This window comes from Mobula birostris, chromosome 18 (genome assembly GCF_030028105.1).
Source record: "Mobula birostris isolate sMobBir1 chromosome 18, sMobBir1.hap1, whole genome shotgun sequence".
Taxonomy (NCBI): domain Eukaryota; kingdom Metazoa; phylum Chordata; class Chondrichthyes; order Myliobatiformes; family Myliobatidae; genus Mobula; species Mobula birostris.
In genome coordinates this window covers 64,129,377-64,201,465 of record NC_092387.1, presented here as the reverse complement: position 1 = coordinate 64,201,465, position 72,089 = coordinate 64,129,377, and the positions used below count along the sequence as shown (strand labels likewise).

Here is a 72,089-nt window from a genome sequence, read left to right as displayed (position 1 = left end):
GCCACACTCAGGTTGGAGGAGCAACACCTTATATTCCATCTGGGTAGCCTCCAGCTTGATGGCATGAACATTGATTTCTTGAACTTCCAGTAATGCCCCTAACCACCTTCACCATTCCCCATTCCCTTTTCCTTCTCTCATCTTATCTCCTCACCTGCCCATCACCTCCCCCTTTTCTTTCTTTCTTGGCCTCTGTCCTCTCCTATCAGAATCCCCCTTCTCGAGCCCTGTATCTGTTTCACCAATCAACTTCCCAGCTCTTTATGTGTCACCCCTTCCCCCATTTCAGTTCCATCCATCACCTTGTGTTTCTTCCTCCCCTCCCACCACCTTCTAACTCTCACTCCTCATTTTTTTTCCTCCAGTCCTGATGAAGGGTCTCAGCCCGAAACGTCGACTGAACTCTTTTCCATAGATGCTGCCTGATCTTCTGAGCTCCTTCAGCATTTTGTGCGTGTTGCTCAAACATTTCAAGTCTGCTCCTCACCACCCAGCACCGAATGGGTTAGCTGAAAGGTTTGTCCAAACCTTCAGGAGGTCTATTAATGCAATGTACAAGGAGGACATTTCTCTACAGCAGAAAGTGAACTATTTCCTTTTCGTGTATCGGAACTCTGTTCATGTGATGACAAGTCAAACACCTGCAAAACTGTTCATGTACAGGAATCTGAGATCTTGCATAGACCTCCTGTGGGGGGAAGTGTAAAATAAACAGTTCAACCAGTTGCCAAGTGAAGCAGCAAGGAGCTTCAAGATTGGACAGGAAGTACTAGCACGTGATTACCGAGAAGACAAGTGGACACCAGGTAGGATAGCTACAAGAACTGGATCACTGACGTACACAGTGGATGTTGGAGATCAGACATGGAGGCATCATGTGGACCAGATACTGGATGCTCAGCTGAAGGACAGACCTGAGTTGATTACAAGATGGACACATTGCAGTCACCGAACTTAATTCTCTGTGGTGATCATGTCACTAAGATCAACGTGCCACCTGAAACAGAGAAAGTTGTCTTTGTCAAGACACCTGCCGAACCTAATGCCAACTCCACGGGCCCAGAGGCACTCTACTGAAAGAAACAGAGAGCCACCCAAAAGACTGAAGTTAGTTATGGACTGTAATTGTGAAAGCATGTTTATTTGAATACGGTGTGCTAAAGGGAAGTTGGATGCTTTGTACATGTACAGTTTTTATTATTATTCAGGTGCCTTGCCATTCGGCGTGGGTGATCATGTCTCCCCATCCATCACGGTCCCTGACCCTCTGAATTGTAGTTGTTGCCTCCCCTGTTTCTAACCATGATGTTATTCCATCTATCATTTTCATTCCCTGTCTGTCTCTGCTTTTTTTTCCTTCCAGCTTTCCAGCTGTAACTAAATGTTCTAATGTCTCTCTTCGTGTGATGTGTCTAAAGAATTTTGATTGCTGTTTTTGATTTTTTTAAGTAATGTACGTTTTGTTTTCGTTCTCTGTAGAACTTCTTCGTTGATTATCCTGTCTGGATATGATATGCATAGCATTCTTCTGAGCAACCACATCTCTGCTGCATTGATTCTTTTTTCCATTGCATTTGTGATGATCCATGACTCGCAGCCATACATCAATATAGGAAGAATGTAGCAGCTGAGAGTTCTAAGGCAGATGTCAATTGCTATTTCTTGTTCATTAGGATGTTTCTCATTTCTGTAAATGCTGTTCATGCCATTGCTATTCTTGCTTTTATGTCTGTTTCGCATTTGCCATCAGATGTTGTCCATGATCCAAGGTACTTGAAGTTGTGAATTTATTTCAGGATTTCATTTCCCAATACGATCCTACAGCTTGGGATATCAGGTTTCTTTGATATTACCATTACTTCAGTTTTCTTTTTGTTTAAGGTGAGGCCAAGTCTTTCACTCTCTGTGTTGATGGTAGATACTAGTTTCTGTAAATTTACTTCACTGTTTGCTATCAGTACTGTATCATCTGCATAGTGGAGGTTGTTGATATTGTATCCCCCTATACTTATTCTAGGTAGGTTTTGTATGGTTCTCATGATGTTTTCACTGTGCAGGGAGAACAGGTCTGGTGATAGAACACAACCCTGTCCGATTCCTCACTTTATTGGCTGATATTCACCAATCTCGTTGTCTATCTGTGTGGCTGCACTTTGTTGCCAGTAAAGATTCCTGATTATTCTTAGATATTTTCTGTCAATATTAATAGCTTCAAGCATTTTTATGATGACTTGGTGTTTCACTGTGTCAAAGGCTTTTGTGTAGTCAATGAAAGAGAAGTATAGGTCTTGTGTACTTCTATTGACCTTTCGATAATATTCCTGAGAATATAAGCAGTGTTTGATGTTCCCTTGTCTTCAACAAAGCCTCACTGCCCTTCACTAATCTCTGGTTTAGTTTTGTTTCTTATTCTGAGCACGATGACTCTAAGTAGAATTTTTGTGAGGTGGCTCATTAAACTAATTGTTCTGTGTTGTCCATACTCTGTTGCACCTGGTTTCTTTGGCAGTGCAATGAATACTGTCTTTAAAAGATCTTCTAGTACTTTGCCACTGTTGTATATTCTATTCAATAAGTTTGTTAATTTCCCTACACCAAGATCTTTTAGCTCTTCATACAGTTCAACCAGAATGTTATATACAGTTTTATGTTACATTAATGTAAAGAGGGATGAAGTATCATATCCTGATCTATTTCTTGTAGAGCATTGAGTCCCCTTAGCACTGCTTATACACTGATAGCTTACCCATGCCCATTGACCTGTAGTTCTGTGTATGTGCCTTGCGTTCTCTCACTGCAAAGTGAATATGCAAGTTAAGCTCCATGAGCGTGCTTTTATTTAATTGATATATAGTCGCCACAATAGGTCAACAGCAGACGTTATCTCAATGGCTGTCCACACGGCTTTAGACCACCTGAACAAGACAAACATCCATGTCAGGATGCTGTTCATCGAAGTTGCAGAGCCTGGGCCCCTGTACCACCTTCTGCAATTGGATCCTCGACTTCCTAACTGGAAGACCACACACAATCTGTGTGGTTTGGTAATAATATCTCCTCCTCGCTGACAATCAACACTGGCGCACCTCAGGGGTGTGTGCTTAGCCCACTGCTCTGCTCTCTATATACACATAACTGTGTGACTAGGCATAGCTCAAATACCATCTATAAATTTTCTGATGATACAGCCATTGTTGGTAGAATCTCAGGTGGTGATGAGAGGGCATACAGGAGTGAGATATGCCAACTAGTGGAGTGGTGCCGCAGCAACAACCTGGCAATCAACATCAGTAAGACGAAAGAGCTGATTGTGGACTTCAGGAAGGGCAAGACGAAGGAACACATTCCAATCCTCATAGAGGGATCAGAAGTGGAGAGAGTGAGCAGCTACAAGTTCTTGGGTGTCAAGATCTTTGCGGCTCTAACCTGGTCCCAACATATCGATGTAACATAGAAACATAGAAACATAGAAAATAGGTGCAGGAGTAGGCCATTCGGCCCTTCGAGCCTGCACCGCCATTTATTATGATCATGGCTGATCATCCAACTCAGAACCCCGCCCCAGCCTTCCCTCCATACCCCCTGATCCCCGTAGCCACAAGGGCCATATCTAACTCCCTCTTAAATATAGCCAATGAACTGGCCTCAACTGTTTCCTGTGGCAGAGAATTCCACAGATTCACCACTCTCTGAGTGAAGAAGTTTTTCCTAATCTCAGTCCTAAAAGGCTTCCCCTTTATCCTCAAACTGTGACCCCTTGTTCTGGACTTCCCCAACATCGGGAACAATCTTCCTGCATCTAGCCTGTCCAATCCCTTTAGGATTTTATACGTATCAATCAGATTCCCCCTCAATCTTCTAAATTCCAACGAGTACAAGCCCAGTTCATCCAGTCTTTCTTCATATGAAAGTCCTGCCATCCCAGGAATCAATCTGGTGAACCTTCTTTGTACTCCCTCTATGGCAAGGATGTCTTTCCTCAGATTAGGGGACCAAAACTGCACACAATACTCCAGGTGTGGTCTCACCAAGGCCTTGTACAACTGCAGTAGTACCTCCCTGCTCCTGTACTCGAATCCTCTCGCTATAAATGCCAGCATACCATTCGCCTTTTTCACCGTCTGCTGTACCTGCATGCCCACTTTCAATGACTGGTGTATAATGACACCCAGGTCTCGTTGCACCTCCCCTTTTCCTAATCGGCCACCATTCAGATAATAATCTGTTTTCCTATTTTTGCCACCAAAGTGGATAACTTCACATTTATCCACATTAAATTGCATCTGCCATGAATTTGCCCACTCACCCAACCTATCCAAGTCACTCTGCATCCTCTTAGCATCCTCCTCATAGCTAACACTGCCACCCAGCTTCGTGTCATCCGCAAACTTGGAGATGCTGCATTTAATTCCCTCATCCAAGTCATTAATATATATTGTAAACAACTGGGGTCCCAGCACTGAGCCTTGCGGTACCCCACTAGTCACCGCCTGCCATTCTGAAAAGGTCCCGTTTATTCCCACTCTTTGCTTCTTGTCTGCTAACCAATTCTCCATCCACATCAATACCTTACCCCCAATACCGTGTGCTTTAAGTTTGCACACTAATCTCCTGTGTGGGACCTTGTCAAAAGCCTTTTGAAAATCCAAATACACCACAACCACTGGTTCTCCCCTATCCACTCTACTAGTTACATCCTCAAAAAATTCTATGAGATTCGTCAGACATGATTTTCCTTTCACAAATCCATGCTGACTTTGTCCGATGATTTCACCGCTTTCCAAATGTGCTGTTATCACATCTTTGATAACTGACTCCAGCAGTTTCTCCACCACCGAAGTTAGGCTAACCGGTCTATAATTCCCCGGTTTCTCTCTCCCTCCTTTTTTAAAAAGTGGGGTTACATTAGCCCACCCTCCAATCCTCAGGAACTAGTCCAGAATCTAATGAGTTTTGAAAAATTATCACTAATGCATCCACTATTTCTTGGGCTACTTCCTTAAGCACTCTAGGATGCAGACCATCTGGCCCTGGGGATTTATCTGCCTTCAATCCCTTCAATTTACCTAACACCACTTCCCTACTAACATGTATTTCGCTCAGTTCCTCCATCTCACTGGACCCTCTGTCCCCTACTATTTCTGGAAAATTATTTATGTCCTCCTTAGTGAAGACAGAACCAACGTAATTATTCAATTGGTCTGCCATGTCCTTGCTCCCCATAATCAATTCACCTGTTTCTGTCTGTAGGGGACCTACATTTGTCTTTACCAGTCTTTTCCTTTTTACATATCTATAAAAGCTTTTACAGTCCGTTTTTATGTTCCCTGCCAGTTTTCTCTCATAATCTTTTTTCCCCTTCCTAATTAAGCCCTTTGTCCTCCTCTGCTGAACTCTGAATTTCTCCCAGTCCTCAGGTGAGCCACTTTCTCTGGCTAATTTGTATGCTTCTTCCTTGGAATTGATACTATCCCTAATTTCTCTTGTCAGCCACGGGTGCACTACCTTCCTTGATTTATTCTTTTGCCAAACTGGGATGAACAATTGTTGCAGTTCATCCATGCAATCCTTAAATGCTTGCCATTGCATATCCACCGTCAATCCTTTAAGTGTCATTTGCCAGTCTATCTTAGCTAATTCACGTCTCATACCTTCAAAGTTACCCCTCTTTAAGTTCAGAACCCTTGTTTCTGAATTAACTATGTCATTCTCCATCTTAATGAAGAATTCCACCATATTATGGTCACTCTTACCCAAGGGGCCTCTCATGACAAGATTGCTAATTAACCCTTCCTCATTGCTCAAAACCCAGTCCAGAATAGCCTGCTCTCTAGTTGGTTCCTTGACATGTAGTTATAAAGAAGGCAAGACAGCAGCTATACTCTATAAGGAGTTTGAAAAGATTTGGCATGTCAACAGATACACTCAAAAACATCTATAGTTGTACCATGGAGAGCATTCTGACAGGCTGCATCACTGTCTGGTATGGAGGGGCTACTGCACAGGACTGAAAGAAGCTGCAGAAGGTTGTAAATCTAGTCAGCTCCATCTTGGGTACTAGCCTACAAAGTACCCAGGGCATCTTTAGGGAGCGGTGTCTCAGAAAGGCAGCATCTATTATTAAGGACCTCCAGCACCCAGGGCATGCCCTTTTCTCACTGTTACCATCAGGTAGGAGGTACAGAAGCATGAAGGCACATACTCAGCGATTCGGGAACAGTTTCTTCCCCTCTGCCACCTGATTCCTAAATGGACATTGAACCTTTGGACACTACCTCACTTTTTTTAATACACAATATTACTGTTTTTTTCATATTTTAAAATCAATTTAATATATGTATACTGTAATTTATTTACTTATTTATTATTATTTTATTATATTTATTATTATTATTTTTAACCGTAGGTAATTTCTAAAGTAAATACGTGTTCAGCACAGCATTGTGGGCCGAAGGTCCTGTATTGTGCTGTAGGTTTTCTATGTTTCTAAGCATACACAGCAATTTTATTTATTTATTTATTTATTATTATTATTTCTATTTTATTTTTTTTCTCTTCTATATTATGTATTGCACTGAACTGCTGCTGCTAAGTTAACAAATTTCGCGTCACAACAACTTTCACCCTGCCCTCAAGTTTACCTGGTCCATTTCCGACACCTCTCTCCCCTTTCTAGATCTTTCTGTCTCTGTCTCTGGAGACAGCTTATCCACTGATGTCTACTATAAGCCTACTGACTCTCACAGCTATCTGGACTATTCCTCTTCTCACCCTGTCTCTTGCAAAAACGCCACCCCCTTCTCGCAATTCCTCCGTCTCCGCCGCATCTGCTCTCAGGATGAGGCTTTTCATTCTAGGACGAGGGAGATGTCTTCATTTTTTAAAGAAAGGGGCTTCCCTTCCTCCACTATCAACTCTGCTCTTAAACGCATTTCCCCCATTTCACGTACATCTGCTCTCACTCCATCCTCCCGCCACCCCACTAGGAATAGGGTTCCCCTGGTCCTCACCTACCACCCTTCCAGCCTCCGGGTCCAACATATTATTCTCTGTAACTTCCGCCACCTCCAACAGGATCCCACCACTAAGCACATCCTTCCCTCCCCCCATCTCTCTGCATTCCACAGGGATCGCTCCCTACATAACTCCCTTGTCCATTCGTCCCCCCCATCCCTCCCCACTGATCTCCCTCCTGGCACTTATCCGTGTAAACAGAACAAGTGCTACACATGCCCTTACACTTCCTCCCTTACCACCACTCAGGGCCTCAAACAGTCCTTCCAGGTGAGGCAACACTTCACCTGTGAGTCGACTGGGGTGATATACTGAGTCCGGTGCTCCCGATGTGGCCTTTTATATATTGGCGAGACCCGACGCAGACTGGGAGACCGCTTTGCTGAACATCTACGCTCTGTCCGCCAGAGAAAGCAGGATCTCCCAGTGGCCATACATTTTAATTCCACATCCCATTCCCATTCTGACATGTCTATCCACGGCCTCCTCTACTGTAAAGATGAAGCCACACTCAGGTTGGAGAAACAATACCTTATATTCCGTCTGGGTAGCCTCCAACCTGCTGGCATGAACATCGACTTCTCTAACTTCCGCTAAGGTCCCACCTCCCCCTCGTATCTCATCTGTTATTCATTTTTATGCACACATTCTTTCTCTCACTCTCCTTTTTCTCCCTCTGTCCCTCTGAATATACCTCTTGCCCATCCTCTGGGTTCCCCCCCCCTTGTCTTTCTTCCCGGACCTCCTGTCCCATGATCCTCTCGTATCCCTTTTGCCAATCACTTGTCCAGCTCTTGGCTCTATCCCTCCCCCTCCTGTCTTCTCCTATCATTTTGGATCTCCCCCTCCCCCTCCAACTTTCAAATCCCTTACTCACTCTTCCTTCAGTTAGTCTTGACGAAGGGTCTTGGCCTGAAACGTCGACTGCACCTCTTCCTACAGATGCTGCCTGGCCTGCTGCGTTCACCAGCAACTTTGATGTGTGAAACTTAACCACATATGCCAGTGATGCTAAATCCGATTCTGGTTGCTGTGCCAGCCCACATGGGGCAGTTTGATCTCCAGGTATCCAGCTACTGACTCCTCAACAGTTTCACTCAATGCAATGCATCAGATGAGTGCACAGGTATTCTGTATTCACCAACCAGCTCGCCTGCCCAGAATTCATGTTGTTTTTGGTTTAATTAGAAGTTTCTCAGCTGGAACTTTGTCAAATTACTTCAAGTGATTTGCAGGCTTGATCAGCGCCAGCAATTCAATTCTGAAACCCAGTTCCCATCACTTCCCATTTAGTCTCATGCTTTATTTTGCATTCCATCATAATTGCTTCACTTTCCAATCTCAATAGAAAAGTTTCCCACTATAATTCAGAGCAATATATTAACAGATTGTGACCATTTCTTAAAATGTGATTAATAAGAAAGTTGGTTGAATGCTCTGTCTCCTCTAACTCTCTGAAGTTTAATAGGCCATAGAAGAATTAGGCCATTCAGCCCTTCAAGTCTTCTCCACCATTTGATTATGACTGATTTATTTTCTTAAGTCATAGAGAAATACAGCAGGGAAATAGGCCCTTCATCCCACGGAGTAATGCTGACCATTAACCCTGCCCCCATACTAATCCTAACTTAACCCATTTTATTATGTCCCATCATCAAGTGCACTCATTGTACACACTGTGGACAACTTAGAGTGGCAATTATCCCACCAACCTCCACAATTGTGGGACGTGAGGCAGCACAGAAGCGTAGTGGTTAACTGAACACTTTACAATACCAGTGATCATCAATCGGTGTTCAGTTTCTGCTGCTGTATGTAAGAACTTGGTATGTTCTCCCCATGACTGTGTGGGCTTCCTCCAGGCCCTCCGGTTTTCGCCCACATTCCAAAGAAGTATGAGTTAGGATGAGTGAGATGCGGGCATACGCTTGGCAGCAGCCCAGAACAATCCTCAATTTGACCCAGACAACACATTTCACTGTATATTTTGAGGTACATGTGGTAAATAAATCTAATCTCTTTGAGATTGGAACACAAGAAATAAATCCATGCGGTCACAGGAAGGAAGTACAAACTGCACATGAGCCCAGGGCACTAGGACTGTGAGACTGCAGTATTTTTTTAAGAGATAAGAGTACAATAACAGGCCCTTCTGGCCCAATGAACCCACGCTGCACAGTTACACCCACGTGACCAATTAATGTAATAACCTGAAAGATTTTGGACTGTGTGAGGAAACCGGAACACCATGTGGTCAAGAGGAGAAGGTACAAACTCTTTACAGACAGTTGCGGGAATTGAACCTGGGTTATTGGCGCTGCAAAGCGATGTGCTAACCACTATGTTATGGTGCTGCCCTGTTCTACTTACTGCATCACTGTGCCATGGTATTGCAATATCATCCATGGATAGGAATACTCTGCAGGTCTGGGAATAAAAATAAATTTAACTATGGCTTTTCATAAATCATTACATTTCTAACATTCACTTTTATGTCTCCGTACAATGTGCAAAGTAAATTTTGTTATCAAAGTACATACATGTGACCATATACAACTCTGAGATTTATTTTCTTGTGGTCATCCTCAGTAAATCTATAGAATAGTAACTATAACAGGATCAATAAAGGACCGCCAAACTAGGACATTCACCCAGAGTTCAGAAGACAACAAACTGTGCAAATGCAAAAAGAGCAATCAATAATATTGAGAATATAAGATGAAAAGTCCTTGAAAGTGAATCCATTGGTTGTGGGAACGTTTCAATGATGGGGCAAGTGAAGTTGTGTAAAGTTATCCCCTTTGTTCCCTATTTTATACAAGGTCTTTTAACAAAGATGTCATTAATTGTTTCAGTCTCGACCAGAGTTAATCTTTGCTCTCTACCAATGCCATTCTGCTTTCATTTGGTGTAGGACAAGCAAGAAAATTTCAGTAGCGGTGCCAGATCTTGATGCTATTTTAACATCTACTTCATACCACATGTCCTGATGAAGGATCCTGGCCTGAAAAGTCAACTATTTATTCCTCTTCCTAGATGCTGCATAATCTGACCAGCAGTTTGTGTGTGTTACTTCACACCAGTGACTGCTCATCGTAGACTCCAAACCCAAAGGTATTGGGATTCTCACATCCACTGTGGGGAAATCTCAATAGACTTCCTCTACTTGGTTTTAAATTAATCTGCATCTTTGTTGAAATTCTCGGTCTAGTTTCATATCTTCAACATAACTCCTAATAATGGAAACAAAATCAATCCTTATGGGTGGCTCGGTAGCAAAGCAGTTAGCCTTCCAGTGCCAGTGATCACCAATCGGAGTTTGATACATGCTGCTGTCGATAGGAGGTTGTAGGTTCTCCCGGTTTCCTCCAATGTTCCAAAGACCGTCTGGTTAGGGTTATGGTTAGAAATTTGTGGGCATGCTATAGCTGATTTGATTTGACACAAACAATACATTTTACTGTATGTTTTGATGCTTATGTGACAAATAAAACTAAGCTTTAAAAAAATCTATATTCTTTCTCAGGAGTGAAAAAGACAATGTGATTGGCATCTTTTGTTCATTCTCCTAAAACAAGATGGTGGAACCTGGAGCAATATTCATTATATGAGTCAAATCTTTGTTTTCTAGAATAGCAAACTGTTGCTCCATACTCAAATAAGAGCAAGATGTTCTACATGAGAACAGCCTCTGCTTTGCCACAGAGAACAAATGGCAGCTACGAAAGGAGAGATTGAAAAACCCAAAGACCCATCCGCTTACCACAACCACCACTTACTGGTGTCCACACTGCACCAGAATATGTGGATCCCTGATCAGCCTCTAAGGTCACCTGCAGACCCACCAAGATTCAAGATTGTTTAGTATCATTTTGAGTACATGAGTGTAACGGGGAACAAAATAATCATTACTCTGGATCCGGTGCAACACAAAATCACATTAAGGTAAAGAATACAATAATAAAAATCACAATAAATATATGTAAGTACATACGATAGCTTATATACATAGGTTGATTGTATGTACATAGATTGATGCTAGCAACAGGAGTATCAGTACATAAGGTGACTGACAGGAAATGATAAGTAGGGGTGATTTGGGGTGTAGAGGGGTGGGTTAGTGGGTGAAGGTGTTGATCAGCCTCACTTCTTGGAGAAGATAACTGTTTTTGACTCTGATGGTCCCAGTGTGGATGCTGTGTAGCCTGTTCCCTGAAGAGAGTGGGACAAACAGTCCATGAGCTGGATGGGTGGGTTCCTTCATGATACTGCTGGTCTTTCTCCAACACGTGTCTGTATATACATCCTTGATGGCAGGTAGGCTGCTGCCACTGATGCATTGGGCAGTTTTGACCTCCCATTGTAAAGCCTTACTGTCCACCACAGTACACTTTCTGTACCATGCAGCTTGTTAGCATGCTCTGTACTGTGCACCTGTAGAATGGTGTGAGTATTGACGTGCATAGTCCAGCTCACTTCAGCCTCCTCAGAAAGTAGACGTATTGGTGAGCTTTCTAGATTGTGTAGGATGTGTTCTGGGACCATGGCAGGTTGTGCAAGATGTGCTCTCCCAGGAAATTGAAACTGCTCGCACCAATAGACAACCTCTTAGGAGAACATCAGACACGACCCATGTGATTGCAATACTACTACTGAAATAACTCAGATACTCGAAATCTGAAACTCAACTTTACAAAATGTTTGAAATGTGCAATGAATCAGGCAAATAGTGTGGAGAGAGAAACAGACGCAATGTTTCTGCTCAGTGTTCTGGAAGATGTTAGAGATGTTTTACTCAACATTTATAACCAGGAAGGTAAATTCTGTTATTCTATTATTACCACAATCAGTGTTTCCATGTAAATCACCTTTCATTCATAAACAATAGCTGATCTTATGCTCTAAAAGTTGAGATAAAGATGCAAGTAAAATCTCAAAGCAGCAATTTCATGTAAAAATTAATTGAGGTGTCAGATAATTCTGCATTAAATAAAACTGATTGAAACTCAGTCGACTGTAAACTCAGTGGTCACTTTTTGAGGTACCTCCTGTACCTCATAAAGTGGCCACTGAGTGGTCTTCTGTGGCTGTAGCCCATCCACTTCAAGGTTTGGAGTGCAGTGCATTCAGAGATGCTGTTCTGCTCACCACTGTTGTAATGCATGGTTATCTGAGTTGCTGTTATCTTCCCATCAGCTTGAAGCAGTCTGGCCATTCTCCTCTGACCTCTCTCATTAACAAGGCTTTTTTCACCCACAGGACTTTCGCTCATGGGATGTTTTTTTGTCTTTCACACCATTCTCTATAAACTCTAGAGACTGTTATGCATGAAAATCCCAGGAGGTCAGCAGTTTCTGAGATACTCAAACCTTCCTATCTGACATCAACAATCAGTCCACGGTCAAAGTCATGAGACTACATTCTGATGTTTCATCTGACTAACGACTGAACCTCTTGACCATGTCTGCATGCTTTAATGCCTTGAGTTGCTGCCACATGTTTGGCTGATTAGATATTTGCATAAATAGCATGGTGCATAGGAGGCCACAGAGTGTATTGCTAAGGTAAATGGACACTATTGCTTTGTTGGCGACTGCAACATCTGTGCTGCTTGTATTATTGGGCTTGGAATTATTTTCTTTGCTGATTTCATCATCATCATCATCATTATGTGCCATGGTGATCATGGTGCATGAGCAATGTTGTTCTTAGCAAATTTTTCTACAGAAGCTGTTTGCCATTGCCTTCTTCTAGACCGTGTCTTTACAAGACAGGTGACTCCAGTCATTATTGATACTCTTCAGAGACTGTCTGCCTGGCGTCAGTGACTTGTGATGTGCACCAGCTGCTCGTACGACCATCCACCACCTGCTCCCATGGCTTCACGTGATCTGATCGGGGGGCTAAGCCGGTGCTACCCTTTGCCCAAGGGGGACCTGCAGGCTAGCGGAGGGAAGGAACGCCTCACACCTCCTTTGGTAGAGGTGCACCTCCACCCCACCACCAACAAAAAGCAACAAGCTGTGCAAACACAAAAAGAAAAACAAAATAGTAATAGTAGATATACAGTATGAGTAATAAATAATATTGGGAACATGAGTTGCAGAGTCCATAGGTTGTGGATTCACCTCAGTGCTGGGTTGAGTGAGCTTATCAATGCTGGGTGGTTGAGGGGTGATAACTATTCCTGAACCTGAATAGCCCTGATGCGAGGTTTTGACCAAAATATTGGCAATTCCTTCACCACCTCGCCACCTCCCACAGATGCTGCTCGACCCATTGAATTCCTCCAGCAGATTGCATGTTTCTTGTAATTTATAAAGTGTGTTCTTGCAGGTGACACTGAATATATGGTTCAGAACGTAACTCGTGTATTAAAATGAAAAATTGATCATTTTCCTCCATTTAAAACCAGAGTGTGAGCTCAGAGAAGTTTTTTTTTCAAATCTTTTTATTATTATTATCCAAAATTAACATGAATACATCGAAGTAAGCAACACTTACAATGTCTCAAGAAAAAAAAAACATTAATTTAAAGACTGAAAAAATTTTGGTGATAAAAAAGAAACCCCTACTAAGCAAGAAAAAGTGGGGAAAAAAAACCCCATTCGGTGTTCAACCCCGGAGCCATATGTCACGTAAAAAGCTTCAAAAGATAAACATCAAACCGCCAGCAAGAAAAAAAAAGTACCAAGAATTTACAATTAGATCGTGGAGGAAATCTATCAATTAACTCAAATGATAATAATGAGCAAATGAACCCCATCTTTTCTCAAAATCAAACATAGGTTCAAAGGTTCGACTTCTAATTTTCTCCAAACTAACACATAGTCAGAACATAGTTTTACTCATCTCCAGAATTTAACGCGTCCACATTTACTTCAGTCATAAAAACTACTTGCGCCTTCCAGGAGGATTACACATCATCTATACGCTGTGATCAGAGGTGTTAATGAATACTTCACGGGCAGTCAGTGATTTCCTTCACAAGTTCTTCACACACACGTTGCAACCTGCCAAGTGGAACTGAAGAGTTACCCAAGAGTTTCCAATTCAGCTTATCCTTATTCTCCAGGAATGTCCGTTCATTTCATTGTTCCAAAAGATGCTCTCAAAGAAGTCCCTGACACCTCAGTCCAAGTATTCCTCCTTCCCCTGTGAGTGCAGATAGTCAGCTCTGTCAGCTGGGCCTCATCCTAACTCTATACTCAGAGTTGCCACTGACTGACTCTTGTCCTTGTCTTTAATCCCCGCCCCCCTTTGAGTTCAGGTGCTCTCGTTTCTCTAAACTCTCCTTCAGCCCCTCTCCTCACCACTCAAGTCAAGGATGAGAGGTGAAACGTTTAGGGGGAAACATCTTCACTCAGAGGGTGGTGTGAGTGTGGAACGAGCTGCCAGAGGAATTAGATTAGATTATGAGGACACGCAGCCCTCTTTTATTGTCATTTAGTAATGCATGTATTAAGAAATGATACAATATTAGAGGATATAATTAGAGGATTAGGGGATTGCAACATCTAAGAGAAGTTTGGATAAGTGCATGGATGGGAGGGGTATGGAGGGATATGGTCCAGATACTGGTCAATGGGATGAGGCGGAATAACAGTGCGGCACAGACTAGATGGGCCGAAGGCCCTGTTTCTGTGCTGTGACTCTAATCCTTTGGTTTCTGCATTTCTCTAATTTTGGATGCCATTTCGTCTCCAACACAGGCTGTCTTACCTCCGAATAGCAAGACCCTCTGTGACTTCGTGCCTGTGGACAGACTTTCCTTCACACACTTCAGTTCTGAACACTATTTATTGTTTGCACGATTTGTCTTCATTTCTTTCTGCTCATTGGGTGCTTGGCATTCTTTTTTAAATGGGTTCTTTTGAGTTTGTTTTGTGGCTGCCTGTGAGGAGAGGAATCTCAAGGTTGTATAATGGAAACATACTTTGATAATAAGTGTACCTTGAGCTTTGAACACTGGCCACCTTACCTTCAGATATCAAGACCCTCTGTGTGAACCGCACCCTGGAGCATGGCAGTTAGTGTAACACTATTATAGCAGCTGGTTCAGTTCCTGTCTGTAAAGTGTTTGTATGTTCTCTCTATGACTGGGTGGGTTTCCTCCGGGTGCTCCGGTTTCCTCCCACATCCCAAAGACGTACCGGTTAGTAGGGTTATTGGTCACATGGGTGTAACTGGGCGACATAGGCTCATTGGGCTGGATGGGACTGGTATCTCTAAAGAAGCAAATAACACTATCCTTCTAATTCACCCTGAAGAGTGTTGGTAAAGGTTGGGGTCCCCCATCTCGTAAAGACACTGCCCAGAAGAAGGCAATGGTAAACCACTTCTGTAGAAAAATTTGCCAAGGACCATCATGGTCATGGGACCATGATCGCTCATGTCATACAACACGGCACATAATGAATCAGGATCAGAATCAAAATCAGGTTTATTGTCACCGGCATGTGTCCACCAGTTCAATGCAATACATAATATAGAAGAAGACAAAATAATAATAATAAAAAATAAATTCATCAATTACAGTATATGTATATTGAATATATTAAAAATCATGCAAAAAACAGAAATAATATAGATCAAAAAAAGTGAGGTAGTGTCCAAAGATTCAATGTCCATTTAGGGACCAGATGACAGAGGGGAAGAAGCTGTTCCTGAATCACTGAGTGTGTGTCATCAGGCTTCTGTATGTCCTGCCTGATGGTAACAGTGAGAAAAGGGCATGCCCTGGGTGCTGGAAATCCTTAATAATGGACACTGCCTTTCTGAGTCACCGCTCCTTGAAGATGTCCTGGGTGCTTTGTAGGCCAGTACCCAAGATGGAGCGAACAAATTTACAACCCTCTGCAGCTTCTTTCAGTCCTGTGCAGTAGCCCCCCCCCCCAATACCAGACAGTGATGCAGCCTGTCAGAATGCTCTCCATGGTACAACTTCAGAAGTTTTTGAGTGTATTTGTTGGCATACCAAATCTCTTCAAACTCCGAATGAAGTATAGCTGCTATAATGATGATGACATACGACACCTCACATAATGATGATGATAATGAGTTCTCCTGTGATTTACTTTGGAATCTTGTGCTGTAAATAAAGATTATTTTTACTAGGTTGCATTAAGGAGCCTGGTGACCTTGTTAACACAGACAAGTAACTTGATCCATTTCAGATCAATGGAAGCTTGGTGACTGAATATGATAAACAGGTAAAATGGAAACTGTGGTGAATTGAAGAACGGGGACATTGGCGTGCACAGCCACAACATCAGCAGGACAGGTCGATAGGATGGGTAAAAAGGTAAAAGGACATCAGAGGAGGCATAAGATCCTATAGCAGGGAGGCTATACCAGAATTGTATACAACACCGGTGAGACCAATTAGAGGTCTGAATGTTGTAAGAGCCAAACTGAATTGGAAAAGTCGCATACTGACCGAATTGAAACAGCAGAGCCCGAGCCCAAGGGCGTTTCGAAGAGGCAAAGAGTGAGGAACGACTGGAAGATTGGACCACTTACGCACCAGGCCATATTGAAACGGTCAAGGTGTTGGGATCAGAGGAGAGAGATGGGCCGCTTCAGCTCACTGCTCTGCGGGATTTGCTCATCTCTGTGCTGGATGGAGGCTGCAGCCTGCAACGAGTGCACTTCTGGATCAGCTGAGGTGATGCCTGGCGTTGTGATCTTCAGTTCGGAATGTTGTTTGCTTGCTTTATTGTCTCTCTCTCTCTCTTCACGTTGGGTGATTGATGGTGTTCTTTTGTTTTTAATGGGTTCTGTGTTTTATGGCTGCCTGTAAGGAGATGAATCTCAAGGTTGTATAAAGTATACATACTTACATAAAAAATGCACTTTAAACTTTGAGCCACATTAAAAGCTGATTCCACAACCCACAGACTCACTTTCAATGACTCTACAACTCATTTATTTATTTACTGATACAGTACAATACAGACCCTTCCAGCAATGAGCTCTCGCTACCCATGTGTCCAATTAACCTACTAACCCGTACGTTTTTGGAATGCGTGAAGAAACTGGAGCACTTGGAGAAACCTACGGGGCAGTGGGGAGAATGAACAAACTCCTTAATAACAGTGACAGGAATTGAACTTGTATCGCCCGCTCTGTAAGGCGTCATGGTGACCGATACGTTACCATTCCGCCCTTTAGTTTTTTATCATGGTAGCATAGTGGTTAGCACAACAGTTTACAGACCAGACGACCCGGGTTCAATTCCTGCCACTGCCGGTAAGGAGTTTATACATTCTCTTCGTGACCATGTGGGTTTTCTCCGAGTGCTCTGGTTTCCTCCCACAGTCCAAGCGTGTACCAGTTGGTAGGTTAATTGATCATTTTAATTTGTTCCATAATTGAATCAGGGGATGATTGAGCAGTGCATCTGAAAGCGTCCAAAGGGCCTAATCCACCCTGTATCACAATAAATAAATAAATAATACAATGTACACTCTATATTTTTTTCATTTGCACAATTTTTCTTCTTTTGTACATTGGTTGTTTGTCAGTCTTTATTTATGTACAGTTTTTCACAAGTTCTATTGTACTTCTTTATTTTTCTGTATATGCCATCAGGAAAATGAATCTCAAGGTAGTGTGTGGTGAAACACTCTAACCTTGATAATAAATTTACCTTGGTACTTTGAATTCGTAGAGGGGAGATGGTTCCTTCCCAGAGATGCTTAGGAGTCACCAACTGAAAAGTGACCACAGCAGGAGCCCACCTGACATTCAGAAAATACCAGGGCATGGTCTGCTGGGCAATAGTCATGGAAATGGGATTAGACTGTGCAACACCGGTACAGATAAATGGATTGAATGGTTTCTTTTAACATTATAGATATTATGATGCAGGACAAGGAGAGCATTGAGGTATTCACTCACTAGTTGTAAAGTAGTTTTGCGAGATGCAAAGGACGCAGACAAAAGTCTTTTGATTCTGCTTGTAGATTCTTCCCTAATGAAGGTAGCACTTTCCATTCAGTGCAACACATAACGTGCTGGGGGAGCTCAACACATCAGGTACCATCTATGGACTGTAATAAACAGTCAACTTTGACTGAGGCCCTTTGTCAGAACTGAAAAGAAACATCAGAACGTAAGAATTCGGAGCAGGAGTAGGCCATCTGGCCCGTCGAGTCTGCTCTGCCATTCAATAAAATCATGGCTGATCTGACCATGGACTCATCTCCACTCACCTGCCTTTTCTCCATAACCCTTAAAGATCTATCCAACCTTGTCTTAAATATATTTACTGAGGTAGTCTTCACTGCTTCATTGGGCAGAGGAAGGGGGAAGAAGCCAGAATAAGGAGGTGGGGAAGGGGAAGGGATAGAAGTACAAGTTGACAGGTGATGGTTGAACCAGGCGAGGATGAAGGTGTGAAGATGGAGGAGGGGTAAATGAAGTGAGAAGCTGGGAGACGATGTGGAAGAGGCAAAGGGCTGAAGAAGGAGGCATAATTTGGTAGGAGAAGAGAGTGGACCATGGGAGAAAGGAAAGGAGGAGGGGACCCAGGGGGAGGTGATAGGCAGGTGAGTAGATTGTCCCTCTTGTTTATTGTATTTCTTTTTGTAAATTTATAGTAAATATTTTTATGCATTGCAATGTACTGCTGTCACAAAACAACAAATCACATGAAATATGTCAGTGCCGATAAATCTGATTCTGATTTTGATCTTGTCACTGGGGATTCAGAGTTACTGGAAGCAGGAAGATGGTAAGAGGCATAGAAAAAGGGCTGAAGAAGAAATGTTATAGGAGAGGAGAGTGGACCATGGAAAATAGGGAAGGAGGAAGGGCACCAGAGGGAGGCGATGGGCGGCTGAGGGGTAAGAGGGGGCCTGGAACAGGGACTGGAAATGACAAAAGTGGGAAGAAGGAGAAGGTATTCCATTCTGTTCTGTATTAGTTTGCCAACCTTTCACCTGCAGTGTTAAATGTACCCCAGGTGTATAATGACCGAATCCCAGATCCTAGCCATAGCTCAGTATAAACAGAGGGAATATGGAGAATACTAGCACAGCATCAGAAGCTGCTAGAGATTTTTGTCAGTTTTGTTATGTCAATAAACATTTGGATAGAACACAGATCAAAGCACAAGATCTCCAAATTCTGCAAATTTGCCTTTGGTGTTGCGAGAGCTTTAACCAAATGTCATAATTGGAACTGACAGAGATGAATTGGTTGCTGCTATTTTTTGCCACACAGCCTTGCTTTCCCCTAAAGGACTAGATGTCGTGGTTAGTACTGAATGCAACAGCAAAGACAAAACAAGCTCCAGATGGCCTTTGCTTTAATTTTACTCTCCACAATTAGATTGGGCACATCTTCCAGCTTCACACAGTCTGCTGCAAGATAAAAGTCCGATGAGAAGCAAAGGTGGGGGCTTTGCAAAGAGCAGGAATGTCTCATCTGAAAAGATGATTTGTATTGCACTCCTCAGCTTTGTACTCAGATCTTGATACTGAAACCTTTGTTATTTGTTGCAGAACCAACAGCTTCAAGAATCAATTTAATACACTATATAGAAACATAGAAAACATAGAAAATAGGTGCAGGAGTAGGCCATTTGGCCCTTCGAGCCTGCACCGCCATTTATTATGATCATGGCTGATCATCCAACTCAGAACCCCGCCCCAGCCTTCCCTCCATACCCCCTGATCCCCGTAGCCACAAGGGCCATATCTAACTCCCTCTTAAATATAGCCAATGAACTGGCCTCAACTGCTTCCTGTGGCAGAGAATTCCACAGATTTACCACTCTCTGAGTGAAGAAGTTTTTCCTAATCTCGGTCCTAAAAGGCTTCCCCTTTATCCTCAAACTGTGACCCCTTGTTCTGGACTTCCCCAACATCGGGAACAATCTTCCTGCATCTAGCCTGTCCAATCCCTTTAGGATTTTATACGTTTCAATCAGATCCCCCCTCGATCTTCTAAATTCTAACGAGTACAAGCCCAGTTCATCCAGTCTTTCTTCATATGAAAGTCCTGCCATCCCAGGAATCAATCTGGTGAACTTCTTTGTACTCCCTCTATGGCAAGGATGTCTTTCCTCAGATTAGGGGACCAAAACTGCACACAATACTCCAGGTGTGGTCTCACCAAGGCCTTGTACAACTGCAGTAGTACCTCCCTGCTCCTGTACTCAAATCCTCTCGCTATAAATGCCAGCATACCATTCGCCTTTTTCACCGCCTGCTGTACCTGCATGCCCACTTTCAATGACTGGTGTATAATGACACCCAGGTCTCGTTGCACCTCCCCTTTTCCTAATCGGCCACCATTCAGATAATAATCTGTTTTCCTCTTTTTGCCACCAAAGTGGATAACTTCACATTTATCCACATTAAATTGCATCTGCCATGAATTTGCCCACTCACCCAACCTATCCAAGTCCCTCTGCATCCTCTCAGCATCTTCCTCACAGCTAACACTGCCACCCAGCTTCATGTCATCCGCAAACTTGGAGATGCTGCATTTAATTCCCTCATCCAAGTCATTAATATATATTGTAAACAACTGGGGTCCCAGCACTGAGCCTTGCGGTACCCCACTAGTCACCGCCTGCCATTCTGAAAAGGTCCCGTTTATTCCCACTCTTTGCTTCCTGTCTGCTAACCAATTCTCCATCCACATCAATACCTTACCCCCAATACCATGTGCTTTAAGTTTGCACACTAATCTCCTGTGTGGGACCTTGTCAAAAGCCTTTTGAAAATCCAAATATACCACATCCACTGGTTCTCCCCTATCCACTCTACTAGTTACATCCTCAAAAAATTCTATGAGATTCGTCAGACATGATTTTCCCTTGACAAATCCATGCTGACTTTGTCCGATGATTTCACCGCTTTCCAAATGTGCTGTTATCACATCTTTGATAACTGACTCCAGCAGTTTCCCCACCACCGACATTAGGCTAACCGGTCTATAATTCCCCGGTTTCTCTCTCCTTCCTTTTTTAAAAAGTGGGGTTACATTAGCCACCATCCAATCCTCAGGAACTAGTCCAGAATCTAACGAGTTTTGAAAAATTATCACTAATGCATCCACTATTTCTTGGGCTACTTCCTTAAGCACTCTAGGATGCAGACCATCTGGCCCTGGGGATTTATCTGCCTTCAATCCCTTCAATTTACCTAACACCACTTCCCTATTAACATGTATTTCGCTCAGTTCCTCCATCTCACTGGACCCTCTGTCCCCTACTATTTCTGGAAGATTATTTATGTCCTCCTTAGTGAAGACAGAACCAAAGTAATTATTCAATTGGTCTGCCATGTCCTTGCTCCCCATAATCAATTCACCTGTTTCTGTCTGTAGGGGACCTACATTTGTCTTTACCAGTCTTTTCCTTTTTACATACCTATAAAAGCTTTTACAGTCAGTTTTTATGTCCCCTGCCAGTTTTCTCTCATAATCTTTTTTCCCCTTCCTAATTAAGCCCTTTGTCCTCCTCTGCTGAACTCTGAATTTCTCCCAGTCCTCAGGTGAGCCACTTTCTCTGGCTAATTTGTACGCTGCTTCTTTGGAATTGATACTATCCCTAATTTCTCTTGTCAGCCACGGGTGCACGACCTTCCTTGATTTATTCTTTTGCCAAACTGGGATGAACAATTGTTGTAGTTCATCCATGCAACCTTTAAATGCTTGCCATTGCATATCCACCATCAATCCTTTAAGTGTCATTTGCCAGTCTATCTTAGCTAATTCACGTCTCATACCTTCAAGGTTACCCCTCTTTAAGTTCAGAACCTTTGTTTCTGAATTAACTATGTCACTCTCCATCTTAATGAAGAATTCCACCATATTATGGTCACTCTTACCCAAGGGGCCTCTCATGACAAGATTGCTAATTAACCCTTCCTCATTGCTCAAAACCCAGTCCAGAATAGCCTGCTCTCTAGTTGGTTCTAGTTGCATTTACATGTATTAGGAATTTGCTCTGCTGTGATGACAGGAGGGGCCACTGCACAGGATCAGAAGAAGCTGCAGAAAGAAACTTGTAAATGCAGCCAACTCCTTCTTGGGCACTAGCCTCCCCAGCATTGAGAACATTTGAGGCATCCCCTTTTCAAGATGTTCATTAAGGACCCCCACCACTCATGACATAGAATCAAAGAGAAGGACAGCACAGAAACAAGCCTTTTGGTCCATCTAGTCCATGCTGAGCCATTTAAACTGCCTACTCACATCAACCTACACTAGGACCATAGCCTACCATACCCCTACCATCCATGTACCTATCCAAACCTCTTAAACATTGAAATCGAACTTGCATGCACCACTTGTGCTGGCAGCTCGTTCCACACTCTCACAACCCTCTGAGTGAAGAAGTTTCCCCTCATGTTCCCCTGGAACTGTTCACCTTTCACCCTTAACCCATGACCTCAGATTGTAGTCCCATACGACCTCTGTGGAGGTTGTCTTCTCATTATTACCATCAAGGCGAGGTATAGACACATGCTCTACCTTTTAGGAGCAGCCTCTTCCTCTCTGCATCAGAATTCTGAATGGACAATGAGCTTTTGGCCTCCCTTTGCACTACTTAGTTATCTTTTATTATCTCTTATTATAATTTCTGGTATATTTTATGTATTGCAGTGTACTGCTGCAGCAAAACAACAAATTTCATGACATGTGCCTATGATAATAAACCTGATTCTGATATACAACAACATTATTTAACAATTATAAAGATAAAGATATATAAAAATAAAGTTTGAGGTTAAAATACAAATATGAAATAAAATGCATATATGCATAAATACCAGCATATATTTACATTGTAAACAGCATTATAAAAAGCGTTGCAGTGATGGGGGCAATAGATACAGGGGGTGGTAGATGGGGTAACTAGAACGGTAGATCATATTAACTGCCTGGGAGAAGAAACTTTTAAGATAGTGTAAAGTTTTTGTTTTAATAACCTTAGAGGGCTTACCAGAAGGGAGCTTTTGGAAAAGGTAGTTTGCAGGCTGGGTAGTGTCTACAAATGTGTTTGGCAGAGAATTATGCTGCATTTTCCTTCTGGCTCAGACTTACAGTGTCAGTATCTGCAAACATAATAAAATGGAATGCCAGCTGACTCCTATCATCAGTAAAATGTCCTTATGTGACCTTGTTTTCAGTGAGGAGGTGACTGCATCTGTATGTTGTTCTGCGTTACTCTGGTATAATGTAATCCAGAAAGATACAACATTGAAACCTTGTGTGATGCTGAGAACTGAAGCCCAGACTGTTCTGAAAGGAAAGAAAGGAAGGCAGACATTGCCTATCTGAGCCTCTTTCATTAGCAGTGGGAATGAGCAAATTCCCACTGCACAGCCACAGAGAACGGCCGAAGGAGTCACGAAGGCCCGGGTCACCGGGGTCGGATGTCTGTGTGAATCCGGAAGACAAGTCCCGAAGGTCAAACATGTCATCAGCGTCCCGGGGTGAAGTTGGGGGCTCGATATTTGTGAGTCTGAGAATCTGATGACAACGATTGGAGGCCCAGAGGAGGCCTTTCCTGGGGTTGGAGGCCAGCCTGAATGTGTGAGTGAGTGGGAAGGATGTGAAAGGGACTTGTTTTACTGGTTGGTGTCGTGTTTAATTTTTGCTGCTTGTGGAACACTGCGGGCATGCTTTGTTGCCATTGGAATGTGTAGCGACACATGTGGACTGCCCCCAGCACATCCCTGGGCGTGCTGGCTGTTAACACAAACGACACATTACATGTTTCAATGTACATGTAATAAATAAATCTGAATTTGAATGTGTATGGCAGGGGTCTGAGGTGTACGGTAGAACAAAGGGAACTGGGAATACAGATCCATAATCCTTTAAAAGGGTGCTACTGGTAGATGTGGGTTCAATTGTAGTAGTTAAGGAGAAGTGTGGATAGGTACATGGATGGGAGGGATTTGGAAGGACATGATCCAGGTGCAGGTAGATGGGTGCACATAAAATCAGGTTGTCGTGGACTAGATGGGCAGAAAGGACTGTTTCTGTGCTGTAGTACTTTATTAGGACACATGGCTGGTGAAGTTTCATGCAATGACCTTTGAACTGATGACCTTCCAACTCTACAGCAGACAGTCAGACACTCCCGGTCTGTACAAATAACCGATTTCCCATACAGCAACACGCACAAAGTGCTGGAGGGTTTCAACAGGTCAGGCAGCATCTCTTGAGGAGAATAGACAGTTCATGTTTCGGGTCCAGGCATTTCATCGGGATTGGAAAGGAAGTGAACAGAAACCAGTACAAGAGGTGTGTGTTGCAAGAGGGTAGGGGAGAGGAAGGAGTACAAAATGGCAGCTGATAGGTGAAACCAGGTGAGGAGGAAGGTGGGTCGGTACTGGAGGGGGAAATGAAGTAAGAAGCTGGAGATAGGTGGAAGAGATAAATGCCGAAGGAGAAGAAAGCTGATAGGAGAGGAGAGTAGACCATGGGAGAATGGGAAGGAGGATGGACAGCAGAGGGAGGTGTTGGGCTGGTGAGGAGAAGAGAAGGGTTGAGAGGGTAACCAGAATGGGGTTTGGAAGAAGAGAGAAAGGGAACAGGGAGAGGAATTAGTTGGAGAAACTGATATTTACGCCAGCAGGTTAGACACTACCAAGACCGAAAATAAGGTGTTGCTTCTCAAACCTGAGTTTTGTCTCATTATGGCATTGGAGGAGGCATGACGGAAAGGGAAGGGGAAATCAAATTGAAATGAGTAGCTACTGGAAGGTCCTGCCTTTTGTGGTAGACAGAATTAAAGTGCTCAACATAGTGATCCGCCAATTGTTATATTGAAACAAGCCACTGCTGTCTTTAAGGAGTTTGCACGTTTTCCCTGTGTGTTTCCTCCAGGTGCTCCGGTTTCCTCCCACATTCCAAAGATGTATGTTTAGGGTTAGGGTTAGTTAGCGTGGGCATGCTATGTTGGCACTGGAAGCATGGCAACACTTGCTGGCTGCCCCCAGCATAATCCTTGTTGATTTGATTTGATGCAAATGATGCATTTCACTGTATGTTGAGATGCATACCTTCCAAATAAAGCTAATCCTTCTTTCTTTCTAAATTTCAAAGTAAATTTATTTTCAAAGTACATATATGTCACCACATACAACACTGAGATTCATTTTGTTGTAGACATTTACAAGGTTCAAAGTTCAGAGTAAGTTCATCATCAAAGTACATATGTTATCATTTACTGCCTAAAGATTCATTTTCTTGCAAGGATCTTGCAAGACTGACAAACAACCAATGTGCAAAAGGAGCAGATAAATCTGAGAAAGTTTTGAAGAAAGTGTAACAGGGCTACTAAAACAGATCATATGGTCACAGTCATATTGGTGTCTGTGGGATCTTGCTTTGCATGAATTCACAGTATGTAAAAAGCCAACAACCATGCTGACTAAGATGCTTTTCTGAGCAAATAACATCGCCTGTGATTAGCCCGTATCCTTTCAAACCAGGGGTTCACAACTTTTTTTTATGCCATGGACCCCCAACATTAACCAAAGTGTCCAAGGACCCCAGGTTCGGAATTCCTACTCTAAACATTTTCTATTCACAAGCCATTGACCCCATGATCCTTAAGAAGTGATTGATTTGGAGGTACATTGACAACCTAGAAAAAGAACTTGGACAGGTGTGTAGACAGGAAAGGTTTGTAGGATATGGGCTAAACATGGGTAAATGTATTTGTTTATTTATTTATTGAGATACAACACAGAACAGGCGCATCCACCCTTTGAGCCACACTGCCCAACAATCCCCTGATTTAATCCTAGCCTAAACATGGGACAATTTACGGTGACCAATTAACCTAAAACCCGTACGTCTTTGGACTGTGGGAGGAAACCGGAGCATCCGGAGGAAACCTACACAGTCACGGGATAACGTACAAACTCCTTACAGGCAGCGCCTGTACTGTAAAGCGTTGTGCTATTCTTTACGATATCGTGCCGCCCCAATTTGCGGACTAAATGGTACTAGCTTAGATGGGAAACTTGGATGGCATGAACCAGATGGATCGAAGGGCATGTTTCCAATTTGTATGACTCCATGACTTTATGGCCCTATAACCTGTTCAAGTGTCACGCCTACCACTTCTTCCTAAGCTCTTTCCAAATACCCACCACCTTCTGTGTGAAAAATCTCCTGGTCTGCTCCCCTTTAAATCTCTCAGCTCTCGCCTCAAACCAATGCCATCTAGCTTTAGACTTCCCCATCCTAGGAAAAGTCTGTTGCCATCTGCCTTATTTATATCCCTCAGGATTTTACAAACTTGTGTAAACTCACCCCTTCTCCTCCTTTGCTCTAGGAAAACAGACTCAACCTATCCAATCGTTCCCTATAACTCAAGCACTGTACTGGAGAGGATGTGGCAGGCACTACAAAAATGCAGGAAAATCAGTGTAATACAATTCATTCCTTCTGGGCCGGATTTGGAAGCGAGACTTACTGAATGAAACACTATGAGCGAGCATTTGAACCAGAAACATTAAAAATCCCACCCTGTTAAATAGAACACACAATCTTGTTTTCATTTTAAATCAAGATGGAAACAATAAAGATGAAGCCAAGCCTGAACTTTTTCACAGTTCAAATTGTGTTTTGGCTTATCATTTTAATTACAGCTGTTTATTTTTACCTGGAAATGCTTGTTAAAGTGCCAAATGCCAGACTGGAAACACCAACCAATTTCTCAAATAGAAACACTGGCCATGTTTAACAGGAATGTGAAGTCAACTAGTTTCTTATCTGAGGTCTACTTTCAAATTGCAAATGATTGCAAATTGTATGTCAGGAACTGACTATCAAATTCAACAGGACAATGGGTTGTACAATGCAGAGCTGAACAACAGTGTTAAACCCTTGGGTTATAGTTGACACAGAATAAACACAAAATTGAAAGAGATCAATTAGATACAGCATTCATCTTTGTTACTCCAGTCAAAGTATGAACACATTTTGCAGGCAATCAATAACACAAGAGGTTCTGTAGCTGCTGGAAATCCAGTGTAACACACACAAAATGCTGGTCAGACAGCATCTATGGAAAGGAATAAATTGTTGATATTTTGGGCTGACACCCTTCTTCAGAACTCATGCAGACTTGGTCAGCCTAGGCAAGTATAATAAAGAGTTTCCAGGAGCAAAAGAGTTCATCTCAGTAGGTGCAATGTAGCCTTAGATCAAAAAAACATTGTGCATAGGAACAGGACTTCTGCCCGTGGTTCTGATAAAGGGTCTCAGCTCAATATGGTGACTTTATTCATTTTTATAGATGTTGCCTGACCTGCTGAGTTCCTCCAATATTTTGCATGTGTTTCTCTGGCCCCTGGTGTGTCAAATTATGTAAATTAGGGAGAGTGTGGGGAAAGAGAGAATGTGGGAGAGAGAGAGAGAGAGTGGGAAAGAGAGAGAGTGGGAGAGAGAGAGAGAGTGGGAAAGAGAGAGAGTGGGAGAGAGAGAGTGGGAGAGAGAGAGTGTGGGATGAGAGAGTGGGGATATAGAGAGTGAGGGAGATAGAGATCTGAGGAGAGGGTGAGCGTGGGGGAGAGAGAACGTGGGGGAGGGAGAGAGATTGTGGGGGAGTGAGTAAGTGTAGGGGAGTGAGAGTGGGAAGAAAGAGTTGGGGAAGAGAGAGTGGGCAGAGAGAAAGGTTGTGCATGGACAGAAAAAGTGCAGGGGAGAGACAATGTGTGGAGAGTGAGAGCGAGGAGAGAGAGTGTGGTGAGAGAGAGTGTGTGGGGGAGAGAGAGAGTGGGGGAGAGAGAGAGTGTGGGGGAGAGAGAGTGTGGGGGAGAGAGAGTGTGGTGGGGGAGAGAGTGTGGTGGGGGAGAGTGAGTGTGGTGAGAGTGAGTGTGTGGGGGAGAGTGTGTGTGTGGGGGAGAGAGAGTGTGGGGGGAGAGTGTGTGGGGGGAGAGTGTGTGGGGGAGAGAGAGTGGTGAGAGTGAGTGTGTGGGGGAGAGTGTGTGGGAGAGAGAGTGTGTGGGGGAGAGTGTGTGTGGGGGAGAGTGTGTGGGGGAGAGAGTGTGTGGGGGAGAGAGAGTGTGGTGAGAGTGAGTGTGTGGGGGAGAGAGTGTGTGGGGGAGAGAGAGTGTGGGGGAGAGTGAGTGTGGTGAGAGTGAGTGTGGTGAGAGTGAGTGTGGGGGAGAGAGTGTGTGGGGGAGAGAGAGAGTGTGTGAGGGAGAGAGAGAGTGTGTGGGGGAGAGAGAGAGAGAGCATGTCTGGAAGAGAGAGAGCATAAGACCATAAGGTGTAGGAGCAGAATTAGGCAAGTATGCTCCACCATTCAATCATGGTGGATTCTGTTTTCCCCTCATCAGTCTCATCCCCCGGCTTTCTCCCCGTAACCATAAGACAAAGGAGCAGAAGTCAGCCATTCGGCCCATCGAGTCTGCTCCGCCATTTTATCATGAGCTGATCCATTCTCCCACTTAGTCCCACTCCCCTGCCTTCTCACCATAACCTTTGATGCCCTGGCTACTCATATACCTATCAATCTCTGCCTTAAATACACCCAATGACTTGACCTCCACTGCCGCCCGTGGCAACAAATTCCATAGATTCGCCACCCTATGGGTAAAAAAAATTCTTCGCATTTCTATTCTGAATGTACGCCCTTCAATCCTTAAGTCATGCCCTCTCGTACTAGACTCCCCCATCATGGGAAACAACTTTGCCACATCCACTCTGTCCATGCCTTTCAACATTCGAAATGTTTCTATGAGGTCTCCCCTTTGAGATAACCTTTGATCCCTGTCCAATCAAGAACCTATCAAGTTCTGCATTAAATACACCCCATGACCTGGCCTCCACAGTTGCCCATGGTAACAAATTCTAAATTCACCACCCTCTGGCCAAAGAAATTTCTCTGCAACTCTGTTTTCAATGGACACCCCTCTATCCTGAGGCTGTTCTCTCTTGTCCTAGACTACCCTCTACCTGCCCCCCCCTTCCAATGGGGAACATCCTTTCCACATCTGCTCTGTCTAGGCCTTTCAACATTCAAAACATTTCAATGAGATCGCTCTTCATTCTTCTAAATTCCAGCAAGTACAGACCCAGAGCCATCAAATTTTCCTTGTATGATAACCCTTTCATTCCCAGAATTATCCTTGTGAACCTCCTCTGAACCCTCTCCAATGCCAGCACATCTTTTCTTAGATGAGGAGACCAAAACTATTCGCAATACTCAAGATGAGGCCTCACCAGTGCCTTATAAAGCCTCAGCATCACATCCCTGCTGTGGTATTCTAGACAGCTTGAAATGAATGCTAACATGACATTTGCCTTCCTCACCATTGACTACAAGTTCTGCACAAGGACTCCCAAGTCCCTTTGCATCTCAGATTTTTGGACTTTCTCCCCATTCAGAAAATCGTTTGCAAATTTATTTCTTCTACCAAAGTGCATGACCATGTATCTTCCAACATTGTATTTCATTTGCCACTTTCTTGCCCGTTCTCCTCATCTGTCTAAGTCCTTCTGCAGCCTACCTGTTTCCTCCACCAATCTTCATATCATCTGCAAACTTGGCAACAAAGCCATCTATTACATCATCTAAATCAGGGGTGGCCAACCTTTTACATTCCATGCTTCAATTTTTTCACGCACGAGTTCAGATACGTCATAAACCTCTTGTACTCCCACAATTCTTGTAAAAATATGCTAATATAGAACTTGTGCATGAAAAAAATTGCATCTGAACTCGTGTGTGAAAGAACTGATGCATGGAATGTAAAAGGTTGGTCACCCCTGATCTAAATCATTAATATACATGTAAAAGGAAGCGGTCCCAACACTGACCCTTGTGGAACACCACTACTCACTGGCAGCCGACCAGAAAAAGATCCTTCTATTCCCACTTGCTGCCTCCTACCAATCAGCCAATGTTTTAACCATGTTAGTAAATTCCCTGTAATACCATGGACTCTTAACTTGGTAAGCAGCCTCATGTGTGGCACCTTGTCAAAGGCCTTCTGAAAAGCTAAATAAACAACATCCACTGCATCCGCTTTATCTATCCTACTTGTAATTTCCTCAAAAAATTCCAACAGGTTTGTCAGGTAAGATTTTCCCTTAAGGAAACCATACTGACTTTGTGTTATCTTGTTCTGTGTCACCAAGTACTCCATAACCTCATTCTTACTAATTGACTCAAAAATCTTCACTGAGGTCAGGCTAACTGGTCTATAATTTCCTTTCTGTTGATCTCCTCCTTCCCTAAAACATGGAGCGACATTTGCAATGTTCCAGTCCTCTGGCACCAAGCCAAACTCCAATGACTTTTGAAAGATTATTACTAATAATAATTATTACTAATAATAATCCACAGTCTCTACTGCTAGCTCTTTTGGAACCCAAGGGTGCAGTTCGTTCTGTCCAGTTGACTTAAGCACCCTTAGATCTTTCAGATTTTTGAACATCTTCTCCCTTTTTAGTAGTAACAGCAATCATTTCTCTTCCCTCACACCCTTCAACATCTGACATATTGCTAGTGTCTTCCACAGTGAAGACTGATCTAAAATACTCATTTAGTTCATCTGCCATCTCCTAGTCCCCCATTATTATTTCTCTGGCCTCATTTGCTAGCCGGTTCTATATCTACTCTCATCTCTCTTTTTTTTTTACATATTTGAAAAACCTTTTATTATCCACTTTAATATGGTTTGCTAGTTTGCTTTCATATTTAATCTTTTCTCCCCTAATGATTCTTTTAGTTACTCTCTGCAGGTTTTTAAAAGATTCCCAATCCTTTATCTTCCCGCTAATTTTTACTTTGTTGTATGCCCTCTCTTTTGCTTTTACACTGTGGAAGAGGTGACCTAATGGAGGTGTATAGGATGATGATGACATTGATTGTGTGGATAGCCAGAGGCTTTTTCCCAGGGCTGAAATGGCTGACATGGGGCATAGTTTTAAAGTGCTTGGAAATAGGTACCGAGGAGATGTCAGGGGTAAGTTTTCACACAGAGAGTGGTGAGTGCGTGGAATATACTGCCAGCGGCGGTGGTAGAAGTGGACACAATAGGGTCTTTTAAGAGCTTCTTAGATAGGCACGTGAAGCTTAGAAAAATAGAGGGCCATGTGCTAGGGAAATTCTAGGCAGTTTCTAGAGTAGGTTACATGGTCGGCACAACATTGTGGGCCGAAGGGCCTGTAATGTGCTGTAAATTTCTATATTTTATGTTAGCTTTGACTTCCCTTGTCTGCCACAATTGTACAATTTTGCCTTTTGAGTGTTTCTTTGTTTTTGGAATACATCTATCCTGCACCTTCCTCATTTTCCCAGAAATTCACGTCATTGCTGCTCTGCTGACACTCCTGCCAGCATCTCCTTCCAATTTACTTTGGCCACCTCCTCACTCACACCACTGTGATTTCCTTTACTCTGCCAAAAGGACATAGGAAGGAAAAGCAAAGAGGTCCTGAAAAGAGAATTTAGAGAGCTAGGTAGAAAGCTGAGAAGCAGGACCTCCCGTGTGGTAATTTTAGGATTGCTGCCTGTGCCGCACGCCAATGAGGGTAGAAACAGGATGATTTGGAAAACTAATATGTGGCTGAGAAGCTGGTGCAGGGGCAGGGCTTCAGGTTCTTGGATCATTGGGATCTCTTCTGGGGGAGGTGAGACCTGTACATAAGGGACGGATTGACCTGAACCCAAGGGGAATCAATATTCTCATGGGCAGGTTTGTTAGAGATGTTGGGGAGGGTTTAAACTAATTTGGCGGGGGGAGGGGTGTGGAAACCGGAGTGAAGGGAATCAGGATAGGACGGATGGTAAAAAAGCAAAGATAGCATGCAGTCGGACTGTCAGGAAAGGCAGGCAGATGATAGGACTAAAGTACAGCCACCTGGGTGAATGTCAGTGCGTTACAATGCAGTATCAAAAAGAGTAGCAAATTCCGTACTCAAAGTGCTATATCTCAATGCATGGGGAAATAAACATAGAACATAGAACATAGAATAGTACAGCACAGTACAGGCCCTTTGGCCCACAATGTTGTGCCGACCTTCAAACCCTGCCTCCCATATAAGCCCCCAACTTCGATTCCTCCATATACCTGTCTAGTAGTCTCTTAAACTTCACTAGTGTATCTGCCTCCACCACTGACTCAGGCAGTGCATTCCACGCACCAACCACTCTCTGAGTAAAAAACCTTCCTCTATTATCCCCCTTGAACTTCCCACCCCTTACCTTAAAGCCATGTCCTCTTGCATTGAGCAGTGGTGCCCTGGGGAAGAGGTGCTGGCTATCCACTCTATCTATTCCTCTTATTATCTTGTACACCTCTATCATGTCTCCTCTCATCCTCCTTCTCTCCAAAGAGTAAAGCCCCAGCTCCCTTAATCTCTGATCATAATCCATACTCTCTAAACCAGGCAGCATCCTGGTAAATCTCCTCTGTACCTTTTCCAATGCTTCCACATCCTTCCTATAGTGAGGTGACCAGAGATGGACACAATACTCCAAGTGTGGCCTAACCAGAGTTTTATAGAGCTGCATCATTACATCGCGACTCTTAAACTCTATCCCTTGACTTATGAAAGCTAACACTCCATAAGCTTTCTTAACTACCCTATCCACCTGTGAGGCAACTTTCAGGGATCTGTGTACACGTACCCCCAGATCCCTCTGCTCCTCCACACTACCAAGTATCCTGCCATTTACTTTGTACTCTGCCTTGGAGTTTGTCCTTCCAAAATGTACCACCTCACACTTCTCCGGGTTGAACTCCATCTGGCACTTTTCAGCCCACTTCTGCATCCTATCAATGTCTCTCTGCAATCTTTGACAATCCTCTACACTATCTACAACACCACCAACCTTTGTGTCGTCTGCAAACTTGCCAACCCACCCTTCTACCCCCACATCCAGGTCGTTAATAAAAATCACAAAAAGTAGAGGTCCAGAACAGACCCTTGTGGGAGACCACTAGTCACAATCCTCCAATCTGAATGTACTCCCTCCACCACCACCCTCTGCCTTCTGCAGGCAAGCCAATTCTGAATCCAGCTGGCCAAACTTCCCTGGATCCCATGCCTTCTAACTTTCTCAATAAACCTACCATGTGGAACCTTGTCAAATGCCTTACTAAAATCCATATAGATCACATCCACTGCACTACCCTCATCTATATGCCTGGTCACCTCCTCAAAGAACTCTATCAGGCTTGTTAGACATGATCTGCCCTTCATAAAGCCATGCTGACTGTCCCTGATCAGACCATGATTCTCTAAATGCCTATAGATACTATCTCTAAGAATCTTTTCCAACAGCTTTCCCACCACAGACGTAAGGCTCACTGGTCTATAATTACCCGGACTATCCCTACTACCTTTTTTGAACAAGGGAACAATCCCTCCAATCCTCCGGTACCATTCCCGTGGACAACGAGGACATAAAGATCCTAGCCAGAGGCTCAGCAATCTCTTCTCTCGCCTCATGGAGCAGCCTGGGGAATATTCTGTCAGGCCCCGGGGACTTATCCGTCCTAATGTATTTTAACAACTCCAACATCTCCTCTCCCTTAATATCAGCATGCTCCAGAACAACAAACTCACTCATATTGTCCTCACCATCATCAAGTTCCCTCTCATCGGTGAATACCAAAGAGAAGTATTCATTGAGGACCTCGCTCACTTCCACAACCTCCAGGCACATCTTCCCACCTTCATCTCTAATCGGTCCTACCTTCACTCCTGTCATCTTTTTTTCTTCACATAATTGAAGAATGCCTTGGGGTTTTCCTTTACCCTACTTGCCAAGGCCTTCTCATGCCCCCTTCTTGCTCTTCTCAGCCCCTTCTGAAGCTCCTTTCTTGTTTCCCTATGTTCCTCAATAGACCCATCTGATCCTTGCTTCCTAAACCTCATGTATGCTGCCTTCTTCCTCTGACTAGATTTTCCACCTCACTTGTCACCCATGGTTCCTTCACCCTACCATTCTTTATCTTCCTCACCGGGACAAATTTATCCTTTACATCCCGCAAGAGATCTCTAAACATCGACCACGTGTCCATAGTACATTTCCCTGCAAAAACATCATCCCAATTCACACCCGCAAGTTCTAGCCTTATAGCCTCATAATTTGCCTTTCCCCAATTAAAAATTTTCCTGTCCTCTTTGATTCTATCCTTTTCCATGATAATTATAAAGGCCAGGGAGCGGTGGTCACTGTCCCCCAGATGCTCACCCACTGAGAGATCTGTGACCTGACCCGGTTCATTACCTAGTACTAGATCTAGTATGGCATTCCCCCTGGTCGACCTGTCCACATACTGTGACAGGAATCCATCCTGGACACACTTAACAAATTATGCCCCATCTAAACACTTGGAACTAATCAGCTGCCAATCAATATTAGGGAAGTTAAAGTCACCCATGATAACAACCCTGTTATTTTTACACCTTTCCAAAATCTGCCTCCCAATCTGCTCCTCTGTATCTCTGCTGCTACCAAGGAGCCTATAGAATACTCCCAATAGAGTAATTGCTCCCTTCCTGTTCCTGACTTCCACCCATATTGACTCAAAAGAGGATCCTGCTACATTGCTCACCCTTTCTGTAGCTGTAATAGTATCCCTGACCAGTAATGCCACCCCTCCTCCCCTTTTTCCACCCTCTCTATCCCTTTTAAAGCACTGAAATCCAGGAATATTCAGAATCCATTCGTGCCCTGGTGCTAGCCAAGTCTCTGTAATGGTGGATGATCTTGTTGCACTATTACAAATTGTCAGGTATGATGTTGTGGCCATCACTGAATTGTGGCTGAACGATGGTTGTAGTTGGGAGCTGAATGTCCAAGTTCACACATTGTATCAGAGGGATAGGAAGCTGGGCAGAAGGGGTGGTGTGGCTCTGCTGGTGAAGAATGGCATTAAATCAGTAGAAGGATGTGTCACAGGATTAGAAGATGTTCAGTCCTTGTGGGCTGAGTTAAGAAACTGCAAGGATAAAAGGACCCTGATAGCAGTTATATACAGGCCTCCCAACAGTAGCAGGGATGTGGACTACGGATTACAACAGGAGATAGAAAAGGCACGTCAAAAGGGCAATGTTATAATAGTCATGGGAGATTTCAACATGCAGGTTGATTGGGAAAATCAGGTTGGAAAAGGACCTCAAGAGAGTGAATTCGTTGAATGCCTAAGAGATGGCTTTTTAGAGCAGTTTGTTGTTGAGCCTACAATATGATTGAGTTTAACTTGAAATTTGAGTGGTATGAGAAAACAGTTTGCCACTTGAGTATTTCTTTGTTTTTGGAATGCATCTTCCTGCGCCTCCCTCATATTTCCTAGAAACTCACGTCATAGCTGCTCTGCTGTCATCCCTGCCAGCATCTCCTTCCAATTTACTTTGGCCATCTCCTCTTTCATACCGCTATAATTTCATTTACTCCACTGAAATACCGCTACGTCAGACTTTACTTTCTCCCTATCAAATTTCAAATTGAAATCAGTCATATTGTGATCACTGCCTCCTAAATGTTCTTTTATCTTAAGCTTCCTAATCACATCCAGTTCATTACACAACACCCAGTCCAGTATAACTAATACCCCAGTAGGCTCAGTGACAAACTGCTCTAAAAAGCCATCTCTTAGGCATTCAACAAACTCAGTCTCCTGAGATCCATTTCCAACCTGATTTTCCCAATCGACCTGCATGTTGAAATCTCCCATGACTATCATAACATTGCCCTTTTGACACACCTTTCTATTTCCCATTGGAATCTGTGATTCACATCCCAGCTACTGTTGGGAGGCCTGTATATAACTACCATCAGGGTCCTTTTACCCTTGTAGGTTCTTTACTCGAATCACAAGGATTCAACATCTTCCGATCCTATGTCATAGCTTTATATTGATTTGATGCCATTCTTTACAAGCAGGACCAGCGCCAGCCCCTCTGCCTACCTTCGTGTCCCTCCGATACAATGTGTAACCTTGGACATTCAGCTCCCAACTACAACCATCCTTCAGCCATGATTCTGTGATGGCCACAACATCATACTCAACAATCTGTAAAATTACAACAAGATCATCCACCTTATTTCTTATACTCCGTGTATTGTGGAGACAGAGTGTGTGGGAGACAGTGTGTGGGCGAGAGTGTGGAGAGAGAGCGTGAGAGGGAATAGAGTGTGTGGGAAGAGAAAGAGAGGGAATATGGAGACAAAGGTAGTGTGGAGAGAGAGAGCATGAGGTGAGAGAGGGAGTGGAGGGAGAGAGTTGTGAGGGAGAAAGAGAGTGCGGGGGAAGAGAGTGTGTGGGGAGAGAGAGAGTGTGGGGAAAGAGAGAGTGTGAAGAAAGAGAGTGCGTGAGAAGATAGAGAGTGGGGGAGAGACAGTGTGGATAAAGAAAGTGTGTGGGGAGGTAGAGTGTGGGGAGAGAGTGTGGGAAGCGAGAGAGGGTGGGAAGAGAGAGTGTGGGGAGAGAAAGTGTGGAGAGAGACGGTGTGGGAGAGAGAGAGTTTGGGAGGAGAGAGAATGGGGGAGGTGGGGAGAGTGAGAGGGTGGAGGGAGAGATGGTGTGGAGACAGAGAGAGACAACATTACAATATTTTTTACAACAAAATATGCCAATTTTTCTGGGAAGATTCCCAGTGGAGTTTATTTGCCCAATTTTTACCTGGAGACCCTGTAAACAATCACACAGTACACAAGGAGACATGTGACCAATCATGGCCATGCCAATCACTCAGTTCCAATCTTTGCGTCTTCCCACCCTCCTGCAAACCTTTTACCCTTCGCAGACTGGGAGCTCGATTCACTGAACACCTAAGCTCTGTCCGCCAGAGAAAGCGGGATCTCCCAGTGGCCACACATTTTAATTCCACGTCTCATTCCCATTCTGATATGTCTATCCACGGCCTCCTCTACTGTCAAGATGAAGCCACACTCAGGTTGGAGGAACAACACCTTATATTCCGTTTGGGTAGCCTCCAACCTGATGGCATGAACATTGACTTCTCAAACTTCCACTAATGCCCCACCTCCCCCTCACACCCCATCTGTTATTTACTTATTTATATACACACATTATTTTTCTCTCTCTCCTTTTTCTCCCTCTGTCCCTCTCACTATTCCCCCTGCCCATCCTCCGGGCTTCCCCCCTCCCCCTTTCTTTCTCCCTAGGCCTGTCCCTCTCATATCCCTTTTGCCAATCAGCTGTCCAGCTCTTGGCTCCATCCCTCCCCCTCCTGTCTTCTCCTATCATTTCGGATCTCCCCTGCCCCCTCCCACTTTCAAATTTCTTACTAGCTCTTGCTTCAGCTAGTCCTGACGAAGGGTCTCAGCCTGAAACGTCGACTGTACCTCTTCCTAGAGATGCTGCCTGGCCTGCTGCATTCACCAGCAACTTTCATGTGTGTTACCCTTCACATATTCCAGGTATGTGAATACTTCTCTTCGGATGATTTTAAATTAGCTTCCCGCAGCATTTCAGGCAGTGTGTGTATTAGCATACCTGCTCAAATGTTTTTGATAATAAGCTACCCAGCAATGGTCACAGCTATCACTTACATCGCGGACATGGGTACAGAGTTATTCTGTGCAGAAATGATATATCAGTGTAACACTACGTAGTCTGGTCCCTCACAAACAGTCACATTGAAAGCAGATTCATTATGATGAGTTAACAATCTTGTTGTGCTCGATGAGTAGGTACTTGCCTGTGATAGCCATCAGTAGATTTACATGTTAATGTGCTTTTGCAGTAAATCCGGCTCATTCTGATAGGCAAAGAGGGATGTCTTGGATATTCCATCTGGGTAGCCTCTGACCTGATGGCATGAACATCAATATCTTTAACATCCAGCAATTTCTTTCTCCTCTCCTTCTCTCCTTACCCATTCCCCGTTCTGGCTCCCTTCATACCTATTCTCTTGTCCTCACCCTCTGGTGCCCTCCTCCTTCCCTTTCTCCTGTGGTCCACTCTCCTCTCCTTCGTCAGTCCTTTACCATTTTGTCCGTCACCTCCCAAATTCTCACTTGCCCCACCCACCCACCTTCCCACACACTTGGTTTCATCTATCAATAGCCATCCTGTACTCCATTCACTCCCCACTACCTTCCTGTTCTATCTTGTTCCCCACTTCCTTTGAAGCCCTGATGGAGGGTCTCGCCCAAAACATTGATTGTTGATTCCTCTCAATAGATGCTGCCTAACCTGCTGAGTTCCTCCAGCATATTGACTGTGTTGCTCTGGAAGTCCAGCATCTGCAGAATCTCTTGTGTTTATGGCTTGGATAAGGGACTAACTTCATTCAATTAACTGTTGCTCCTGCAAAATAAATACCCAGGTTTCAAATGAATTATTCCCATTTCTGTGCAAGTGTTCGTTTGAATGAATTGATACTCTGCTAAAATATCAAGTGAAGTTGCAGATGAGTGACGCAGATGACAATTTCCCGCAGTATAACTTTAGGCTTAACTTTGGGAAGTTTACCAACAGTGAGCAGTTAAATAACTTCATGTTCTTTAATTAAGTTGGTTGCTTTCCTCACAAGTGAACTTCTAATCATTTTTAAGCTGCTAAACTCGGAAGCTAAATCCAGGAGATAATTAATGTTAGGAGCTGAATGATATTAAAATGCATTGCTCTCTGGTACAGTGGAATGATATCTGGCTGAGAATTATTTCATTGTCTTCTTTGGACCTGCAGTCAATTCCTCACATCTTAGTTAGGAATTCCCAGAATTTTAAAAAAAAGCCAAATATGTCAACACATTTTATGAATGTTTTTGGCTATTCCAAGTTGCAGTTCAGGAGCAGCCAAGTTCTAAAGCTGGGAATGTTTAGTATCAGAGACAGTTAATAAATCATAGAATCATGGACAATGCTCATAAGTTATCACATTGGCCAGGAAAGTGTGGTAGGTGTGAACTAGCCTCCCAACTCTCTGCCTGGAGTCTCAAAGCACAGCTCTTCTAAAGGTGATGAGAATCTGTCCTGGGCCCAACACTAAGCCCAAAGAAGGCATACCAGCGCCTCTGCTGCATTCAGTGCTTGAGAAGATTTGGCATGTCACCAAAGACTCTTACAGATTTCTATAGATGTACAGAGGAGAGCATTCTGATTGGCTACACCACTGCATGGAAGATCCAATGCACAGGATTGCAAGAAGCTGCAGGGATCTGCGATCTAGCCAGCGCCATCACGGGCACAACCCTCCCCACCATCAAGAACATTCTCAAGAGATGATGCCACAAGAAGCTGGCGTCTGTCACTAATGACCCTCTTCTCATTACTACCATCATGGAGAAGGCTCAGGATCATGAATACCCACACTCAACAATTCAGAAACAACCTGCCTTCCTACACGATATGATTTCTCTCCTGAGTTCCAGACCCTGGAATCCATTTGGTGAAAGTAATCTCCAGTCTTTCTGCCAACTACACTCAACCGTTGCCCTCCTGTTAATGATGTCTCTGCCAAAGGAAACAGATTCTTCTTTGAACCTTGTCCTGATTTCACTCACCTCAATTAAACCTTTCCTTTGACAAGCCCAGCTCTAAAGGAAGCCACTTTATCAGCCATGGATACCTCCTTGTAAACCTCCAGTATAAACACAAGAGATTGTCAGATGCTGAAAATCAAGAGCAATACTCACAAAATGCTGGAGGAGCATCTATGGAGAGGTTTCAGGCCGAGACCTTTAATCAGGACTGAAAAAGGAATGGGGAAGAAGCTAGTATAAGAAGGTGGGGGGAGGCGAAGGAGTATAGGCTGCCAGGTGATCGGTGAAGACAGGCCATGTGGAAGGTGGGTGCATGGGTGGGGGAGGGAGGATGGAGTGAGATTGTCAGATTCGGTACCCTCCAATTTGATGGCAAGAATATATATTTCTCCTTCAATTCTCCACCCCCCACCCCTTCCTCTATTCCTCACTCTGACCCTTTACTTCTTCTCACCTGCCATTACTTCCCCCGGTACCCCTCTTCCTTCCCTTTCTCCCGTGGTCCACTCTCCTCTCCTATCAGACTTTTTCTTCTCCAGCCCTTGACCTTTCCCACCCACCTGGCTTCACCGATCACCTTTCAGCTGGCCTCTTACTCCTCCCACCACCTTTTTATTCTGGCGTATTCCCCCTTCCTTCTCAGTTCTGAAGAAGGGTCTCAGCCCAAAACGTTGACTATCTATTCATTTCCTTAGATGCTGTCAGAACTCCTCGTCTGAAGAGTCTCAGAGTCAACTCATTAAGACTGTTCCTAGATACAACTACAGCATATTCCACCATGTACTCTCAAGCCATTACAGGTCAATTGGTCCATCAATACCAATCCTCTTAGATAGGCATAAGTGTGAAAGAACAATGGAGGGCTACGTAGGTGGGAAACATTAGATTGACATTCGGCACAACATTGAGGGCCACAGGGCCTGTACAGAGCTGGACTGTTCTGTGTTCTATGTTCGCTGTTCTGAGTTTTAAATTCAGTGGTCACTTTATTAGGTATTTCTGGCCATTCTCCTCTGACATCTCTCATTAACATCTCTCATTATCATTTTCAAGAAAAAGACCCCTTGCTTAATGGTATTGGTCCATGACATAAAAAGATTGTGAACGCCCGTACTAGAGACTGTTGTGAGTGAAAATCTCAGTAGATCAGCAGTTTACGAGATACTAAAACCACCCCATGAAACACCAACAATTATTCCACAGTCAAAATCATTTCTTCTCCTTTCTGATATTTGGTCTGAACAACAACTGGACCTCTTGACCATGTCTGTGTGCTTTTATGCTTTGAGTTGCTATATAATTGGCTGATTAACAAGCAGAGGCGTAAAGGTGTACCTAATAAAGTGGCCACTGAGTGCATATAATCATTATACATTGAATACTCCGATAATTACGATACAGTTGTTTCTGTACTTTTCTAGAAGCTTCCAAGAGCAGATGTCACACCACTTGAATCTTGCTATTTTATAGATTACTTGTTGTCACTGGATTTTTTTGCTATATCTAATCTGAATATGAGACAATCACAACTGCTTTTTCCTTCGTCTATCATTTGTCTCTCAGCTGCTCTTCCTTGCTCAGTTTCTGCTCTTTTAGTAAGACTATAAGACCATAAGATATAGAAGCCGAATTAGGCCACTTGGCCCATTGAATCTGCTCAGCCATTCAAATACGGCTGATCTTTCTTTCCCCTCCTCGGCCCCATTCCCCAGCCTTCTCCCCATAACCTTGTCCAATCAAGAACCTATCAAGCTCTGCCTTAAATAGACCCAATAACTGGCCTCCACAGCTGCCTGTGGTAACTAATTCCACAAATTCACCACCCTGTGGTTAAAGAAATTTCCCTGCATCCCTGTTTTAAATGGATTCCCCTCTATCCTGAGGCTGTGCCTTCTTGTCCTGGACTCCCCCACCATGGGAAACATCTTTTCCACATCTACTCTGTCTAGGTCTTTTAACATTTGAGAGGTTTCAATGAGATCTGCCCTCACCCTTGTAAATTCCAGTGAGTACAGACCCAGAGCCATCAAACATTCCAAATATGATAACCCTTTCATTCGCAGAATCATCCTTGTGAACCACCTCTTGCCCCTCTCTAATGCCAGCACATCTTTTCTAAGATGAGGTGCCCAAAACTGTTCACAATACTCAAGGTGAGGCCTCACCAGTGCCTTATAAAGCCTCAGCATCACATCTCTGCTCTTGTATTCAAGACTTTTTGAAATGAATGTTAACATTACATTTGCCTTTCTCACCACCGACTCAACCTGCAAGTTAACCTTCAGGGTGTTCTGCACAAGGGCTCCCAAGTCCCTTTGTATCTCAGATTTTTGGATTTTCTCCCCATTTAGAAAATAGTCTGCACATTTATTTCTTCTACCAAAGTGCATGACCGTGCATTTTCCAAAATTATATTTCATTTGCTACTTTCTTGTCCTTTCTCCTAATCTGTCAGAGTCCTTCTGCAGCCTACCTGTTTCCTCAACACTACCTGACCCTCCACCAATCTTTGTATCATCTGCAAACTTGGCAACAAAACCATCTATTCCATCATCTACATCATTGATAGACAGTATAAAAAGAAACCGACCTCTGCGGAACACCACTAGTCACTGGCAGGCAACCAGACAATAATCCTTTTATTCCCATGCGCCGCCTCCTACCAATCCACACTCTAACTATGTTAGTAACTTTGCAGTAGTACCGTTTGCTCTTAACTTGTAAAAATACTTAATACTTAATAAGGTGATCATATGCAATCAATTTTATGCCTCATCCAAAGAATCTCTGAATCGCAAAAGCATCAGCGTCCAACAGTCTCTGCATTAGAACCTACAGAGCCAAGTCTGCTGAAGAAGGAAGCAGATTACTGATGTGTGAAATTATGCAGAATAATTATGAACAACAGTACTGTATAAACGTCTTAGGCACATCTACCATTTGTATATAGCTAGGGTGCCTAAGACTTTTGCACTGTACTGTATTCGTCAATGTGTAGTGAAAAGCAAGGTTGTAAATCTGGCGGAACAAAGGAAGTTGGGAATGGCAAGTATGGAGGGTCACGGGAGGAGTGTGGGACAGGTGACAGAGGAAGAGTGCTAGGCGTGGTGGTGCAGGTGCAGACACATCCAGCCCTGAGACACCAGGCAAGATCATTTGAATCCAAGTAGTTGGTTTATTGATCGTTACAGAATGCCTCTCTGGTGCTTCCCACTTCCTCCAACAGTCCACAATAGAGACGGAATCAGGTTTATCATCTCTCACATATGTCATGAAATTAGTTTTCTTTGTGGCAGCAGTACAGTGCAGTACATAAACTTACCAACGTACTGTGCAAAACTCTGAGGTTCCCGAGCTATATATATGTGCATGAAACTTTTGCACAGTACTGTACATCGAAACATGCCAGAGTGCCTAATATTTAAATAAGTACAAGAAACAAAGCCGTAAATGTGCCTTCAAACAATTACATTCTGTATTTATATATTGAAGGCAGAGGTTGATAGATTCTTGATTGGCCAGGGCATGAAGGGATATGGGAAGAAGGCATGAGATGGGGAGCTTGAGATAAAATAGATCAGCCATGATGAAATGGTGGGACAGACTCGAACGGGCCAAATGATCTAATTCTGCTCCGTTATCTTATGGCTTTTGGTTTTACATTCCACAGGTTTAGTACTGAAGGTTCTGCGGAAATGCTGCAGATTTGATTCGATGCAAACGACACATTTCTCTGTATGTTTTGATGTTTTGATGTGCATAAGACAAATAAGGCTAATCTTTAATGAAAAAAATCAAGACCGATATCTGCTGACCTGACCTTCCAATAAGACTCTTATTTCCACCAAGAGGCACCTGCCGAGCACAGGTTACTGCAGAACCTCGCTGATAATCCAGCGTCAAAAACCCTTCACTTTTATCTCCTTGAAATAAAAAAAGAGATTTGTTAAACACTTCATGAAGGAAGAGTGTACGTTAAATCATTCAAAGACAGATAAAATTGAATTATGCTAATTTATCACCTTAACAACCTTAATGAACCACTTGACCTTTGTTAATGTGCGTGACGCACAGCAAACAGACAGTAAAGTACAGAAGATAGAACTCAGACCCCTAAAGCTATAGACAGATGTGTTTTATGGAGACTGAAGAGCTTAAATTGAACTTAGTATTGTGTAAAGAAGCTGTGCTGTTTGAACATAACACCATGGACAATCAAACCTACATGCCCTGATCACACAACAGCAGCCCATGACCATTGCAGCTGCACTCAGAAACAAAATCAGGAATCTACATCATATTTTAAATTGGCAAATTGGCTTATTATTGTCACACACGCCAAGCTCAGAATCAGAATCAGGTTTAATATCACTGACTTATGTTGGAAAATATATTGTTTTGTGGCAGCAGTGCAGTGCATTACTTAAAAAGAAACTATAAATTACAATAAGAAATACACGCAGTGTCTGCTTTATTTGGCATCTCCTGTACAATAAAGTGGTCACTAAGTGTATGTTCTTGGCCTTCTGCTGCTGTAGCCACTTTAGAGTTCGACGTGTTGTGCATTCACAAATGCTCCTCTGAGGACTACTGTTGTAAAGTGTGGTTATTTGAGTTAATGTCGCCTTCCTGTCAGCTTGAACCAGTCTGGCCATTCTCCTCTGACCTCTCTCATTAAAAAGGCATTTTCACCCTCTGAGCTGCCGCTCACTAGATACGTTTTTTTTCGTTTCTTGCACCATTCTCTGTAAACCCTAAACACTGTTGTGTGTGTGTGTGTGTGTGTGTGAAAATCCCAGGAGATTACCAGTTTCTGAGATACTCAAACCACCCCATCAACAATCATTCCTCTGTCATCATCCCCAATCTGATGCTTGGTCTGAACAGCTGAACCTCTTGATCATGTCTGCATGCTTTTGTGCATTGAGTTGCTGTCACATGATGGATGCCACCTTTTAGAGGCATTGACCAAGTTACGATGAAAAAGTAGTCCCGAATACTGTTCATTTCGATCAATTCATTACAGTGGTGAGGTAGTACAAGGTAAAACGATAACACAGCCAGAATAAGCAGCAATCGTTACAGAGAAAGAGCAGATAATGAAGTGTAAGGCCATAAAAAGGTAGGTTGGGAGGTCAAGAATCCATTTTATCATATTAGGGAATGTTTCAATAGTCTTATAGCAGGGTAGAAGCTGCCTTTGAGCTTGTGGGTACATGCCTTTGGGCTTTTAAATCTTCTGTCTGATGGGATGGGGGAGAACGGAGACTGTCTAGATGGGTGGGTGTTAGACTATGTTGAGAGAGTGACAGTGGAAAGGAGGCTGGTCTCCATGGTGTGCTAAGCAGTGTGTCAACGACTCTCTGCAGTTCCTTGTGGTCATAGGCAGAGAGCAGTTGCCATATTAAGTCGAGACACATCTGGATGGGATGCTTTTGATGGTGAATCAATAGAATTGGGTGGGGGGGGGGTTCAAAGGGTGCACCCTGAATTTCCTCAGTTGCCTGAGGAAATAGAGACTCAGATGCAGTTTTTAATCATGGTATCTGCATGGTTGGACCAGAATAGGTTTTTGGTGATGTTTACTCCTGGAAACTTGAAGTTCTCGACCCTCTTGACTGCAGCACCATTGAGGTAAGCAGGAGTGTTTGCACTGCCCCTTCCTAAAGTCAATGACCAGCTCTTTTGCTTTCCTGACATTGAGGGAAAGGTTGTTGTCATGACGTCATGATAGTATTGTATTGTGTTCAGTTCTGGCCTCCTCATAACAGGCTCTCTATAAAAGATACAAAAACCCATGTACCACCAGACTTAAGACAGCTTCTATTCCACTATTATCAGATTCCTGTACTGATATGCTAGAAGATAAACTCTTGACGTCCCAGCCTATCTCAACATGGCCCTTGCATTTCATTTGTCTAACCCCACCGCACTTTCTAATTATAGAATGGATATGGAAACTTTAGAAAGGACACAGAGGTTTAGGGAGCATGTATGATGAGGAAAGTTTGAGTGAGAGAAGTCTTTTCTCTTTGGAGCGAAGGAGGGTTAGAGGCAACTAGTATAAGGAATATAAGATGATGAGAAGCAGAGATGGAGTGGACAGTCAGCATCTTTCTTCCAGGGCAGCAATGGCCAATACCAGGCAACATCCATTTCAAGTGAATGGCTGAAATATTAGAGGAGGGTATTTTACAACGAGAGTGACTGGTGCCTGGAACACACAGCCAGCTGTAGTGCAGAGGCTGATGCATTAGGATATTTAATCGGCAAATGGATGAATGAAAAACGGATGGTTTTGAGTCATAACAGAGGGAAGTATTATCGTGTAGATTAAAAGGTCACACCACCAGGTTCAGGAACAGTTATTACCCCTCAACCATCAGGCTCTTGAACCAGAGGGGATAACTTCACTTGCCCCATCACTGAACTGTATCCACAGCCTACAAACTCACTTTCAAGGGCACTTCATTGCATGTTCTCATATTTTCTGCATTCTTATTTTTTATTATTAATATCTCATTTTTCTTTTTGTTGGCACAGTTTGTTGTCTTTTGCACACTGGCTGTTTGTAAACCCTGTTAGGTACGGTCTTTCAATGATTCTATCATAGTTATTGGATTTATTGAGTACATAGTGGCATTCATGTACTTAGACAATAAATTTTACTTGAACTTTGAGTTTTGAAATGTTCAACACAATGTTGTGGGACAAAGGGCCTGTGCTGTCACTAAGGCATCAGTTGTGCCCAGCTGACTTCTAGTAACATACATCCCAACATAGCAAACCAAAATCTAAAACATAAGAGAGGAGTCTCAGCCCCAAATGTCAACTGTTTATTCCTCTCCATTGATGCTGCCTGACCTGCTGAGTTGCTGCGGCATTTCGTACGTACAAATCTAATTCTAATTCCCCTTCATCAGAATGCCTAGTATATTTTAGGTGATTCAATGATACATTTTCATATGGGGTTATACATTAAGGGAGTAAAGAGAGTCTATAAAATATCTAGTAAAAGCTGAGATTCTGGCCATGGTCCCTTCCTAACACAGCCAAGTCCTGATCGGGATCCATTTCCACCTTGCTGTGTGGCCATTTCTGAATGGAGAGTGATGTCAGATAAGATGCTATTAACAGCAATGCAATGCAGCCTTTAGAGTGCCCTGGGCAATTTGAGGGAATGTGAACTCCCAACAATTTCATTCACTGGATGGAAATTAGCACTTCAGCTGAATTTACTTCAGTAAAAGCTGCTAATCAGTGTGAGTTTCAAAATGGATGCAGATTTTCATTATGATAATGAACAAAACAGTTGCAAAATATTGAATTAGCAAAGTCAGTATGAGTGAATGCATCACTATGCTTGCTCATGAGTATAATCTGGCTCTGTGTGTGTGTGTGTGTGTGTGTTTGTGTGTGAGATTGTATATGTGTGTATTTGTGTGTGTGTGGGTCTTTGTGTGTGTGTGTGTGTGTGTGTGTCTGTGTGTGTGAGTGTATATGTGTGTGTGTCTGTGTGTATGTTTCTGTGTGTGTTTATGTAAGTGTGATTGTATGTGTGTGTGAATGTCTGTGTGTGTTTTTATGTATGTGGTCTTTGTGTGTGTGAGTGTTGTGTGTGCACGCGCACGCGAGTGTGCTTGTGTGGGTGTGTATGCGTTCGTGTGATTGTGTGTGTGTTTGTGTGTTTGGGTCTTTGTGTGTGTGTGTTTATGCATATTTACGTGTGTCTGTGTGTGTGTGTGTGATGTGTGTGACCATAAGACATAGGAGCAAAATTAGGCCATTCAGCCCATCGAGTCTGCTCTGCTATTCCATCAGGGCTGATCCCGAATCCCATTCAACCCCATTCACCTACCTGCTTGCCATAGCATTTGATGCCTTGACCAATCAGGAAACAATCAACTTCTGCCTTAAATACACCTATGGACTTAACCTCCACCACAGTCTGTGGCAGAGCATTCTACAGATTCGCCATTCTCAAGCTAAAAAAATCCCCCCTTATCTCTGTTCTAAAAGGTATTGCTGTTATGCCCTCTAGTTCTGGATACCTCACCATTGGAAGCATCCTCCCCACATCCACCTTATCTAGTCCTTAACCTCCCCTGGAGTGTCTTCAATGACAACATATCCTTTCTGAGATATGGGGCCCAAAACTATTGACAATACTCCAAGTGCGGCCTGACTGGTGTCTTATAAAGCCTCGGCTTAACTCCTTGCTTTTATATTCTACTCTCCTTGAAATAAATGCCAGCATTGCATTTGCCTTCTTTACCACAGACCCAACAAGTAAATAAACCTTCTGGCAGTCTTGCATGAGAACTCTAGGTCCCTCTGCCCTTCTGATCTTTGAAATTTCTGCCCATTTATATACCTACTTCCAAGCACCTTAAAACTGTGCCCCCTCGTGTGAGCCATTTCAGCCCTGGGAAAAAGCCTCTGGTTATCCACATGATCAATGCCTCTCATCATTTTATACACCTCTGTCAGGTCACCTCTCATCCTCCGTCACTCCAAGGAGCAAAGGCCGAGTTCACTCAACGTATTCTTATAAGGTATGCTCCCCAATCCAGGCAACATCCTTGTAAATCTCCTCCGCACTCTCTCTATAGGATCCACATCCTTCCTGTAGTGAGGTGACCAGAACTGAACTCAGTACTCCAAGTGGGGTCTAACTAAGGTCTTACATATCTGTAACATAACCTCATGGCTCTTGAACTCAAGCCCATGTTTGATGAAGGCCAACACACCATACACCTTCTTAACAGCACTGTCAACTTGTGCGGCAGCTTTGAGTGTCCTATGAACACAGACCCCAAGATCTCACTGATCCTCCACACTGCCAAGAGTCTTACCATTAATATTATATCCTGTCTTCAAATTCTAAATTCAATCCTCACCCGGATCTACCTATCACCTGCAAATCCTATCTCATCTCACCTCCTCGCCTCATCGTACTGACCACCTCCTCTTTGCACCCTCAGTCCTGATGCAGGGTATCGACACAAAATGTCGATCATCCTTTAATCACCACAGATGCTGCCTGACCCCCTGAGTTCCTCTAGCAGTTTGTTTTCTGTTGCTGACTGAAATGATGACTCAAGTTCGGAAATATTTTACTGGCAATAAATTGCTTCTAGGTAAGAACATAAGGAATAGGTGCTGGAGTAAGGCATAGATTCATAGAGTCGTAGAACACTGCAACACAGAAACAGGCCCTTTGGCCCATCTAGTGGATGCACATAACACTACAACACAGAAACAGGATTTTCAGCCTATCTAGTCCATGTATAGAACACTACAACCATAGAACCAGGCCCTTCAGCCTATCTAGTCCATGCTGTGCTGGATTTTTGGATTCTGACTAGTTCCATCGATACGCACCTGGACCATGGTCCTCAGTACCACACCCATCCATGTCCTTACCTAAACATTTCTTAAATATTGCAATTGAGTCTGCATCCACCAATTCCACAGGCAGCTCGTACCACACTCTCACCACCCCGTGAGTGAGGAAATTCCCTCACAGGGTCCCCTTAAATATTTCGCTTTTCACCCTTAACTTATCACATTTAGTTCTAGTCTCATCCAATGAGCACTATAAACCTGATACCTGCTAAACTGAGCGAGATTGTGGCTACATTCTTCCACCAACTTTATCTCCTCCACCTTCCTTAACATCCAAAAGTCAAACACCTTAAACAATCTCAATGACTGTGTCTCCAAGGCCCTGAAAGGAGAATTGGAGAGATTCCAGATATCCAGAGGCTTTGAAACATGCCAACATATATACCTAAGATTCCCGTCTCTAGACTGACGTGAGTACATCTCCAGGTAATGGAAGAATAACTTTCTCTTGTTTAGTCACTACATTTTATTGCCTTGGAAACAAAACCAAAACAGTATTTATTTTTGAAAGCAGAGGGCAGGAGGCTGCATACCACATCAAAGAACCGCCTGGCACCCAACTTGCAGCAAACCAGTGCTGTGTACTATGTCAGAATTCCAATACTTTCAGTCATAACATTCTTTAGGGAGTTACAACTATGATTCCATTTAACTCCTTGGTAACGATCAAATTATTGGGACTAAACACTGATTCCGCCACAAAACTAATTTTGATCAGATTCTTCAATCAAAATTGTGAATGGACACATGATTTATTTTTCAGATGCTGTTAGACTACATTCTTGCCCTTGAGTTAGTCGGTTGTGTTTATGAGTGTATTGCGATATCAGTCTACACTGATATTGCAAAACATTCAAGTTTAAGTTTATTGTCATTCAACCATACACAAGTCTCTCTCTCTCTGGCTATCCATCCCATAGGATGATGATGGTTCCTTTCAGTCAGTTAGTGGGGTGGTACCCCACTCCTCAGAAAGGAACAGTGTGTGCATGTGGATTTTAGGTGAGTAAGGGTTTAGGGTTGCACAGGTCCAGATCCACCCTCTCGACATCCCCTCCTGGATCCAGCGGCACGGTGGGGTCCAAGATGGGGGGGATGTTCTGTTGCAGTGAACTGAATGAAACATTTTTCCTCTACGGCAAAGGTACAGAACACAGTACATACACTCAGTGACTACTTCATTATCTACTCCTGTTCCTAATAAATTGGCCATTGAGTGTATGTTCACTGACTTCTGCTGCTGCAGCCCATCCACTTCAAGCTTTGATGTGTTGTGTGTTCTGAGATGCTCTCCTCCACACCATTGCTGTAATGTGTGGTTACTTGAGTTACTGTCGCCTTCCGGTCAGCTTGAAACAGTCTGGCCATTCTCCTCTGACCTCTCTCATTAACAAGGCATGAATAGAACTGCCACCCACTGGATGATTTTTATTTTTCGCACCATTCTCTGTAAATTCTAGAGACTGGTGTGCATGGAATCCCAGGAGATCAACAGTTTCTGAGATACTCAAACCACCCCATCTGGCACCAACAATCATTCCACGGTCAAAGTCACTTAGATCTCAGTTCTTCTCCATTCTAATGTTTAGTCTGAACAAGTGAAGCTCTTGACCGTGTCTGCATGCTTTTATGCACTGAGTTGCTGCCACATGATTGGCTGATTAGATATTTACATTAACGAACAGGTGAATAGGTGTACATAATAAAGTGGTCACTGAGTGTACATTGCATATGTTTAAAACATTAGTTAAGCCAGATACAGAGTATTGAGTGCATTTTTGGCCTCTGCATTATAGGAAAGATATGGAATATTGGAAAGGGTACAGAAGAAATTTACCAAAAGCTACATGGTTACAAAATCACCACAGATGACATCTCCACAGAAATGGGGGATTAATGACCAAAATAAAGAAATATGTAGGTAGATAATACTCCAAATTAGGCCACACCAGTGTTTATACAACTTTAAAATCACATCCTATTTCCAGTACTCAATACTTTAATTTAAGAAAGCCAATGTGTCAAAAGCTCTCTTTATGATCCAATCTACAGTACCAGTGACACCACTTTCAAGGAATTATGGATCTGTATTCTCAGATCCTATTTCTCTATTGCAGTCGTCAGTGCCCTGCCATTCACTGTAAAAGTTCTCCCAAAGTGCAACAGCTCACATTTGTCTGTATTAAGTTCCATCTGCCATTTTTCAGCCCATTTTCCCAGTGTCTAGATCCCTTTGCAATCTTTGATAGGCTTACTCACTGGCCTCTACATCCCCAGGCTTGGTGTCATCTGCAAATATGCTGATTCACTTCATCACATTATCTTCCAAACCACTGATATTCCTCAAACTACAATCCCACAATTGCCCTCAGGACCTCTGGAACCCACAAGTCTCTCCACTATGACAAGGTGAAGATCTTTGAAGAAGACACTAACCAAGGAAAAAAGTTTTTGCCATCAGTGTCTAGGCCTTTAGAAGATCATTTGATTAAGTTTCAATCAACGGACTCCTATTTAATCTCCAAGTGGTAGTGATGCTTACAAATGGATGCAATGTCAAAGACATTGAGCAGGGCTGTAGCGGGAGGGAAAGTCTGGGCTGCGGACCACTTAGTGACATCTACAATTTCAGTTTTTCATCAGTCAATTATATTCTACAGATCAGTACTAAACGGGAATGGGCTGTTGCTTGTCTTAACCCAAAATGTCTACCCATTATTTCTCTCCATAGATATTGCCCGAACTTCTAAGTTCCTCCAAGAATTTTGTGTGTGCTTTGCTGAGGATGTAGCAGGCGAAAGACAAAATAATCCAAATAAAACCCATAGATTATTATGCAATTCCAGATAAAGTTTAACTCAGAAATTCCCCTTATCACGGACTTATGGAATACTTGCTTTTATTAGTCGAGACATTGAGTTAAAAAATCAGGAGTTTATGTTGCAACTTTATAAAACTCTGGTTTAGCCACACCTGGAGTACTGCAGAAAGATCTGGTTGCTCCACTATAGGAAGGATGTTGAGGCTTTGGAGAGGGTGCAGAAGAGGTTTACCAGGATGCTGCCTGGTTTGGAGGGAATGTGATATCACAAGAGGCTGGATAAACTTGGGTTATTTTCTCTGGAGTACCGGAGGCTGAGGGGAGATCTGATAGAGGGTTAAAAGATTACGTTGGAATGTCTAACGTCAGAGGGCATGCATTGAAGGTGAGAGGTGTTAGGTTCAAGTGGGATGTGAGGGGTAAGTTTTTTTACTCAGGTGGGTGCCTGGTATGCACTGCCTGATACGGTGTTACAGGCAAATATATTAGAGGCTTTTAAGACACTTTTGGATAGGCACATGGATATAAGGAAGATGAAGGGATACGGATATGGTATAGTAGGAGGGATTAGTTTCTGAGTGTTTTTAATTTGCTTTTTATCTAGTTCAACACAACATTATGGGTTGACTGTTCTAAGTTCTATGACCTATTTCCTTTGTTCCACAAATTGCCTGCTTCGCTCCCTCACCTCCTCCGCTACCTACATGGACAGCCTCCTCTCTCCCTCAGTTCTGACAGTAGTTCTTCAACCTGTAATGTTAACTGTTTCTCTGTCCACAGATGCTCCCGGACCAGCTGAGTATTTCCAGCACTTTCCCTTTATATTTCATCAAGGATTCCCTCCATACAGGTTGCACCCTCTTGTTGTTGGAACTCTCAGGTAGGAGGCACAGGGGCATAACGTCCTGCACCACCAGGTCCAAGAACAGCTCCTTCTTTGCAACCGTTAGGTTTCTGAATTGGCCTACACATCCTTAACCCTACCTCAGCAACGGAGAGCTGTGGAGCAACTCTTGCCCTACTGTGGACTAATATCTGATTGTGTTTCTTGTCACAAATGTTTTCTTTTGCAGAGTCTTATTTACCTCTTCACTGACTTGTATAAGTTGTGGAAAATATATGCTTAGTTTTCTATCTAACCTGCACGCATGTAACACTGCTGAAAACAAGTTTTTCATTGTACCTGTATAACACTATATCTGACAATAAGCTCAACTTGACAAAACCTATACAAGAAAAATTAGAAGGACTTTAAAAAAAAAATCACCTGTTAAATTACCCAATCCCTAACAAAGCTTGCAATAATCTTGTCAAATTTCATCGATGTGTAGGGACAAGATCACATGACTGATTTAGTCAGGCTCTTTTTTTATATAATAAACTGTTTGGTGTAAATTCACATTGAGTATTGAATTTCCAGGGTTCTACATCTTAATTCCATGAAAACAAATACCGTCAGTGATGCAGCCAAGCTGTCAAACTGCAATGAGAATCTAATGTGTTGTTGTACCCACTGTTTTGACATGTGAAGAATAATTTCACAATTAGTTGCTTCTGTTACATAAATGATACAATTTCCTGTTGTGCTACGGTTCCCCGTCACCTTGTATAAAACGTGACAGTAAATAAGCGCTCTGTTAGCAAAAAGAATCAGATTCATTCAGGCTTCCTCTGTTGAGAGAGAGAGAGGTACTTGTACTCAGTGGCCATTTTATGAGGTACACCAGTACACCTGCTCATTAATGAAAGTAATCAGCCAATCATGTGGCAGCAACTCAATGCATCAAAGTATATAGGCTTGGTCAAGAGGGTCATTTGTTGCTCAGACCGAGCATCAGAATGGGGAGCAAGTCTGATTTAAGTAACGTTCATTGTGGAATGATAGTTGGTGCCAGACAGGGTGGTTTGTGTATCCCTGAAACTGCCCATCCCCTGAGATTTTCAAACAAAATAGTCAAACTTTTGGATAGGATACAGCAGCAGAAGACTATAAGATAAAGAGGCAGAATTAGGCCATTCAGCCCATCAACTCTGCTCTGCCATTTCATCACGGCTGATTCTTTTCCCTTTCAACCCTATTCTCCTGCCTCCTCTCTGTTTCCTTTCAAGTCCTGACTAATCGAGAACCTATCAACGTCCGCTTTAAATATATCCAATGACTTGACCACCACAGCCACCTGTGGCAATGAATTTCACAGATTCACCATCCGCTGGCTAAAGAAATTTCTCATAATCTCCATTCTAAATGGACATACCTCTATTCTGAGGCTGTGCCCTCGAGTCCTAGACTCTCCACTACAGGAAACATCTCTACACATCCATTTTATCTAGGCCTTTCAATATTCAACTGGTTTCAATTAGATCCTCCCTCATTCTTCTAAATTCCAGTGAGTAACGGCCCAGAGTCATCAGTCATTCCTCATGTGATCAGTCATCCATACCCAGAATCATTTTCATGAACGTCCTCTGAACGTTCTCCAGTTTCAGTGCATCCTTACTTAAATAAGGAGCCCAAAAGTGCTCACAATACTTCAAGTGAGGCCTCATCAGAGCCTTATAAAACCTCAGTATTACTTTCTTGCTTTTATTTTCTAATCCTCTCGAAATCAATGCTAATATTGCACTTGTCTTCCTCATCACTGACTCAACTTGCAAGTTAACCTTCAGGGAGTCCTGCATGAGGACTCCCAAGTCCCTTTGCTCTTTGGAATTTTGAATTTTCTCCGCATTTATAAAATAACTTATGCTTTTATTCCTTCTACCAAAGTGCATGACCATGCACTTCCCAACACTGTATTCCATTTGCCATTTCTTTGCCCATTCTCCTAACTTTGTCCTTCTGCAGACCCCCTGCTTCCTCAGCACTACCTGCTTCTCCACCTATCTTTGTATCATCTGCAAACTTGGCCACAAAGCCATCACTTCTGTCATCCAAAGCATTGACATATACTTTGTACTTCATTGTCGCCAAACAATTGATTCTAGAACGTACAATCATCACAGTGATATTTGATTCTGCGCTTCCCGCTCCCTGGATTACAAATCGATAGTAAATATTAAAAATTTAAATTATAAATCATAAATAGAAAATAGAAAAATGGAAAGTAAGGTAGTGCAAAAAAACCAAGAGGCAGGTCTGGATATTTGGAGAGTATGGCCCAGATTCGGGTCATATAATGTGGAAAAAAAAGCAGTCCCAACACCGACCCCTGCGGAACACCACTAGTTATTGGCAGCCAACCAGAACAGGCCCTCTTTATTCTTACTCTTTGCCTCCTGGCAATCAGCCAATGATCTATCCATGTTAGTATCTGTCCTGTAATACTATGGGCTCTTTCCTGTCAGACCAAGAACATACCCTCAGTGGCCACTTAACAGGAGATACATTTTTCATGTGGTAGTTCTATAGTCTTCACAAGGAAATGTTAGGTTGTCAGTGAATATGAATAACTTGGGAGTCTCAAACTCAAAGTGTTTGTGATTATGTATAAATGCTATATGCAGTAGATAGGTGAATTAGTAAATTTTCAGAGGGCACAAAGCTTGCAGGATTTGTGGACAGAAAAGAATGTTGTCAAAGGATACAACAGAATATGGACCTGGGTAGAGGAATGGCAAGTGGAGTTTAATCCAGACAAATACATTGGGTGTGTAGGTGGCAGAGTGGAGGTACATCTCTACCAAAGGAGGTGTAAGACACTCCTTCCCTCCACTAGCCTGCAAGTCATGCTTGGGCAAGGTGTAGCACCTGCTTAGCCCCCTGATCAGGGTCATGTGAAGCCATGGGAGCAGGTGGTGGATGGTCGTACGAGCAGCCGGTGCACATCACAAGTCCTGGTTATGCAACCACTGAAGCCAGACAGACAATCTCTGAAGAGTATTGATAATGGCTGGGGTCACCTGTCCTGTAAAGACACTGCCCAGTAGAAGGCAATGTCAAACTATTTCTGCAGAAAATTTGCCAAGAAGAATCATGGTCACTGAAAGATCACAATCACCCATGTCATATGATATAGCACATTACGAATTAAATATATTGCGCTTTGCAAGGTCAGATTTAAGGGCAAAGTGAGTGTGCTTCTTTCTGTTTCTCTGGTGTGTGTGTGAGTGTGTGTGAGTGTGTGTGTGTGAGTGTGAGTGTGTGTGTGTGTGTGAGTGTGAGTGTGTGTGAGTGTGAGTGTGTGAGTGTGTGTGTGTCTTTCTCTGGTGTGTGTGAGTGTGTGAGTGTGTGTGTGTGTGTGTGTGTGTGTGTCTTTCTCTGGTGTGTGTGTTTGTGAAAGAGAGAAAGAAGCAGAGACAGAGGGGAAAGAGTGATTGGTGGATTGTGCATAAAATGTTGCATGTGTACATTATTATGCCTGTGAGTGTAAAACTGCATATTTAAGATTGCACAATCATTCATTTGTGTTTGTTTCTTTTATGTTTAAAATTAGGAAGATGCAGTTCTTGGGGTTCTGAGTTATTATACCATGTGAGCTGAGTGTGTAGGTAGAAGAGGAGACATAAGCATCTGAGTGAGATATCGTGGTGCCTTTGTTGTATTCTGTGTGACTGCGAGGCTGTGTGTCTGAGATGCATGCTTGTGTATGTATGAATGTGAAAACAGGATTGTATGTTCTGTGCGTGCAACTGTGTGCATGTGTGCAAACTCAATATGCTGTTCTGCTGACAATTGCCTTATGGATTACAATAATATATTATGAAAGCTGTTTCGCTTGGGTGAGCCTGTCTAATTGAAACTCATATTCTTTTAACTCTAGGAATCATCCAGAGACAAGTGGTTGGTTTAAGTATTTCAAGTTCTCAGTCCTGTTTGGATGGTCATGGTATAGAGAGGACAGGACAGAACAGGACTGGACGGAGACGGAGGGGAGACTTGCTACAATTATGAGAGGTGGATAAACAGGATCTCTCCCCCTGCATCAAAATGTCAAGTACTAGAAGTACTAAGGTGATGGGGGAATGTTTAAGGCAGATATTCAGTCTAAGGTTTTACACAGAGAGTAGAAGGATGGGTTGGTAATAAAGAATATGGTGGAAGCAGATGCAATAGGTGTTTTAAAAGGCCTTTACATGAACACATGAATATGCAGGAACTGGAAGAATATAAACCATATGCAGGTAGAAGATGTTTACTTTAATTTGGTATCATGTTCGGCACCCATCTTGGTTTGAAGGGCGCATTCCTGTGCTGTACTGTTCTATGTTCTATACATGTTATCGTGTCATAGAGTCATAGAAAAGTACAGCATAGAAACAGACCCCTCTGAACCATCTAAACTGCCTATTCCCATTGACCTGCACCAGAATCATAGACGTATCTAAACTTCTCTTAAATGTTGAAATCACCGTCGCATGCATCACTTGTGCTGGCAGCTTATTCCACACTCTTACAATCCTCTAAGTGAAGAGGTTTCCCCTCATGTTCCCCTTTAATTTTTCACCTTTCACCCTTAATCTATGATCTCTATTTGTGGTCTTACCCAACCTCAGTGGAAAATGCTTGCTTACAGTTACCCTATCTATACCCTTCATAAGTTTCTATACCTTTATCAAATCTCCCCTCAATCTTCTAGATTCCAAGGAATGTTGCCTTGGATCTTCTCGTTTTCCATTGGTGAGATCAAGCAAACTTTGAGAATTGTTCTCAGCAAGACTCTGAGCTGTGTAGGAGCTTTGCTGACCATTCGGGCAACTTAAAGGAGTTGTAACTTTTGCCTGGAGTTTTGCTCTCCTTGTTTGAACAAAAAATCTTTCTTTGGAGGTGGAACAAAAAAGATTCAGGATGGATTCTAAAGGTTTTATTGGGTGAGTAGTAATGGATAATCCATGTTGATTAGTCACAGGCTTGAGGTTCCCATGAGTCAATGAGGATGGTTTGCTTTCTCTTTATTGAAGACTTTGGGGAAGTCTTTGAAGCATTTTGTGCACCACAGTTGCATAGTGGTTAGCCTGGCAACATTAGAGCTCAGAGTTCTATTCCAACACTGTCTGTAAGAGGTTTGTACGTCTTCCTGTGAAGTGCGTGAGTTTCCCCCTGTTGCTCTGGTTTTCTCCCACAATAGAAAGGTGTACCGGTTAGCAGGTTAAGTGATCTTTGTAAATTGTCCTGTCATTAGGCTAGGATTAAATAGGTGGGTTGCTGGACGGTGAGGCTCACTGAGCTGGAAGGGCCTGTTCCACATTGTATCTCTAAATAAATAAATATTAAATATGTAGTTTAATAGAGATCAAAGTAGAGTGTGATCAGGCATGTGGATAATGATGCTGCCCGTCAGAGCCAGCTGAGTGTGATCAAAGCTTCAGTGTTGGGGATGTTTGTCAGAGAGACCCTGCTGACATTGGTATGCTAATGATTTTTGTGGAGACACCTTTGATGTTACCTTCCCCATGACCTGAGACACTGCTGAGAGCAGATGACATATATGAAACATACAGGAGGGTAGGAATCACAGCTTTACAGTCAGCATAAAGATGCACAGCTCTCTAACCACAGATCATGTATACTTAAGATTGCATGCTGGTATCTGTGTACTTTTAACAAGGTGACCAATATTTAATGTGGACAAGCGTGAGGTGTTGCACTTAGGGAAGACAAATCAGGGTCAGACTTACACAGTGAACACTGAGGAGAGCAGTAAAACAGAGGGATCTGGGAATACAGATCCACAATTCCTCGAAAGAAGCATCACAGCAAGATAGGGTCATAAAGGGAGCTTTTGGCACATTGGCCATCATAAATCAGAGCATTGAGTACAGGAGTTGGGATGTTATCTTGAATTTGCTTAAGATGTTGGTGAGACCTAATTCGGAGTATTGTGTCCAGATCTGGCCATCTACCTACAGGAAAGATATCAATAAGATTGAAGATTGGAAGGAGTAGATGTGGATTCAATTGCAATAGGAGAGGAGTTTGAATAAGTACATGTGTAGAAGGGGTATGGAGGACTATGGTGAAGGTTAGGGCCTATGGGACAAGACAGAATAATAGTTCTGTCTGGAATAATAGTTCTGTTGGGGTTGCTTTGTTGAGCACCTTCACTGCATCCACAAAAAACAATATTTCCCATTGGCCAACCATTTTAATTCCAATCCCCATTCACATTCTGACATGTCAGTCCATGGTCTCTTTTCTTGCCACGATGAGGCCACGCTCAGGGTAGAGGAGCAACACTTCATATTCCATCTAGGTAGCCTCCAACCTGATGGTATGAACATTGATTTCTCCAAATTCCAGTAAATTTCTCCCTCTCTCTTCCCTCTTTGATTCCACACACTGGCCTCTTACCTCCTCTCTTCTCTTCACCTGCCTATCACCACCCTCTGGCACACCCTCCTCAATCCTTTTCTCCCCTCATCCACTCATCCCTCCTATCACCTTCTCCAGCCCTTGGTCTTTTCCACTTACCACCTCCCAGCTTCTTGCTTCATGCTCCTCCCCCACTCACCCGGCTCCACGCATCACTACCTGGGTTGTACTTGTTCCCCCACCTGCTTCTGGCTTCCTCCTCCTTTCCTCTCCAGTCCTGTTGAAGGATCTTGGCTGCTTATTCATTCCCATGAATTCTGTCTGATCTGCTGAGTTCCTCCAGCATTTGATCTATTTATTTATTTATTTATTTATTTAGTGATACAGCACGGTGTAGGTTTTTCCAGCCCTTTGACATGCACCAATCCAATAACTCCCAACAAACCCGATTAACCTTAACCTAATCACAGGACAATGTACAATGACCAGTTAACCTACCCAGTACGTCTTTGGACTGTAGGAGGAAACCACAGTACCCAGAGAAAACCATGCATTTCACAGGGAAGATGTACAAACATTTTACAGAACGATGCCAAAACTGAACTCTGAACTCCGGTGCACCTCGAGCTGTAATAGCGTCATGCCAACAATGGTGCTGTGCTGCCCTATGTGTTGCTGCAGAATAACAGTTCAGCATGGACTAGATGGGTTGAAGAGCCTGTCATTGTGCTGTGTGTATGTGTCTGAATTTGTCTCTCTGAGGTATGCGAGTGGGTCCACATGCATGTGTATGTGTGTGTGTATCTGTCTATCTGTCTTTCCCAGAAGGGAGCTTATAGAAAAGGCAGTTTGCAGAGTGGGTAGAGTCTGCAACGGTTTTTCCTGTCGGTTTCTTTGTCTATTAGTATACATGTGAAAATGGTAAATTCATTACCAATTACAGTAAGCAAGTCCTTGCTTTCTCTTCATCACAGGAAAGACAGCAGCTCAGACAACGTTCACCGCTCCACTGGAGCTGGCCAAGAATTTTGCACTCATATTTACTGGGAGCATTGAATACTGCACTCAGCAAGGAATAAAATGGCTTTGTAGATGTTTTGGAGAGTTTTCTGGCAGGCAGTATTTGTGTGAAAGCAACAATCTGCTCTCCAAGCTCCAAAACATGCCTCTTAAATACTAATTAGTAATTGGTTTACGAATGTCCTTAACTCTGTTCTAAAAGGTCATCCCTCAGTTTTGAAGCTGTGCCCTCTAATTCTGGATACTCCAACCATAGGAAACATCCTCTCCACCTTATCTAGTCCCTTCAACATTCGGTAGGTTTCAGTGAGACCCACATGTGTTCTTCTAAGTTCCAGTGAGTACAGGCCCAAATCTTCCAAACGCTCCTCATATGTTAACCATTTCATTCCTGGAATCTTCCTCATGAACCTCCTCTGGACTCTCTCCAATGACAACACATCCTTTCTGAGATATGGGGCCCAAAACTGTTGACAATACTCCAAATGCAACCTGACTGGTGTCATATAAAACCTCAGCATTATCTCCTTGCTTTTATATTCTATTCCCCTTGAAATAAATGCCAACATTGCACTTGCCTTCTTTACCACAGACTCAACCTGTAAATTAACCTTCTGGGAGTCTTGCACAAGGGTTCCTAGGTCCCTCTGCACCTCTGATGTTTGAACCTTCTCCCCATTTAGGTAATAGTCTGCACTATTATTCCTCTTACCAAATGCATTATTGTACATTTCCCAACACTGTATTCCATCTGCCACTTTTTTGCCCATTCTTCCAATTTGTCTAAGTCCTGCTGCAATCACATTGTTTCCTTAGGACTACTACCCCGCCACTTATCTTCATATCGTCCACAAACTTTGCCACAAAGCCATCAATTCCATTATCTAGATCAGAGACAAACAATGTGAAAAGTAACGGTCCCAATACTGACCCCTGAGGAACACCACTAGTCACTGGAAGCCAACCAGAAAAGGCCCCTTTTACTCCCATTTGCTACCTCTTGCTGTGTTAGCCATTCCGCTATACATGCTGGTGTCTTTCCTGTGATGCCATAGGATTTTATCTTGGTAAGCAGCCTCATGTGTGGCACCTTATCAAATGCCTTCTGAAAATCCAGTTAAGTGACATCCACTGCCTCACTTTTGTCCACTCTGCTTGTTATTTCCTCAAGGAACTCTAACAGATTTGTCAGGCAAGATTTCCCTTTAAAGAAACCATGCTGACTTCGACTTATTTTTTCATTAGTCTCCAAGTCCCTCAAAACCTCATCCTTAATAATGGACTCCAACACTTTCCCAACCACTGAGGTTAGGCTAACTGGCCTATAATTTCCTTTCTTTTGCCTACCTCCCTTCTTAAAGAATGGAGTGCCATTTTCAAACTTCCAATCCTTCAGGACCATGCCAGAATCAAGTGATTCTTGAAAGATCATGACCAGTGCATCTGTTATCCCTTCAGCGACCTCTCTCAGGACTCCAGGATGTAGTCCATCTGGTGCAGGTGACTTATTCACCTCAAGACCTTTGAGCTTGCCTAGCACTCTTTCCTTTGAAATCGCAATGGCACTCAGTCCTGCTCCCTGACACTCACAGACCTCTGGCACACTGCTCGTGTCTTCCCCAGTGAAGACAGATGCAAAGTTCATCTGCCATTTCTTTGTCACTCCCCTACCATTACTACCTCACCAGCATCATTTTCCAGTGGTCCAATATCAACTCTCACCTTCCTTTTACTCTTTATATAATTGAAAAAACCTTTGGTATCCTGCTCTATATTATTTACTAGTCTGACCTCATATTTCATCTTTTCCCTTCTTATAGCTTTTTAAGTTGCCTTTTGCTGGATTTCAAAAACTTTCCAATCATCCAACTTCCCTCTCACTCTTACTACCTTATATACCATTTCCTTGGCTTTTACACAGTTCTTAACTTCCTTTGGGAGCCACGGTTGCCTATCCCTGCCATTTAAGAACTTCTTCCTCTGTGGGACATATCTATCTTGTGCCTTGTGAACTACTCCCAGAAACTTAAGTTATCTCTGCTCTGCTGTCACTCCCACCAGTATCCTCCTCCAATCTACCGGGCAAGCTCCTCTCTCATGCCTCTGTAATTTCCTTTACAGATAGTGATGCATGTGACTTATGCTACTTCCTCCCAAACTGCAGTATGAATTCGATCATATTATGATAACCTTGAGGTTCAAAAGGTTATGAGCAGCATAGATAGAAAAGATAGATAACACTTTATTGAAACACAAAAAAGTCTGCAGATGCTGGAAGTCCAAAGCAACACATACAAAATGCTGGAAGAGCTCAGCAGGTCAGGCAGTATCAATGGAAATGAATAAACAGTCGACATTTCAGGCCAAGGCCCTTCTTCTGGATTGAAAAGGAAGGGGGAACATGGCAGAATAAAAAGGCGGAAGAGGAAGGGAAGGAGGCTAGCTAGAAGGTGATAGGTGAAGCCAGGTTGGTGGAAAAGATACAGGGCAGGAGAAGAAGGAACCTGATAGGAGAAGAGAGAGGACCATGGGAAAAAGTGAAGAGTGGGGAGAAGATGGTGGCGCCACGGCAGCGTGCGTGGCCACTTCGGTGATGATGTCTGTTATCTGTCAAGTAGGGGACCGTGCACAATTCTGATTTGATGGGGACAGACGTGAGAGCACAGAGAAACATCTGGAAAACTTCTGAAACTGTAACGAAAACCAATTTCCCCCGGGATCAATAAAGTATGACTATGACTATGACTATGACTATAAATGCCCACTTCGCTGCCACTGCTACTGTGTGGTAACCAGAATCTCTGGAGCTGAAGGCCCCAAAATCCTCGGCTTTGCACGTTTCAGCGGCCGGGGCGAGATCGAAGGCGCTCGGCAGAGGATGGCGCTCGGGAGGCTGTATCAGAGAGGCTGGTCGAAAGCTCGAAGTTTTCGGACGGATGGACTCAGTGTCAGCTGTGGTCGGCTGTTTCCAAGGCATCGGCAAGTTGACGGTGCCTGGAGGTTTATGGCAGGGAGTTTCTCCCTTTTGCTGCCTGCTATCGGGGACTCGGGAGTCGATCGACTCGGGACTTTGAGACTTTTTTTTGCTGTGCCCATGGTCTGCTCTTCATCAAATTATGGCATTGCTTTGCTCTGCTGTAACTATATGTTATAATTATGTGGTTCTGTCAGTGTTAGTCTTTGGTTTGTCCTGTTCTCTGTGATATCACTCCAGAGAAACATTGTATCATTTCTTAATGCATGTATGCATTTCTAAATGACAATAAAAAGAGGACTGAGTGTTCCCATAATCTAATCTAAATCTAGATCTAAAGAGGAGGGGACCCGGGGGAAATTATAGGTGGGTAAGAAGAGGTGAAAGGCCAGAAGGGGAGGGATAATTCCTATTTTCTGGCAGACAGACAGTATATTCCCCCCAGGTCAAAATATTTAATACTAAAGGGCCTGGTAAATTTAAAGAAGATGTGAAGGGCAAGCTTTTTACACAGAAGGTGATGGTGCCTAGAATGCAGGAGTAGCAGAGGGGGTAGATATGATAGAGACATTGAGGTTCTTAGATAGACACGTGAATACGTACAGAATGGAAGGACATGCACATGTAGACAGAAGGAACCAGTTTAGTAGGCTTTTAATTATTTTGGCACAACATAATGGGCTGAAGGGCCTGTTTGTGTGCTGTACTGTTTTGTGTTAAAATATGCAAGGACCATGAAGAGGAAGACAGAGAGGTCAAGAGTACATCTTTATCATATAAAAGGTCTGTTCAAGAATCTTATAACAGCAGGATAGAAGCTGTCCTCGAGCCTGGCAGAATGTGTCCTGAAGCTTTGATATATTCTGCAGAAAGGGCAAGGGGGAGAGAGAAGAGTAAATGACCAGGGCGGGAGGGGTCCTTGATTATATTGGCTGCTTTTCAAGAAGGTTTCTGTATTGCAGCATCCTCAATTTAATTACAGATCTTTCCTAACATTGACGCTCAACTGATTTTAACCAGATTAGTAATATTCCTTTAAAACTGAAGCACAAGTGGACCCTCTCATCAGTGTCTCAGCGCCGAAGCACAAGCCTGGACTGATCTTCTGACACGGACCCACACTTCAATCTTAGCCTCAGTGGAAAGAGGTTTCTGGATGGCCGAATTCTCATTTGCTGACAAGCGCAGTGCTTTGGAAAGCAGGAACAGGGTCCATTCTCATTTTATTAAAAGAACAAAAAAAATCTTGGCAGTAAAGGTGAGACACCTTGAGTCACGTGTGGGGGTTACACAAAGCATACTGTAATTAACCGCGTAAATGCTCCACAGAGTTATTCACTCGATGACTTGACTATCAATATGGAGCCATCACGTTGAAAATACATTTCATTTCATTTAAATTATGCCATTAAATTGTTGAGCTAAAAGGTCATTACATAATGATTCTTGTAATGACTTTCGGTACAGCAGAACTCTGAAGTGTCTGTGGTGCATGCAAATAAGTTGGCAGCTTGCTGCTGGATAGTCTGGTTTCAAACTCTGCCTTGGTCACTGTCCCCTCCCCCGTCTCCCGTTCTGCGCACGCACTGCCTCATGTCAGAGTGCCGAGGCATCTTCTTAGCTCCCTCCTCGATCCACCAAGGTGCAAAGCTGAGGACAACTTTCAAAGGTGGTGCCTGAAGAGTTGGCAATCATTATTAATGCCCCACACCTTCCAAACCTTCCCCTTTTCAGATCACTACCATCAGGGAGCAGGTACATCCACACTCAATGTTTAACGAACAGCTTCTTAACCTCTGCCATCAGATTTCCGAACAGCCCAGGAAACCATGAACACTACCTCACTATTCCTCTTTAGCACCGTTTATATATTCATTTTTATTGTAACTTAGAGTAATTTGTTATGCCTGCACAGTGCTGTGGCCATTAAACAACAAATTTAATTACTAATAGCAATGATGATAATCCTGATTCTGGTTCTGAACTGCAAGATTCGGCGACGCAGCACGCCGGCCTCTCCGCTGAATGATATCTGTAACCTGGCAAGTAGGAGACCGTGCACAATCTTGATTCGAAGGAGACAGTTGTGAGAGTACGGAGGAACATCTGGAGAAACTTCTGAAATGTCTGCTTCGCTGCCGCTGCTACTGTGTGGCAACTGGAATCTCCGGAGCAGAAGGCCCCGAATCCTCGGCTTAGCTTGTTTCGGCGGCTGGGGCGAGGTTGAAGGCGCTCAGCAGAGGATGGCGCTCGGGGCTGGTCGGAGGCTCGAAGTTTTCGAATGGACGGACTCAGTGTCGGCTGTGGTCGGCTGCTTCCAATGGATTGGCAGTTGTCGGTGCCTGGAGGTTTATGTCAGGGAGTCTCTCCCTTTTGCCGCCTGCTATCGGGGACTCGGGAGTTGATCGAGACTTGAGACTTTTTTTTACCGTGCCCATGGTCTGTTCTTTATCAAATTATGGTATTGCTTTGCACTGCTGTAACTATATGTTATAATTATGTGGTTCTGTCAGTGTTAGTCTTTGGTTTGTCCCGTTTTCTGTGTTATCACTCAGAGAAACATTGTATCATTTTTTAATGCATGTATGCACTTCTAAATGACAATAAAAGAGGACTGAGTGTTCTCATAATCTAAGATTCAAATTTATTTGTCACGTACACATGGAAGTATATAGTGCAATGCCGAGTTAGCGTTAGCAAGCGACATGCCCTCAGGATGTGCTGGGGGCAGCCTGCAAGTGTTGCCACACATTTAGGCATCAACATAGCATGCCTACAATGCTCAGCAGAACAACACGCGAAAAAACCACAACAGAACTCCAAAATAAAGAAAACAAATCTCCTGATACGGCCTTCTCTACATTGGAGAGAACCTACATAAATTGGAGGACCGCTTTGTCGAGCACCTCTGCTCCATCCTCCAAAAACAGAATTTCCCAGTGGCCAACCATTTTAATTCCTATCCCACTTCCCATTCTGACGTGTCTGTCCATGGCCTCCTCTTTTGCCACAATGAGGCCACACTCAGTGTAGGGAAGCAACACTTCATATTCCGTCTAGGTAGCCTCCAACCTGGTGACCTGAGCATCAATTTCTCCTTCCAGTAATTTTTTACCCTCCCCCTTCCTTCGCTGTTCACAGGAATTTGAACTCTGGTCCTCAAACTCCAGACTCCCGCCTAGGGTGGAGGGAGCTCCCAGTCCTCGTACCTTCTTACTTACTGTCTTCTAGTATTCAGGGCAGCAATCTCTATCTAGTCCTCCATCTCTAGCAGTGTTCAGGGCTTCCTTCATCGTGTCAACAGCTTGGTTTTCACTACTGTCAGTCATGCAAGTCCCAGGTGGAGACTCAGGAATACCATCACACTCTGATGTAGAAGGATTCTTCATTGGTCTTTCCACAATAGGTTTGTTTGACCAGTCAATTTTGTTAACCTTTAGATGAACCTCTGAACCGGGAGGGCTGGTGGACCACTCCTAGTCTGGCCTCTATCTTTTGACCTTTTTGGCATGGTTCACTCTACCAGGAGCCAATGAGTAAAGCCCTGATCCCAGCCGACATAGCTCGTGGGTCACTGAGGCATGCAAGCCTCAAAACCGTAACAAAATTGTCATCCTCTTGGAAGCCTCATGCCTTCTGCCAGAACAGATCTCTAATCCCAGGACTCACTGATTTTGGGAGCTTACCAAACTGGGGAGGGGTATGGGGGGGTTCATCAGCCCTCATATACAGGGTCTGCCATTGACCAGGAATCACTGGTTTACCCCTCTGCGTCTGTTTCCCCGTAGTTGGAGCAGGCAACAAACACAAGCTCAATAGCGATATCTGTTTCTCATAATGAATGACAAATATCTCTAGACTTCTCCTTGAAACACTTGGCTTCCACTTAAGATTCTGACACTGATATCTTAGGTCAAGCATTTGGGATCAGTTCTGGTATCACCGTGGCTTGGTATCGCATGCATTTTTTTGTCAGCTCTCTTGGTAAATGCCCCACAATATTTCATTACATTACAGGCAATATCTACAGAAAAGCATGCCTTAGAAATTTGGTGGAAACATTCCAATTGCTTTTAAATAAGTGAAAACACAGCCAAAAGTGGGTCTGAGTTATTACATTAATTAGATCAGTTCACTCCAGAGACCAATTCGAGGTGTACAGGCCAATGTCAGCACCTTCAGCACTGTCAGTAACTGACATAATTATTACATTTTAATCCACTTGAGCCTGATTTATTTACTCAGGTTCTGGGATGGGGTTTGATTCCGCAGTCTGGAGCCACTGCTCGAGCCAAGTTAACATTTGGCTCTGGTAGTGGGGAAATCCTGATCAGTATAAAACACTCTCCCCGCTGTTCAGCTGGAGAGCATGCCTGCCGCTAGGTTTGTAAAAAATGAGAAAAGCCTTTGATTTGCTGAAAGAGTGATCAGCAATTGAAATAAACAATGATTGTACACTCACTGGCCACCCTACTAGCAACCTCCTGTACCTAATAAAGTGGCCATGAGTGTATGTTCATGGTCTCCTGCTGCTGTCAACCATCCACTTCAAAGTTCAACATGTTGCCTGCTCAGAGATGCTCTTCTGCACGCCACTGTTGCTTTTGCCTTTGTCCGTTTGAACCAGACTAACCGTTCTCCTACGACCTTCCTCATTAGCAAGGCATTTTTGCCCACAGGATTGCCACTAACTAGGTGTTTTATTTTGTCTTTTGCACCATTCTCTGTGAACTCTAGAGATTGTTGTGCACGAAAATCCCAAGAGATCAGTAATATCTGAGATACTCAAGCTACCCATTCTGGCACCGGCAATCATTCCACGGTCAGAGTCACTTAGCTCACATTTCTTCCCCATTCTGATGTTTGGTCTGAACAACAATTGAACCTCTTGATCATGTCTGCATGCTTTTATGCATTAAGTTGCTGCCACATGATTGGCTGATTAGATATTTGCATTATCGAGCAGGTGTACAGGTGTACCAAATAATGTAGCTACTGAATCATTGTTCCCTCTAATGTGTGCACACGCACACAGCTTTTGCTACCAGTGCACAAAGGAATTTAAACTGCACACAGAAGGTTGTCACCCTCTACCTCATTGGTATATTAAGTATATTTCACAGTCATACACAATCACATTTCCTTTTCTGGTTTCTGATGTGGACAATGTTGACAACATGGAGTTTGTGATGAGTTGTTTGCAGATTTTAGAACTGGCTCATTTATACCGCTTTTATTGAAGAAATTATTGATTCACTATGTCGAATTCCAAAGAAGCAAAGGGCGTGAAGCACAAAAGAACTGCTAGTTCATTTAATGCAGAATGGCTTAATGAAACAGTAGAAACTGCTACACTGAAAGCTCATGAGGTCAGGAACATATAGCTACGATAAATATTTATGTACTATATAGAAACTGGTGTCAACTGCATGTATTGTTGTGATGCAGAATTTGAAAATGCGTTCATGTTGTTCTCACTGAGCTAAAGATTGCTCAACACAAGATTTTTGTGCACACTGGTCATAACAAATTAGAGGAAACATTGTATAAGGCATTTATTCCCAACTGGGGTGGTTACATGTCCTAAGGGAGTGTTAGGGGAAATAGACGTCATTGGAGGGGGGCATTCGAGATCCCTGGGGTGTGGGGGCAGGGGGGAGTGGTAAACGGCATCCTAACTTGAGGCACAAGACCTGACCAACCATGTCAACTCATTGCCATCATCAACATCCAATAGGCATTCCCAGTGTTTGTTAATGTTTTACTTTAATTTATCACCATTAATAATGGATAAATACCTACTGTCACAATGGAGTGCTGGAAACAGACCCAAGTGCAAGACACAGACACTGAAGTACAAAGAACAGGACTTGACTAGAGTAGGGACGTAACAGGATTCAGGCAAGGAGCAGGGACAAGAACGCAGAGTTGGGCTAGGGAAAGCGGGACCAGGACTAGGAACCATGGACTAGGAGACAAGGCTTGGACTTTGAGCCCGAGACTGGACAAGGACCCAGAACCTGGATCTTGCCTTGGGCTTGGACCCCGGAACCAGGCAAGAACATGACATGGCTTCAGGACAGGACGTGGTTGGGGTCTAGAGGCCTGAGCTTGGAGACAAGATAAGGCTCAGACTCTAAGCCCAAGACAGGACAAGGATCCAGAACCTGGGTCTTGTCTTGGGCTCGGACCCCAGAACCAGGCAAGGACATGACATGGCTTAAGGCTGGGGTCTTGGGTCTTGAGCTTGGCTTGGGATCCTCGAGGCTTGGGGTCTTGGGTCTTGAGCCTTGAGCTTGGCTTGGGATCCTCGAGGCTTGGGTACTTGGAGCGGCTTGGGTTCTTGAGTCTTGAGCTTGGCTGCGGGACCGTCGAGGCTTGGGTTCTTGGAGCTTGGCTGCGGGACCGTCGAGGCTTGGGTTCTTGGAGCTTGGCTGCGGGACCGTCGAGGCTTGGGTTCTTGGAGCTTGGCTGCAGGACCGTCGAGGCTTGGGTTCTTGGAGCTTGGCTGCGGGATCTTCGTCTTGAAATGTGGAGACTGATAACTCGGAGACTGGAGCTGAGAGACAGACTGGGAACTGAACATCAACATAGAGCCGGGACTTATCCTTTGACAAGCCAGGACTCATCTTTAACACAACACAAACATGAGACAGAACAGAACATAGACATAGAGCCGAGACTTATCCTGCAACAAACCAGGACTCAACTTCATCTCCACACCAAGGTGGGACAGGTCTCTCCATCAGGTAACAGCAGAACGGCCAGACTTACTCAACAGAGGCAAGAACAAGACAAGACAGGTCCCCCCGCAGGGCAACAGCAAAACGGCCTGGCTTACCCCACGGAGGAGAGGACAAGACAAGACAAGACAGATCCCCCTGCAGGGCAACGGAAAAATGGCCTGGCTTACCCCACAGAGGCAAGGACAAGAAGAGACAAACACCAAAGAACAACAGACAGTTCCATCTCTGCTCCAGGGAAGCTCTGAGTCTCAGTTTGGCCAGCAAACTCAGCTGGTTAAGGAAACAGCCAGATCCCTACCAAGATTGGAGTGGCTGGCAGCCACTTAGCTGGCCCAGGAAACAGCCAAATCCATACTGCAAAGACCACTCCAACGAGTGGTAACAGGGCTCCATGAAGCAGTGGTCCTACAACCAGGCCTAGAGTTCACAAATGGTTTCACTAGCCTTCCATCAGCAGGTTGCTCCAAGGAGGACTGACAAGACAACCAGCAGCCCACACTCAATCCCAAGGCTACTTATATTGCAAGCCCAAAGATGGGAATCAGGTGCCTATGATTAATTCAAACAAGGGACAGCTGGAAGACCCAGAGTCCTGAGTCCATGGACCGGACCGTGAACTGGAATGCGGACTTCGCGGACCGGACCATGACACCTACAGTGCAATCTCTAAGTCTGAAGGCAGAGAAGCCTGGAATTCTGATCCTACTAAGAAACATAAACTATGGAAAGTGCATCAATGCAATGTTACATACCTGGAGTATGGTTTTATTCCTTTCCCGTCAGATCAGCAACACCCCAGGTGTCTTATTTGTAATACTATACTGTCTAATGAAGCCATGAAACCAACAAGATTGCAGGAACACTTCCATAAAAGACAACTGAAAAGGCTACTTATGGTATTACTCAGTTCCAGGAGATGGAAGAAGCATTTGAAAAGTGTTGCACACTCGAGTCATTTGCCAAGAAAGCTAAAAATTACCTTGATAGTGATCTCATTGCTTCTTATAACATTTCCAAAATGATAGCAAAGTGTGGAAAATCTCATACAATTGGTGTAAGATTAACAGTGCCTGCTGTATCAGAAGTGCTCACCACTATTTTGAAAATGGATACCACTAAAATCAATTTCCCCCATTAATATCTCTGTAGCTTGTCGTATTGACGAAAGGAGTGAAGACATTGAGTATCAACTGTGCAGAGTGACAAAAAAAAACAGAATTTGGGTTATAAATGGATCAGTTAACTATGCGAGACAATGAGGCATTGCTAATGCCACATGTACGGCTTATCAAAAATGAAGAAGTTTACGAAGAGATTCTCTTTTGTAAAAAGTTAAAAATATCAGCAGAGAATCAATCTATGATGAGCTCAAAATGTATATTGAGGATAAAAGCATTCCAATTAGCAACATGATTTTGTGTGCAACAGATGGAGCACCATATATGACAGGTCACCATGCTGGTTTAGTGGCATTTATGAAAAAATAAATTCCAAGTCTGTTTGCAATCCATTGTGTAATTCATTGTCAACATCTCGCAGCCAAAAACTCAGTCAGTGACTTTTTTCAAGCATGACTCTTGTAGTATCTGCTATCAACAGAATTAAAGCTCATCCATTAAATAGCAGAATGTTTCACCAGTTTTGCCAAGATAATGATGAAGAGTTTGAATGTGTGTTTCTTCACACTGAAGTGCATTGGCTATCAAAAGGCTGCTGCTTTCTTTTTAACACTGTGGTTGAAATTTTGCTCAAAGTCAACAAAAGCTTGGGAAACAAAATTGAACTTCTGTGTAGAGATGTGGCATACCCAGCCAATCTGTATGACAAAATGAACATTCTAAATATGAAACTGCAGAGTGAGAATTTCAATTTAATCCAGGTAAAAGGAGCAGTGTTCACTTTTATTGGAAAATTGGAAATATATAAGGAAAATATTGGGAGAACAATGTTCTCACAGTTTCCCTGAAATCAAAGTATGGCACTCTCTTTCATAGATGGTGATTTGCAAGAGTACTGCTTACACCTGCAGTCACTGAAGAAGGATTTTCAGAATCGATTCAAGGATTTGAACGATCTGAAAATTCCGGACTTGGTAACTATCCCATTTCTTTGTAATATGGAAGTACAGGAAGAGAGCTTGCAAGAAGAAATTATCAAAATTCAGAATGATGAAGAAGCAACAATGCTTTAAAAAATATCAGCATCTGTGGTAAGTGGGTGCACTGCCATATAAAGTTTCCTGGTCTTGGGAGAAGAGCCAAACTGCTCTTCATTATATTTGCATCCTTCTACCCTGTTGAAAGAGGCTTCAGTGCAGTGAGCTACATACTCACAAAAAACAGAAACCACTTGAACTTTGTAATGTGTGGGGACTTAAGGCTTTTGTTGTCA

The 72,089-nt window shown here is 43.4% G+C and overlaps 1 long non-coding RNA gene across 1 annotated transcript; it reads right to left on the bottom strand.

Annotated features, from left to right (window-relative positions):
• Positions 1 to 15,914: 15,914 nt before the first annotated feature.
• Positions 15,915 to 38,261, bottom strand: LOC140211870 (uncharacterized). The gene is made up of 3 exons (XR_011889603.1): positions 38,190 to 38,261; positions 37,689 to 37,803; positions 15,915 to 16,806 (listed from the first exon to the last, which is right to left on the bottom strand). It is a non-coding gene; the product is annotated as an uncharacterized lncRNA (long non-coding RNA).
• Positions 38,262 to 72,089: the final 33,828 nt, after the last annotated feature.